Raw genomic sequence first — 71,878 nt, 5'->3', positions numbered from 1 at the left:
CAACACTAGAGCTATTGCCCTTGTCAAGGAGCGCAGGTTTCATAGGAAGACCAGGCATATCAAGCGTTGCTTCAACTCCATTCGTGAAAGTGTTCAAAATGGAGACATAGATATTTGTAAAGTACATATGGACCTGAATGTAGCAGATCCGTTGACTAAACCTCTCCCTAGAGCAAAACATGATCAACACCAGGACGCTATGGGTGTTCGATTCATCACAATGTAACTAGATTATTGACTCTAGTGCAAGTGGGAGACTGTTGGAAATATGCCCTAGAGGCAATAATAAATGGTTATTATTATATTTCTTTGTTCATGATGATTGTCTGTTGTTCATGCTATAACTGTGTTATTCGGAAATCGTAATACATGTGTGAATACATAGACCACAACGTGTCCCTAGTAAGCCTCTAGTTGACTAGCTCGTTGATCAACAGATAGTCATGGTTTCCTGACTATGGACATTGGATGTCATTGATAACGGGATCACATCATTAGGAGAATGATGTGATGGACAAGACCCAATCCTAAGCATAGCACAAAGATCGTGTAGTTCGTTTGCTAGAGCTTTTCCAATGTCAAGTATCATTTCCTTAGACCATGAGATCGTGTAACTCCCGGATGCCCTAGGAGTGCTTTGGGTGTAACAAACGTCACAACGTAACTGGGTGACTATAAAGGTACACTACGGGTATCTCTGAAAGTGTCTGTTGGGTTGACACGGATCGAGACTGGGATTTGTCACCCCGTATGACGGAGAGGTATCTCTGGGCCCACTCGGTAATGCATCATCACAATGAGCTCAATGTGACTAAGGAGTTAGCCACGGGATCATGCATTACGGTACGAGTAAATTGACTTGTCGGTAACGAGATTGAACAAGGTATTGGGATACCGACGATCGAATCTCGGGCAAGTAACGTACCGATTGACAAAGGGAATTGTATACGGGATTGATCGAATCCTCGACATCGTGGTTCATCCGATGAGATCATCGTGGAACATGTAGGAGCCAACATGGGTATCCAGATCCCGCTGTTGGTTATTGACCGGAGAGGCGTATCGGTCATGTCTGCATGTCTCCCGAACCCGTAGGGTCTACACACTTAAGGTTCGGTGACGCTAGGGTTGTAGAGATATTAGTATGCGGAAACCCGAAATTTGTTCAGAGTCCCGGATGAGATCCCAGACGTCACGAGGAGTTCCGGAATGGTTCGGAGGTGAAGAATTATATATAGGAAGTCCAGTTTCGGCCACCGGGAAAGTTTTGGGGGTTATCGGTATTGTACCGGGACCACCAGAAGGGTCCCGGGGGTCCACCGGGTGGGGCCACCTATCCCGGAGGGCCCCATGGGCTGAAGTGGGAAGGGAACCAGCCCTTAGTGGGCTGGGGCGCCCCCCATGGGCCTCCCCCTGCGCCTAGGGTTGGAAACCCTGGGGGTGGGGGGCGCTCCACTTGACTTGGGGGGGAAGTTTCCCCCCTGGCCGCCGCCCCCCCTTGTAGATGGGTTCCAGGGCCGGCGCCCCCCCCAAGGGGCCTATATATAGTGGGGGGAGGGAGGGCAGCAGCACCACAGCCCCTGGCGCCTCCCTCTCCCCCTGCAACACCTCTCCCTCCCGCTTGCGCTTGGCGAAGCCCTGCCGGGATCCCGCTACTTCCACCACCACGCCGTGGTGCTGCTGGATCTCCATCAACCTCTCCTTCCCCCTTGCTGGATCAAGAAGGAGGAGACGTCGCTGCTCCGTACATGTGTTGAACGCGGAGGTGCCGTCCGTTCGGCACTCGGTCATCGGTGATTTGGATCACGGCGAGTACGACTCCATCAACCCCGTTCACTTGAACGCTTCCGCTCACGATCTACAAGGGTATGTAGATGCACTCCTTTCCCCTCGTTGCTAGTATACTCCATAGATGGATCTTGGTGATGCGTAGAAAATTTTAAAATTATGCTACGATCCCCAACATGAGGGAGATCAGGTAGGCTGCCCTCACTCTCATCCCAGGAACCCAAGACTCTATTACCTGGAAGCTCAGCGCCTCAGGCTGCTACACAACAAGTTTAGCGTACAATGCCCAATTCAGCAATAGACAGATTACCTCCTTCAAATCCATCATCTGGAAAGTCTGGGCGCCGGGCAAGATCAAGATGTTCCTTTGGTTGCTGCACCTTGACAGATTATGGTGCAATGATCGTCTGCAAAGGAGAGGCTGGGAAAATGGATACTTCTGCCCGATGTGTATGCGCAGCTTCGAGACTTCAGTTCATCTCTGCTGGGAGTGCCCGGTTGCACTGCAAGTCTGGCACGCGGGGGCAACCTGGAACGGCTGTGCCTCTCTGGACTAGGCCTTCTGGCGTAGTGGAACAACAACAACGGACCGAGTGCAAAGGATTATAGCGGCAGCCGCCCCAGGCCACAGGAAGGGGGTAAAACCGTTGTGGCACTCATCTCCTGGCACATATGGTTAGAGCGCAACGCTTGCACATTCAGAGGGAAGCAGGCAAACGCAAGGCACGTCATTGAAGCCTGCAAGCGCGACATGCAGCAATGGAGAATGGCCGGGGCAAAGTGCATTGAGCTACCCTTTGGGGAAGTGACGTGAAAGTATCGCCCTGCGATCTTGGACCCGCAGTTCCCTTCCACTTGCGGGGCAGTTGTAATTTTCCCCTTTCTTCATCACTTGATCACCCCTTGTCACTCTCCCTTCTGCTTAAATCAATGAAATGCCGGCAATGCTGGCCGCTTCAAAAAAAATCTGCCGCAAAATACTAGAAAGGCCTCTGACAATAAATAGCCTATTGAGTCAGATGCACGATAACATGAGATCAACAAAGTACTAAATGTGTTGAGTTTCGATTCGTTACTCACCGTACGTACTTGGGGACAGGTTCATCATGGGGTCGCCATGTGGACCCTCACGTCCCTCTCGCGTCGCCTCCCCCGCGGGCGACTCGGGAGGGCTCCGCCGCCGCCTAGTCCCTCCAGCGCCCTTCTCCCCCTCCGTTGCTGCCAATGGTCGGCGTCGGGCAAAGCCCGTGCGTGCGGCGGCGGAGGGTCTCTCCTCCCGTTCCCGGATCCGCGGCGGCGTGGACGTCCTGATCCGCGGGGTGCGGCCCGCCTGACGGTGTGGCGGATCCCGGTGGCGGCGGACTCGCGGCGGTGCACGGGCGCCCAGATCCATGGGTGTGGGACTCCCGGCAGCGTACGGGCTCCCGGCGGCGGCGGGATCGGTCGACGACGGGATTGGGCGCTGGCGTCGGCCGCGCGGTGCCGGATCTCGTCGCTCACGGCGGATCTCGCCACCCCGGCCTTCGTGGAGGAACCTGGACCAGGGGCGGCGGCCCCGTTAGGCATGGCGACGGCACCCTCGGCTTGCGATGTTCGCAGGGGGTGGATGGACGGGGTCTTGGCCGCGTGGGCGATGAGTCGCTGGTGGATCTCCTCTGCGTTGCAGGCTCTCTCCCGCTGCACTTGGTGGCTTACGATCGCGGTCGTCGGCCTCGGTGCATTCGCGGGGGCTGGTAGAGGTGACATCGGACCGAAGGAAACTCTGGATGACTCGTTCATCCCGACAGTGGGTCGTCGCGCCATTCTCCTACTTGCAGGCGCCGTCGAGATCCCTGCCCTCCAGCCCGACCAGATGCCTGGGTGAAAACCCTAAATCTCCTTAGATTGGGCAGCGGCGGCACTGCGTGTGTCCTGCCCTTCTTGGAGGCACCGCCTGGGGCATTTGGGTGCTCGGTTTGAGGAACTGCAGGCGGAGGGGATGGGACCAGTGGCAGCAGGTGGTGTTTCGCGTTGGAGGAGCGGCGTGGCATCTGGCACGTCGACAACGGCGGGTCTCAGCGGCATGGAGCAGCGGGGTCTCGCCGGTGGGCGTGTGATGATGGACGAGCGCAGGATGGTGGCGTTGTCTGGCGTCGTGGTGGCGTCGACGGCAGGTAGACCGGGCAAGGTAGATGCAACAGTACAACACTGAATATGGATTGGTGGCAGGTGGCTGTGGCGGCCTCATACCCGGTAGACGTCCTGGTTGAGGAATGCGCCGGACTGGTGGGTGCCCCATACCCGGCAGGCGTCCTGGTTGGGACCTCAGGTCTTAGATGTTAGGTTTGGCTGCGAGGTCTGTTTAGTATTAGGCCCAGACTATCAGCATCCCTACATCAACTGGATAGGAGTAGTGACAGATGTTGCCCAGACGGTGGCTTTAATCTTACTGTTGTATGACTTTGTAAGATCTTGTGTGAATAATTAATAAAATGGCTGCATGCATCGTCCAGATGCAGAGACCGGGGGTCCTCCTCCATTTCTAAACAAAATGTGGACCCTGTACTTACAGGGAAGCACGGTTTTGCAAGAAGTATATATGGAGCGCTTACAGGCTGAAACAAAACAAGATCCCTTGCTAAACCAGCTCATGAAAGAGATCTCTATTGAAATCAAATCCATAATAGAACAACAAAAAATTCCCAGATGACCACATACTTTTTTTGAGAGGAGGATAAACCCAGGGCTCTGTATTTGGACGATGCTCAAAGACCATACAAAGTAATATATCAGTCAGCCTGAAGCCATCATCTAGACAACATCTGTTGCTACCTATCTCTTTGATGAAGGTGTGCTGAATATCCAGGCCTAATACCAAACGGACATCGCACCAAATCCTAACTTCACCACATACATAGCTACTAATTGCTCTAAATCTTCAGTTTCTTCATCACCTCACCTGCCAAACCTCTCTCTACATATCACGCCAAAAACAAGCTTTCCTTCCCTGGCCTCCATCTCCTAAACATAACAATGGTACAAGCAGAGCACATGTTAGTGATCAGTAAGCTCTTTTTATTACTCAGTTATCTACTTTTGCAACTTCCTCCCCAACAAGGAGTCTGAAAATATCAGATAATTCTGAACGCCATCGCTTAGCAAATATCACAACCAAACAGCAACCTGGAGTACAAGTGAGACCAGCAGCTCCCATCTCAGCTGTCAATATTACTCCAGGAAGTCAATTTTACGGTTTAACAAGCATCTACACGGGACAATGTCTCAACTAAGTAACAAAACTAAAATTAGACATAAATGCTCACAAACTTGAGTATCCTAGCTTCTCCTAAACCTTGGAAATGTTGAAGTTGATAATAAATTCACATTACAAGTTTCTAAAAAAGATAGAGGTCAAAGTTCAACCAAGCTGATTGATTACAATCTGAAGATGAAAACCTAGTACATTATTCGAACCAATCAAAATTTGTTTTATACCATCGAATCTAAAACTGAAATTCCTCCACAGGCAGACATACAATTTTCAGCACCAGGAGCAGTGCGAATGTCTGTCATCACCCGTTTCTCATAGGACCATCAGATTTTCAACATGCGCACCTCCTCCAACATGAAAGCCTCATCTGCTGTTGCTGCTCCTGCTCCTGCTTAACCCTCTTAAGCCGTGCAAACCGAATGACCAACTGAAACAGACGACATGCCTTGTATCAACATCCACCCCTCTGCTAGAGATTGTGTACTTTTGCTGGACAGCCAGGCTTCCAAATGTGTCGACATTGCTATATGAGTGTCTGGGGCCGGCTGAGACTTTTAATTAGTGGTAGGGATGCACTGCTTTGGGTTTAAATTTTGAATACAACTTTGGATTGAGGTGATTCGAATATCAAAATCATTCGCCTTGACAAGATGAAGATTTTTCATGGAGAACACTTCTCCTTCTGACGAAAAAGGGTTTCCCCCCACTTTATATATAAAGCACCATCACCGAACAAGTTGAAACTGGCCGATACAAACACACCCACACACACACAGACACCCAAGGCTGGATACAAGGGCGCTGAAAACGGCAACACCACCCCAACAAACACCTAGTAAACAGCAGATGGAACACTAAGCACTACTATGGAGTCGTCAGGGTCCTCAACCGTGGGAGAGCCGCCGCGAAGAGGAGAAGCCGTGTGTGACGCTCAATGGGCTCCGAGGCGGCGCCTTCAGCAAGGGAACGACACCGTAGCGTCGCCACCAACCAATCTAAGGATTAGGGTTTCCCCTGGAGCACCGATAACAGATGAGATGCCGCGACGGCGCCTTCAAGAAGGGGACGACGCCAGAACGCTGCCGCCGCCAGCCTAATAAGACAGACCGGGTTTTCACCCCGGCCAACACTCATCGTCATCGAATTGGGTTACGGGCCACCGCAACGCCACCACTGAACAACACACCTCGGTCGACATGCCGCCCACACGGCCATGGTAACCGGACAACGCCTGAGCCGCGTGCTCCGCCCATGAGCACCCCGGCTACCACCAACCGGGCCGCCGCCACGGCATCCGAGCCCCAACCCCATCCAGGATACACCTAAAGGACGCGGCCGACCGGAACGGAGCAGAAGACCACCCTTCCACCCCAAAGCCGCCAGGGTTGGTGTCCTCGGCGGCCAGATCTAGGCCAGGGGAACTCCGGCAGCCACCCGAAGCAGCCGCCAGATGCCACGGAGGTGGCACCCTGCCCCCTTCCCGAAGTCCCCTGCCACCTTCGGCAGGACTTGCGCGCACCCACACCGCACCACGGAGCCACCCCAGCCTAACGAGCCCGAAGATGAAACCGAAGAGGAGGGAGGGAGCTCACCCAAGTCAATCGCAGACCAACCGCCACCGGAGCAAGTCCCACCGTCGCCGCGGAAAACCAGGCCGCCACGAGGTTGCAGCCACGCCGCTGCAAGCCCCCCCACCCCCCACGCCGAGCCCCGGATGGGTCTCCGCCGCCACCCCGCGACGCCCGCCGCCACCCGAGACCAAATCCGGCGGGGGGTCGGGTCGGAGGCGCGCCGGCTCGCCACCACTTGATCCGGCCTTGCCGCGGCCGCCGCGCCGCAGACGTGTGCCCAGTCACCGTCGCGCCGCAACCAGTCCACCACGCCGCCACCCTGGAGCTGCGCCGCCGTGCTGCTACCCCCGCCATTGGTCAGCGCCCCCCGACGAGCGGCCGCCCCGCGCCGGCTGTGGACCCCGTGGGAAGGGGAGAAGGAGGCCTCGCCGCCGCCCTAGCCGGCCAGGCTTCGCCCCGCGGCCCTGCTGGGCTGCGGCGAGGGGGAGGCCGCGGGAGGAGGAGTGTGGAGGATGGAGGCTAGGGTTCCCCCGGGCGCTCGCGGGAGCGCCACGGGAGGGAGAAGGGAGGGGGATTCCAAAAACCTAGTACTGGGAATATACAACACCTCTCCTTCTCTGGTGGTCCTGGGTGTGTAACCGGCCGATCAGTACCCCGAGCAGCAACTTTCAACACGCCGAGCACTATTTTGAGACACATTTAGGTTTATGCCACTTTTGAGCGTCAACACCGAGTAAATGCAAAAATGGAAGAATCTGAGTATTTTTTTTGTGGCACCTGAAACTTATCTCTTCTACAACCGCGAAAATGAGACCAGTCAAGTTTATCATGAAAAAAAAAGAAAACAAATACTTATTTACACATAATTACAATTGTAAACTGGAGTGGATGAAAACTCAAAATTCATCCGGGCACAAATACAAGGTGATGACAAAGAAACTAGTTGCGCCTTGTGGGCGAACCAGTTCCCGCCCACACGGTCACCACCCAGTACACACACGTGCGGTTAATTGCTCTTCGCCCACACGGCGCTCGTACGGTGATAGATGGCAACTGCAGTTGCGCGTATGTAGCAACTAGGTAAACACACATGGCAACTATGATTCATTTCTAGATGGAAACTGTAGTGTTGCGTACGTGGCAACTAGGTAAACACACATGGCAACTATGATTAGCCATACATGGCAACTATGGTTGGACCACACGTGGCAATTAGGTAAACACACATGGCAACTATTGTTTGACCATATACATGTGGCAAGTAGTTAATCACACACGGCAACTATGGTTTGATTACACAACAACAACTACCATAAATTAGACATGACAACTATAATTAACCAAAACAGAGAGAGTTGCCATACTTTTACAACTACATTTGCCATCCCGGATAACTAAAGTTGCCATCCCCCGGGGTAACTAAAGCGTCATCCCGCGGGTAACTAACGTAGCTGGGCCAGGATGTGTGGGCACATTTGCTTCATGCCACACACGCAGGGTGGGATGCATAGTATTTGTTGGGCGTCTGGCACGAAGTAGCTGCGCCCAAAGGTGTGAGCCGTTCTAATGTTTGCCCACACGCCTCTTGATTCTGCTACACAGGGCGTGTGGGCGGATCTCTAATATGCCAGACGTATGGCAGATACCGGGATGACCATGGTAGCAAGCTGGGCAGTGACCTCCACAGCAGGAGACGTCATGTGATCAGAATGACCCTGCAATGTGTGTTGGGTGGCCAGATCAATGGCGGGGGCGAGGCGAGAACTAGATCATATGAATGATCCCCTATTTAGGAAAATAGTTACTCCCTCCATTTACTTATACAAGACCGTTATGAAATATACATTTTGCACTTATACAAGGCCATCAATAATAGTCGAGGCAGAAATTAATGATGTTTGCTCGTACTAGCAACTTGTTTAATAGTTGCATGCATGTAGTCATGATGACACTCAGTTTCTTCCTCCATTCAGTTTTCTTGCATGTATGCAGTGTATTAATGATCCCGGTAAACAAGAAAAAAATTGGGTTGCAAAACATGTATTAAATTTTACCTTGATAACTGTAATTTGAGTTTGTGTCCTTGTATATAAAAATGGAGTGAGCACTCATTTGTGATTGTTATTTTGTGTTGTGCAGCTGCCATAATCGCGTGTTGGACCATGAACAACACGTTTATGACCCGTAGATCTCTCAGCTAGAAAGAATGTGTCCTTCAACCAGAAAGAATGTGTCCTTCTTGCAGTGGTCCTCATTCTCTCCATCACACACGTAGGCTGCGTCGATGACGACGACGACGAGGATCCCGATCCACAGCCTGGAGCAGAAATCCCGATTGGACCAAGATCACCAGCGCCAATAAAAGATTTACGGACTCTCCCCATGGACTTCCAGATGAATGAAGACTGGGGCGGCATGCTCTTTCTCCATGAGCATGAATTGACGATGACAGATAACACAGTAGCACTGGATACAGGGCATTATATTACTCCCTTAGAAGTTGCACGTCTGCTTACATGGCTGACTGTCAGTTTGCCAGTGCGAGGTATGCCGAGATATGCTAGCTTATTGGTCAGAGCGCATAAGGGGTACAACATGGGCTACTTTGATGGATACGTCGAGAAGCTAAAGATTTATTACAGTTTTTTTTGTTTTCCTCAAATATTTCAAGCAGATTGATAGAAACGGAATAGAGCAAAAAATAAATTTGAAACCTCTCATATAACACTCACTTTTTGCACCCTTAAGGCAATTCAGGTGATTGAGTACATATATATAGGCCTGACTTACATACACTGCAGTCTTCGTTAGGATCTTTTTACATTCAGGTAAGCATGAGTAAAAGATGTCAACGGTTAAGCATGCATTCAGGAGCCGTTATCATTTGTTTATCATGTGAGTGCACAGCAAAATTGTGTGACATAGTAGAGCTACTTGGATACAAGTGAGCACATGGTTTAACGGAAAAAATATCAGGAATAACTTTGTAGTTGGGCGACGACAACTACATGACGAAGAGTATACCCAGTCAAACGTAATAATGACCTATTCAGGTCTTACAATAGACATGCAAATGATAAATAGGTGTAGCAAGACTGATTGCTCTGCATCTTCAGTTCCTTCCTCGCCTTCACCGGCCAAACCTTTCTCTTCCAGTGATATCAGTAGCAGTGGGGCACCAACAGAGAAAGCACACATGGGCGTAGGATTGAGATTAGCCTACTGTAAGACAGTAAGAGGACCAAGGACTGAAGCCGAAATTGTGAATGTCTTGTTCTGGTGATTGCCGGAACCAAATGGCCTGAATTCCCCTTGCCAGAAGTAATCAAAAGACACAATCTTACATAATACTACTGAGCATCCATCCACTTCAGTTGTCTTTCCTTTTACAAAAGGGGGAAACTGTTGTAATGTCTCAGCCTGGTGATTGGCTAAGCAATCCACTTTTATTTAAATCCCCTTTTACGCTTTGTTGTACTCCGTTTGTACATAATTCTGTAATGATTATTACTTGTTGACTGTACTCAGTCAATCTACATACTCCGAACATCGATCCATTTGGTCATTTCTTCTTGATCATCAGTGCAAGTGGAAACTACAGTAGAAGCTCTTGGAGTGTGAAACTTGGTGTCTTCTAAGTTCTGACCAACTGACGACTGCTGCATTATTAAGAATGAAACAAAGTCAGGTCTAGCTGCATCTCTCAAACAACAACATTCCAGTGAAGCAAAACTAATTGGTCTACATCTTCAGTTTCTTCCTTACCTTCGCCAACCAAACCTTCCAGTGACACCAGAAAAACACTTCCCTTCTGTCGGCGTAGTGGACTCCATCTCCTGAACACACAGACGGGAGGGATAACCGCTTCCCGAAGGACCTGCACGACAGTCCCACTCAAATTTTCCAAAGTGAACATCACTAGGAGTGCATCTTCTGTATATATTGTCACAAGACAGAAGCACAGCAACAGGGAAAATGCTAACCGGTAATTCTCAGGAGCACAGCTTAGCAATATCACATCCAAACAAAAAACATGGAGTACTAATTTCTCCCTCCACAATCAGTAAGTTCTCCCTAGTAACGTGCGAGACAGAGATGAGAGTCTCAGAGTTTCCATTCACAGCTTCGATGACTGAAAGTGCCCACCCAACTCTCCCTCTTACAACTCACGCAGGGTGAAACCCTTACTCACGCCACTACTTTCTTGATCGGCGCACCGCGTCGGCCATCTCTTCTATGTTCACTGACGAGGATGCGTCATGCGTGACAACCTGTTTTGTTCGATTAAGTGGGCAAAGCTAAGCTATTCTCCTGTATGAATTGCAGGAGCTTCCTGCCCTTTTGAGGTTCTCGCCCGCAAAGAAGGCTGAATAACCTTCAGTTGCAGCAGGCATGTCTCTGCTTATGGACTAGTTTACTTCCTTCCATGTATTTGGTTTAAATGGCTTAAATTCCGTTACTGCATACACCACAAAGGAGTTTCATCCCATTATATTCATCTTTATTGATGTTCATCTCCTTTATTTTTCTCCACCTTTCTGCCATCCCGCTATACCTAATCTAGCTAATTCCTTATTAACGAAAGGCGATTGAACACTTCATTTAGCTGCCCTACATTGAGAGCACCATGTTCCATGCTTTGTCACCCAAATGATGTCGCAGAGTTGTCAGTCCTGCAAAATATTTTGCAAGCTTTAGATATGATGGGAAAACACGAAACTATAAGTAGGCAGTGGGAAAGGATAGTTGTTAACCTCTAGAACAATCTGTTTTGGAGGTTGCAGAGATAACAAACACTAACATAATTCCTTGAGAAGAAGCTGTTTACCCCTGCTTAGTTTTTGTATGCAGACCATCAACTGAAGCCTGAATTCGCCTGGCCACTAAGTAATCAATCTATAAATCCCAATCACCGTCAGTAAGTTCTACTGCTGCATTACAGCCTCCTGTAGTCAGTCGGTGAGTCCTCTGCTAAATTCAGGCCATCAACTTAAGCTGCACCAAGAGTTATCAGAGGACACAAAGTCAAAGAAATCAGCAACCACAAAAAACCACATTCAGATCAGATCGTCTCTGCCAGCCTGGGTGTGATCCAGCGATACAGCTCAACTAGGGCCATGCAGTCGCCCTACACCGCAGGCCCCAAAGCTTCTTGATCTAGAGCAACTGCAGCACAATTGACATGTAGAAGCAATCGCAAGCCAGTATTCCCCTAGCACTATGGCAGAGCAGAGAAGCCATCACGGATCAGGCCTATCTATCATCGGTGTGGCTGGCATCTTTCATGAGGTTTGGCGGGGTTGTTGTGGTGACTTTGAGCGAAAGCTTAAGTCTCCGACAGGGGTCGATGCTGGTAACGACGACACCCATGGCCGTCGTTATCCTTACCGAAAAAGGGTTTCCCGCCGCTTTATATTATGAAGCAACAGATCACAGGGTAACTGCCGGGGTGAACGGCACAACAAGCCCAAAAGGGAAAAAGAAGAAGAAATAAAAGCCAACAACGGCAGCTCGGCAAGCACAGATGATCCGCCACTGCTGCGCCCTCCATCTTCATCCCACCACACGCCATGGCACCGGACCGCCGCATACCAAGCAGCAACTCCAAAAAAGAATGACGCCAACGACGCTGCTGCCCGGACATGTCCTAGGGTTTCCCCCGGCATACAAAGGGGAGCGGGGGATGGGTAGCGCCGACGCCCTTCAGGAAGGAATGATGGCACCCTCAGGTGTCACCGCGTCGGAGCCGGATGAACCGGCAGAGATTTCTCCCGCATCCCCAAGCACCGCTACCCACTCGAACCAGGGCCATCCAACCATCATGCCACCCGCAAGCACGCGCTACCACGGTCTTGGACATATCCACGCCGCCCTGCTGCGAACACCACCACGAGGCCAAGGAGACCGCAAAGAAGCGCCAAGCGACGGGAGGAACCACACCGAAGCCAAGCGGGAGGGAACCACCTCCCCCTCCGACGTGCGGGAGGCCCGAGCCCCCGGCGACGTCGCGGTCGCCGTCCGGACGTGGCAGTAGGGCACACCAGGCCGCCCCTGGTCCGGCCAGGCCCGCAATGGGCCCGCAAAGCCCCGCCGGACATGCTGCAGCCAGCCGGCACCTGCGCCGCCCGCTCCCAGCCGCCAGTGCCGCTCTCCCGCCTCCTGGAGGCCACGCCGCCGGCCCACCCAAACCCAGATGGGGCCCGAAGGGCCCAGATCTGGGCCGAGCGGGCTGGTTCAAGCCGCGCCGCCGCGCCACCCCGCCGCCAACGGTGACGCCGTCGCCCAGTTGTCCACCCACGCCGCGCCGGGATCTCCGCCGCCATGTCGGACCGCCGCCGCCGAAGAGCACCTCCCGGCGCACACCGTCCCGCGCCGGGGAGCACCGAGAGGGGAAGGGCTCGAGGCCGCCGCCGCCAGCGACCTAGGGGCCAGGCCCGGCCGCGGGTGCCGGCGACGGCGGCGGGGAGGGAGGGGAGGGGGGGCTCTAGAGGAGGGGGCGCCGGGGCGCGGCCGGTCGCCCGCGGGGACGACGCGGTCGCGGAGAGGGAGGTCGTTATCCTTATTGAAGGCGTCTTCGAAGATCTTACCCATTCATCTCCGGTTTGTGGCCATGATGGTGGTGGAGCTTTGAGTTGGCTAGTGTCGGCATTGTTGTTTCCTTTTTTTCTTGTAGTTGTCACGTTTTTACATGGTTGTCCCTTAATCAATTGTAACATATTGTGGTTTTTGGCATAGTTTCCCTTATGAACTGGACCATTGTGTTAATTTTCCACTCTTAATGAAATCGGCAGAGCTATGCCTTGCAAGTCAAGAAAATGTAAGATTAGAGAGAGTGGTCCAGTCCATGGCATCACCACTAATGCGTGAAATCGGAATCAACTAAGCTAGCTGAGCTTAGTCTTCAGCTCCCTTTTTCAGATCAGCATGTCATAGCAAAGAAGGCCAGACAAGAACAATTGATAAATGGAGACATGTATAGGGAAATTACAAATAGTGGATGACTTTTTTCTGTAGAAAAATCGAACAAGTTAATGGAATATGATGTGTTGCGTGAGAATGACTGTGTTGAAACCGAGCTACAATATCGCGCTTGCACAGCTAGAAGTAAACAGGGGTGTGATGACATCTTATGAAGAACTTTGATTTGCTTTGATGCTTTTCCCTTCTACCCCTAGTGTTGCCCTCTGCTTTCTCAGTCCCTGTCCCTCTAGACTTTCTATAATTCTTGCTTCCTGCAACATTGATGCCAACCGCAAAAGAATGTCCGACAGCGACAAGGGGAAAGCAGTGATTGTGTCTACAAAGAGTCGTTGGTCATATAATTTCGCATTGATTTCTTTATCAACAATAAGATTTTGCATCAGGAGAAGACAACGAGTGGCCTTTTGTGCAAATAAGTTTGTTAAAGCACAGATGTACACCGTTATTGATTTTCATCTCGTGTCTCCACCTTTTTGCCATCCCGTTATACCTAACCCAGCTAATTCCTTATCAATGAAAGACAATTCCGCACTTGATTTAGTTGCACTACACTGGGAGCATCAGATCGCGTGCATTGTCACCCAAATAATGTCGCTGAGTTGACGGTCCTGCAATACATATTGCAAGTTTTAGATATGATGGCAAAACATGAAACTGCTGTAAGAGGCCGGGCTTTCTTTCAATATGATTGTATCACCTCGATATATCTATTCAATGAAATGTCCTTTATTGAAAAAAAAAGTAGGCAGTGGGAAAGGATAGTTGTTAACCTGTCGAACAATCCGTTGTGGAGATCAAACGGTCAGCTGGATCGGTGGTGGGGTCTGTAATTTAGAAAAGCTTTACGAAGTGAGTATCTAAGAGGACAGTGGTTGGAACCATCGAGATCACTCTATTTTCTAGCATAAGTCAATACAGATTTACAGCAAGTAAATGTTACCATGGTATTTTTGTTTTTCTCCAATATTTCAGACAATTTGAAGCTGGACAAAAAGATAAACAAATTAGTATTCATATCCCACTCACTTATTTGATATCCCAGGGCAGAAGGTATATATAGGACATCTATACATCTCTAGTCTTGGTTAGCTCTTCCTACGAAAACAAAACAGTGTGAGCATAGGATATATAGGTATGAGCAAGCCATTCAGCAGATATTTATCATGTCATTTTGAACACGTGAGTACACTACAGAATCATGTGACCATTTGAGTTGGATGAGGAACAAAATGAATGAAAACATTGTGCTTGGCTGGAGGAGAACTCACACTAAAAGAACTGCGAGAAGTACGTAAATGTGTGAGTAGTTGAATGACAATTGCATTTGCGAACCAGTTATAGTCTTGAATGATCTGGAGTCGAGTCATCAACTTTCAAGAAGTAGAGCTTAACATAAATTTCATGTCAGCTAGTTGTGGTCACGCATGAGCGTCATCACTTGATCGGCCAGGAAGAAGAGAGTAGTTCAGCTCCACTGAATCATGACAATGTGTGAAATGAAAATTGGTCAGATTTATCTATGTTTTAAGCGCCCATCAAAAGACATTTTCTTATTTTATTCTTTGCCGCATGCCCATTGTTGAAAGTGCTGAGGAGTCTTAAGCTCCCTTGTTAACAAATATAAGAAGTATGGAGCACTCACACTCGGACTCATATATGTACATCTCAGCAACAGGTGTTGTCAACTATTACCTCCATCCCAAATTACTTCTAGATACATTCGTATCTAGACAAATCCAGGGGCCAGTTCTTTTGCTGGCTTCTAGAATAAGCTAGAATAAGCTGTCCCCTACCCAGCCTATTCTATAAGCCCAACCAAATTTATTTATTTGGAAGCTTCTAGAAGCTCAACCAAATTTATTTATTTAGAAGCGTATTAATTAAGACTTGACTAATAGGCTTCTAAAAAAATATTTCTGTTTGGGCTTTTAGAATAAGCCGGGTAGGGGGCAGCTTATTCAAGAAGCCCAAAAAAGCTATCAAAAGAATTGACCCTTAAGTCAAGTAATTTCGGGATGGAGGGAGTACTATACAGAACAGCACGACCTTGTGCATGTGGTATAGTATCCAGTACTATCTACTCAATGGCCATCAGCATACCGGAATGACTAGGAATGTATTCAGATTATACAATATACGCCCTTGCTAAAGAAGGACACCAAGGTCAGGGAGGCAACAGATCTAGACAACAACTCTATCCACGCTTCAGCTGAGTACGAGAGGCACAAAAGTAAGGTTCAGCCTCAACACACGTGCTGGTAAAGACTAATACTTGATAATTCTCATCAGACAAACTTATTTGTTAACTCTCAGCGGGAATCCTAGGGTTAGGTTCTGCAGCTGCCAATGGGATACCAATCCAGTACAAGTTCCTTTTTGATATATCTCTTACACAGCGATACAGGATCCTCTATATATACCCGCCTGTGAAATAAAGAGACTCGTGGTTGTAAACAGCTAAAGGTCAATGGCTCAAACTCAGACTCGTTTGGAAGGAAATCAGACCCTATGGTTACTGATATCAACCCACTGCAATGCTGAGTGGTCAGCCCCTTTTTAAATAATCTGGTCTGTACGCCGTTGCTGCCACTTCCCCTACATGTCAAAAGGATCAAATATATATTTCAGACATTTGAGTGGCGACAAACTAATTGATAAGATGATCAATTTCGATTATTTCAAAGCAATGTTAATCTAGTATGGCCATGGTTACGTAACAGCTTCAGTAAACAACATGGGCAGAGCTTGCCAATGCACAGCTGTAATAGTACTACTTACTAGGCATGCTTGTGTAATGCTAACAACCACTGGTTACTGGTTACTCATCCAACAACCGGACCAAGATCTCTAACCAGTGGATGCTGTTGAAGGAGATATGGATATCTTGCTTCACTCGACTCTTGGCCGCACGCACACATGACTAGTATGTGAATGGGTTGTTGTCGCTGCCCTTACTAGCTCACAGCAACGGGTCGTTAGTAGATGGATGTACTGGGCCTGATATCTTACTTGACTTGTCTTCATATCCGTGGATGCGCAGAGACAGCTAGCTGCGATCGATGCCACTGAAGCATGACAGGGAGGGCAGGCTCTCTCTTGCGCGCTCGGCCGGCAAGTGAGCTACTCGCGGTAGCCTAGGTCGTGGTGGAGCAACGAACCTTGTTGGAATAAACACAAACACCTGGTGGGCAGGTGGGTGGGTGATAGCTGACCTTATGGCAGTGCGCGGGTGGTGGACTGTTTTGGCCAGCGAGCAGAGCAGCTCGACGGCGTCACATGTCTCAGACCATATGTGCCCTCCTCCATGAAACGTTTCTCACACCAAGTCTTTGTATTCCTCGATTGACGGTCAAGGTGCAAAAGGTCATGACCGTAACCTCAACGACAGCTAAGATGTGGACGATGCTGCCCTTGACCAGCAGGTGGAGTGGAGGAATGCGGCGGCATTGACTCGTTGTCCGGTGGCACATACACATGCTCCCACTTCACAAAGAGAATGGTGCGGCGAATGGACTCATACCATCAAAGATCAAGATGGAAGGTGGGTTTAGAGGAGAGAAGATGCATGCATTTGTTTTCCTCCAATATTTTAGATGACTTGAGATGGATAGAGAGGGAGCAAACCTGAATTCATATCACACTCGTATGGACATGCCATGACCATGGAGTATATATAGGACTCCTGTACATCTCTTGTTTTGATAGCTTTTTTAGGAAGAAAAATAAATAAATTGTGAGCATGGGTATGTGTTGAGCAAGTCATTCAAAAAATATTTATTTTACGATGTGACTGGACTACAGAATCATGTGATCATCCTGCTTGCATGTTTAAGTTATCGTCCAACGACCCGGTAGAAGAACTTAGTATACATGGTATGATAGTTCTCTCATATGTACCAATCACTCCAAATGCATTGCATCATGAAAGGCATGTGAAACATGAGAAGTGGTTCATTTTAGCTCTCTTTCAGCTTCCTGTGAAGAACATCATATCAGCCATGTGATGGTATTAAGCCAGGTATTTTGAAACCGACTGTCATTTCTCTATTATGTGATATACACTACTGGGAAAATCCTTATAGGTGAACTCAAATGAGTGGCAGACGCTTCCTAGCACCTGTCACAAGTATTTTGAAAAATTAGCAGTGGCGGGTCTTACAATTTGCCCGCCACAGCCAAGAGCTCCTCATTGGCGGGCACTTAATTTTACCTGCCACACGTAAAATCTTCCGAACTAATCTTGTTTGCAGAAATCATCAGTGGCAGGAGGTAATGACTACCCGCCATAGGTACTTGTGTCAGCATTGGAGGGCGTGCTCAAGCGACCGCCATTAGTTAGCCATGCCCGGTTGCCAATATTGGCAGAACATTCCTTTGCTCTGTATGAGAGATTGGTTTGCCGTGAATGAACCCATAGGGCCACACTAATATATTACGTCCTCTCTTCACTTTTGTAAGACTGTTTAGACATTTAAGACAACACCCAAAACAATTCAATTTAAGCTGTCTAAAACGTCTTATAAAAGTGAACCGAGGGAGTATAAAAAATACTCTTATATCATAGGACGGAGGGAGTATAAGATATACATGGCGTGCTATTCAAGGATATCCTCCAAACCAATACGGTTAGCACCCGCCAATGCAATGTACACGGTTGTTTAACAGTTTTCCTACTGCATACGAGGATATGAATATAATTAAGCAGCCTCTTGTGCAAAAAAAGAGATTCATGGCACCACATCTCATGCGAACGTCCAATCATTTTCGATGAACTGGACCAAGGCGAAGTGAACCATGTTCTCGGACTTCTCATACCACTCTTAAATGCTTAAATTTCTTTGGACTTGTTTCTGAATTTGATCAAATTAAACATTTTCATTCTACCTGATCTTTGATAACAAGAAGTGCGACATGTCTTCAAAACAGAGTTGATCCCGGCGGGTTATGAATCTAGTGTTTGCGTTTCGAGTCTATGTGTTTGTTGGCAGCCAAGGCACGGAAGGTCATGACCATGACCTCGTCTGGAGTCTCAACAAAGGTTCAGCGTCGGACTCCTCATCCAGTTGCACAGACACAGGCTCTAGCTCAACTAAGAGAGTGACGGGGCAGATCGACTCTGTAGAACTTAATATTGAGAATCGTGGAGGGACTCGCAAATTGGGCATATATGTATTTGTTTTCCTACAATATTTTAGATAAACTAAAGTCGGATATCTACATTCATATCACACTCACTATGACATCCTAAGACCATGGAGTATATATATATAGGACTTCAATGTATACCTCTCCTATCGTTGTTATCTTTTTATTTTGAGAGGGGGGACACAGGTCAAATTGTTGGCATGGGTTAAGTGTTCAGCTAGTTGTTGAAAAATATCTATTGTGCCTTCCTAATCATGTGATTCGGCCACAAGATCGTGTGACCATCCCGGCTTGCATGTTTAGTTTGTGATCCCTTGCCAAAAAAATAATGTAAGAGTATGTTAGGGGTGAAAAAATTGTCAGCATGAGATATGTGTTGAGAAAACCATTCAGAAATTGTTTATCCTGTCTTTTTAGTCATGTGATCAGACTACGGAATCGTGTGACCATCCTACTTGCATGTTAGGTTCACGGTCACTTTGCGTAAAAAAAGTGAAGAAAAATATTGTGCTTGGTTGAAATTGGATGTATGTCCCAATAAAGAACGGCGAGAAGCTTGTGAATGAGTGAGTAGTTGAACGATAATTGCAGTTGCAACTAGTAGATTCTTCTTGACTGTCGCGTTGCAAGTCGGACCGGCTGCTAGTGGGGTCTTGTACCGCTCCATGGGGGCATGAGTGAGCTAAGCTGCAAAGGCCGGACATCAGTGTTGTATGTCGGGCGCCGCTTGCAGCACCCACGCAGGGCGTGTGCTGCTGTAAGTCGATAGTTGACGCTGGAAAACCATTGTTGAATGACTCATCGCGTGGTGTTGCAAACGGCGACAAGCCCACTATTGAAAATACTTATAGGTGGGGTCAAATTAGTGGTGGGCAAGGCTTGTAACCCTTCATTTATAAGTTTTCACAGCATTAGCCGTGGGGGTAGAAACATTAGTGGCAGGCAAGGACCAGAACCCAGAAACATTTAGCCAATGTACAAGCATAAGCATTCTGCAATAGTACTAATAGGCATGCATGGCACAACATGTAACAGGGTCTAAAACATATATTTCTGGGCTAAAAGAAAAATATGTAATAAGTGAACTCGTACTTCAGAATTAATCAATATTGATTCCACCGAAGCATGCATGCCTCCTGGCTGCTAGTGCGGCATAACATAGAAACACGACTCTCGTGTGAAGAGCATTACTAATAACACTAGTCTATAAAAGCAGAGAGCTGATTGAGGCAGGGTGTGAAAGAAACATAGTAAGAAACATACCAAGGGTAAGTTCATCCTTGACAAGATGAGTATGCAAACTATCAACTGAAGCTGTGCCAAAAGTAATCAAAGGGCACAAAATCTTACATTATACTAGTACTACTCAACATCCTCAGCCTGCTCTTTTGCTTCCTGCATCTTGGGTCCTCCCTCGTAAGCAGCCAGCAAGTTATTCAGATATCAGACCGTCTCTGGGCTACATCGAGGAACAGACACACGAAACTGAAGACTAACTGCTGTTGATCTACCCAAAGGGACAGCAGCAAACCAAATCCAGATCAGATAGATCGTCTTGGATGGCCTGGGATGTGATTCAGCAATGGTCAACTCAACGCCAAGCAGTCACAGTGCAGTGCATAAGCCATGCCATGTGCGGTGTGGCTTTCCGTGTTGGCATAAGCCATGCCATGTGCGGCGGTGACCGGCATCGGGTGCGCCAGATACATGTTCGATTATGCGTGGGAGAGGCAGGCCGAGTCGTGTGTGCTGTGACAGTTCGTGCATGCATGTAGCTGGATTAGTGGTTGCAGGTGGTGACTGAGCCACACGGGTCATACGCATAGTTTTAAATAGCGCGCTAAGCCTCTTAGCGGCGGACCTCTTCCAAATGCTATAGCGTGCTATAGCGGAGCTATTTAAAATGTTGCTCAAGTGTTTGAACAAAAGACTCTTAGAGCGGGACGAGCTATAGCGGACTCATACGTGCATCTAGTCTAGATAGTTAGTATGTGGATGCATGCATGGGCTGTTAGCGTGTTAGCCGGCCAGTGGTGGTTGGATTACTACGTGTGTGCGTGAGTTAGTGGCCGGTGTGATGGCATGGTTGTGTGTGTGCGTCGGGTATAAAAGCGCCTGTGTACTGGTTGTAGAATGTGCCGGTGAAGCTCCCAGCCGTGATGTAGCCTGTGTGCTGAATATAAAGGAGGCGTTTGGATGTCGGGAAAAAAAAGTGTGCTCCTTCTTCCACCTCCGTCCGGTGTGAGAGAGAGAGAGCGGCAACAACATTCCGTCAACGTGTTCTCGCTTCCTTCCTCTCCCCCGTGTCTTACGACCCGGAGACCTGCCCTGAGCTCGGTCCTCCCAGCGTCTTGTGGGTCGTGGCTCCTTTCCCCGCACTGTGTTTCTCGGCCAGTGGGGTGGCCAATCTCCTCTCCTATTTCTTCTGCGGTCCTGACGAACGGCTTGCCGTCACTCCGGACCGCGCCCTGGTTTTCTCAGTTGCGGTGGCGAGCCCAGCCATCGCCGAGTTCCTCGTCGCCGTTGGGCCGGGGCTCTTGCACGTCATTAACCTTGCCCTGTTTGTCTCGCGGGATGGGGCCTACGCCGCCGCAGCCAAGGCTTGCGCGCGTGCTGCTAGGGGTGCGCGCCGTCGCCAACTACCTGGAGTTACTCTGCACGAGTCTAGGGTTAGGCGTCCTAGCCTTTTGGCCATTTGGTGCCCCGTCCCTTCCAGTATCAATTCCCTCGGTTTGCTCCCCCGGCCCCCGCCAACGTTTCGATCGTTGATTCGCTGAGAACCCCTGCTGAATCTCTCGCCCATCACGCGCCCGATCCTCCGACACCTTTGGTCGCGTCCGAGTGCGACAGCGGGAGTGTCGGTAGCGGCTGTCCGTGGCGCATTGACTGCGCGGAGCGCGACGGGTCCGCGGTGGAGGTCGCTCATGCGTTTACTTCCCCGTCTTTTGCGGGCAACGGTACATACAGGGACGCGCTTCTCTCTCCGGCTCGTGGTCATAAACCTCCCCCGCACCTACCCATCCCACCTCTCTCGCTCTCTGGCTGTTATCGCTGTCTCTCCACTCGCCATTACGTCCGCTCCTGCCGCGACCCCGTTCGCTGTCGCCGTTGCCGCGTCTCGGGGCACCGCGCCGGCTCACCCCGCTGCGCCATGGCCACCCGCCGCTCGCTTCCCTCCCCCCTGCCGCTGTCGCCTCACCCCCGAGGCCGGCGTCCGCCCCCACTCACCCTCCCCCGCCACCACCGCCCCCCGCCTGCCGCCCAGCTACCCCGTATCCCTCCGCTTGCCGCCGCGTGACCAGCCCTCCGGTGGCCACGGCCTTGTTCGGCGAGTTCGAGCTCGGTGAGCCAATCTCCCCGGCTCCCGCATCGCCTCTGGCTAACAAAGAGCCCCGCTTTCGCGACATCTCCACTTATGCTGTGGTGTCGTCACCGCCTTCGTCTCCCATCCCTTCCTCGCTGCCGCGCCTGTGCTTGGGCTTGTCGCTCCAAGCGCGGTACTCGGTGGGGGCTCAGGGGCGGGCAGCGTTCCAACCTTTGTCACGGGCTCGACTGCCGTCTCGGAGTCGTCTAGGTCTTCTGGGCGCTCCATTGCGGCGGAGTCCCTCCGCCCTGATGCGGTGGAGGTGTTTATGCCGGAGGGTGATTACACCGCGGCCCTGAGGCTCGCGGTCGTCACCATCGAGCCGCCGAACACGTTCCACAACGACACGGCGGCGGTCCAAGCGGCTCTCCTCCGTGACATCGGTCACATCCTCCCGGAGACGATCCCGTCGTCGATCGGGGCCATGTATTTCCGCTTCGCCTCTCCAGCGGACCACGAGGAAGCCATGCGGCACCAGCCGTTCATGCACGAGGGTGCGCGCATCGACCTACACCGCGAGGAGTGGTATGGGCGTACGCATGTGCTTGCTAGGACGTGCGCCCTCCTAGCTGCCACCTGCTTCCCCGCTGAGCACCTCAACCGCGCTGGCATTTCGGCTGCGTTCGCCTCCTTTGGCAAGGTGCTGGAGATTGATCCTTTGGTGCTTGCGGGGAGGGACCTCGCCACTGTTCACGTGGTGGTCTGTCTCCGCAACCCTCGCAATGTGTATACACATCTAACACCCCCCTCAAACTCATGGTGGATCAACAACACTGAGTTTGGAGAGAAGAAAACTATGTTGCGCTTGAGTCTGTGCCTTCGTGAAGAAGTCCGCCAACTGTAACTCAGAGGGCACATAGTGAAGAGCGAGAGTCTGATCCTGCACAGCAGCACGCACAAAGTGGGCATCCACACCGATGTGCTTGGTGAGCTCATGCTTCACCGGGTCACGCGCAATACTGATAGCACCAGTACTATTTGACAATAAGGAAGTCGAGGTAGTAGCAGACACACCAAAGTCCTCAAGTAACCACCGTAACCAGATCACCTCAGCCGTCAGCGTAGCCATGGCTCGCAACTCAGCCTCTGTACTCGAGCGAGAAACGGCAGTCTGTTTCTTTGTCTTCCAGGCAATAAGAGAGCCACCAAGAAAGACACAATAAGCAGACAGCGAGCGTCAATCAGAGGGATCACTAGCCCAGGTAGCATCCGAGTAGGCCTGGAGCTCAAGAGAGCTAGAGAAGGAAAGAAAAGGCGCTGAGAGAGCGTGCCACGAAGATATTGTAGAACACGGAGATGACTATAGTGGACAGAGGTGGGGGCTGAAACGAACTGACTCAGAATATGAACAGGACATGAGATATCAGGACGCGTAACAGCAAGATAGACAAGACTGCCAACAAGGTGACGATAGCGAGTGGGGTTAGGGAGAGGGTCACCATCAGAAGCACGAAGCTGAATGTTGAGTTCCATAGGAGTCACAACTGTGCGCTCATCACCGAGAGTAGCGCGAGCAAGAAGATCCTGAATATATTTTTCTTGGGAGATGTAGAAGCCATCAGAGGTCGAGGAGATCTCAATCCCAAGAAAATAGCGAAGTGGACTAAGATCAGTCACGAGGAACTGGTCGTGAAGGCGAGCCTTAACAAAGGCTATGTAGTCAGAGTCGTCACCGGTGATGATCATGTCATCAACATAGAGAAGGAGTAGAGTCCGACCACGAGGAGACGTGTGAACAAACAACGCGGGATCATGATCACTGGGCAAGAAGCCAGCGGCAGTCACCACAGAGGCGAAGCGCTCAAACCAGGCGCGAGGAGCCTGTTTAAGATCATAGAGGGAGCGGCGAAGTCGACAGACCAAACGGTTTCAAGACTATCTTCCTTGTGTTCTGGGATAAATCCATTGGCGTTCCATAGTCGGATCAACTTCGCCACATCAATCTTGTAATCCTTGGGAAATACAGCACAGAAAGCAAAACACAGCTTCATGTGTGATGGCAATTCGTTGTAGCTAAGCTTTAGTATTGGCAAAATTCCAGTTTCCTCGGTGCTAATACTGCTTCTAGATGATACAACCTTCCACTCTTCCACGCTGGTCCTGGTACAAAGTATAAAGCCCAGTGCAGTTGCAGCTAAAGGAGAGCCACGACATCTCTTCACAATCTCACCAACTATCTCAAGTAGCTCCGGAGGCTTTTCATTTTTTGAACTGAATGCTCTAGCCTCAATAATTTCTTTTATGAAGCTATCCCCCAAAGCATTGAGACGGTAGACCCAATCAGCACCCATTATTTGAGCAACTTTTTTTATCACGGGTTGTTGTGAGCAGGACACTACCCTTGGCACATTGCTTAAGATGGTCCTTAAGCCTTTCCCACTTATGGACCTCTCTGTTCCAGACATCATCCAATATAAGGAGATACCTCTGCCCAATGAGCAATTTCTGAAGTCTATCCAATGGTGATTTATCTGTATTCTTATTTTTTTTTGGGAGATGCTTCAACTATACTCTTAGCCAAGGAGTTCACATCAAAATAATCAGAGACACAGACCCCAAAGCGTCAACTGAATATCCTTCTGAATTTTAGGTTCATTGTATATGAGCTGCGCTCACCAAGTAGTATATCAACAATATTTTTCTTATCTTCTTCTCTGGATCTGCTGGCAATTTCTTGTGCGTCGATGATGACATAATCTGTCTGCCGCCACTCTTTGAACATTGGCAGCTGTGGCCGGTACTTGAACCGAAAGGCTTGCATCTCTGCGATGAGGACCTCAACGGCCCGCACAATCTGGCAAAGCTTGCGAGCCATTTTGTAACGGAACATGATACGGTTGTTAGTAGGGAGGAGTTTTATCACATCGAAGCCAAGCTTAGTGTAGTGCCCCTTTTTCTTGGCTTCACGGTGGAGTGCTTCTTACTTGAATTCGTCGAGGACTTATGTGCCTCATATGTCACCGTCTTGAGCTCCTCGAGCCAGGCTTTCGCCCCTTCTCTGTGGGCCGTCGCCTGCTCCTCGGCATCAGTGATGACATCAAGAATGGCCGGAAGCTTGCGTTTGATAATTTTGTGTTGCTTTTGCAATCCCTCCATCACATTATATTGGTCCAGGAGGTAACTAGATGCCTTGTTCATCAGCATGGACACCAGTGGCGGAATCGCAATGGTCGCCAGCAGCTCTGCCATTGGAAGGTTCAAAAGTAATTCCCGTAGCTCATGTGGCACACTACAAGTACACTGCAGAATAGTCAGTGGAGAAGAGATGGTGTGAGCAAGACGTATGTAGAGCTCGAGACCTGTATTTTAACTAATCACAAATTGACAATCCGCTCTCGCAACCTTAGTTACCTGAAGCCACCATGACTTGCATGTGGACACTGAGCAGGAGCAGCAGCAGCTCAGTCGTTGCAGAGGCAGCAGCACTAGCAGAAGCAGGTGGTTACTCCTGTGAAGTTGTGGCAGGACTGCAGGCAGGAGGTTACTAGATAGATGACTCTTGCGTGGCCTTCCTCTCTCTGTGTCTCAGCCACTCATAGAGATGCTTCTGAAGCACCTGCTCAAACCGCTATAGCTGGGGCATAGCCGGCTATTTAAAAACTTTGTCCCTGGCAGCCATCTGTTAAGGACAGTAACAGTGGTAGACAATGAAAGTCTACATGTAGGGAATGTCTAAATAGAAATGTAGAATCAAGGGGGGCCCACCTCTCTTGCTGTTTGCAAACCGTCTGGACCTGTCCCACGGAACTACCACTTTGAAAAGAATGACAGAAAACTACCAAATTTTTCTAATTTTGTGACTAAAAACTACCGCTTTTAGGTAATGACTATTTTAGACGATTTAAACGTGTTTATGACAAGCGGGGCCCATCTGTCAGGGCTGATATGGCGTGAAGGTCAACTTCGTTTATTTCGACCGTTATTACAGGAGGGGCCCACACGTCAGCGTCAACCTCCTCCTTCTTCCTCCTCTCTCTGTGGCATTTTCCCGAACAACTCGTGTGCACCTGCGCGCCACCCCTGCCGCCGTCCATCGGGCTCAGCAGGGAGGGCCCGATGTCGCGCCCCCGCGCAGCAGCTGAACTCGCCGCCTTCCACATGGCTTAGCAGGGAGGGCCAGGTGTCGCCCCCCCCCCCCCCCCCCGCAACAGCTGAACCCGCCGCACGTGCCCGGCTCCGGCGCATCGTGCGGGGTTGCTCCGTCGTCGAGGTCAGCAGAGAGGGCCCGAAATCGCGCCCCGCGCAGCAGCAGCTGGACCCGCCGCTCGTGCCCGGTGCCGCGCCCCGTGGAACAGCAGTTGGCCCTGCCGCTTCCTCGCACCGGCCCTGACGCAGCCGCCCCTGCCGGACGCCGGCGTGGGGGAACTCGCGCCCGACCTCGAGCCCTTCCTGACGTAGCCGCGCCTGCCAGGTTCCCGCCGACGAGCTTCCACGCGCCGACACTCGTCGTCCGCCTCTCCTGTGAAGTTTACTTTGACGCCACGTCAGCGCTGACAGATGGGCCCCTCCTGTCATAAACACGTTTAAATCGTTTAAAATGGTCATTATCTGGAAGTGGTATTTTTTTGTCACAAAATTAGAAAATTTTGATAGTTTTTGATCACTTTTTTTAGAGTGGTAATTCTGTGGGATGCAAACCCCTAAAGTGGTAGTTTTTTGTCAATCACTCGTCCAGATAGCAAGGAAGACGAACAAGGTAGAGAAAGATGCGGATCGACAAAGTTTGTGTTGGGCTTGTAATTTGGGCGTCTCAGAAAATGGAGTCCAGACTGACAAATCCTCCTTACGGGCTTATACATTCTTTTTTACACATAACATAGTTCCTAATACGATTTTGAAAATCCAAAAGAACAATTTCGGGACCCAAATAAAGAATTCACGCTCTACGATTGGAAAGCCATTATTATTATTATTATTATTATTATTATTATTATTATTATTATTATTATTATTATTATTATTATTATTATTATTATTATTATTATTATTATTATTATTATTATTATTACATCTAGATTCATACACCACCTACCGACAACTACAAGAACTGAAGCGAGCCGAAGGCACGCCGCCGTCATCACCCCTCCCTCGTGAAGTCAGGCAAAACTTGTTGTAGTAGACAGTCGGAAAGTCGTCGTACTAAGACCCCATAGGACCAGCGCACCAGAAGAGTAACCGTCGTCAATGAAGACTAGTGTAGATTGGAAGGATCCAACCAGAAGACACATGAATGTAGACAAACGACGAATAGATCCGAGTAGATCCACCAAAGATAGATCCGCCAGAGACACATCTTGACACGCCGACCGACGATGCTAGACCATGGAGGCATGGTCGTGGGACATCGGCAGACACCGGATGACAACAACTTTTATTGTTGTGATGTTGCATCCTCTTGGTGCAGAGGTTGGAGGATCAAACAAGAAGTGTTTATTTTTATTTTTCAACAAAAACACAAGGTTATGTTTCCACTTTATTACACTTAATATACATTTCAGAAAAGATGATGGTGCTATTATGGTGCAATATCCAATCCATGTAGGTGGCTAGATAACTTGGGAATTAAGAGAAGCTTCTCCCTTCTGCGCACCGTTAGCCCAAACACCTCCGTCATATCAACATCATTTGGTTCCAACCCTTGGGGTAGCTCCCAATCAAAATAGTACATAAGTGTCGCCAACATGATCTCTATGCTGTCAATCGCAAAGTTGATTCCAGGGCACATCCTTCGTCCTGCCCCAAATGGCAAGAATTGGAAATCATTTCCCTTGAAATTGACACGTGCTGCATTGCCGTCGCCTAGAAACCTTTCAGGCCTGAATTCATCTGCGTCCTCCCAGGAGCTCGCGTCTCTGCCAATAGCCCAAGCATTAACAAATATTTGTGTGCCACTCGGAACTGTGTAACCATCGATGCAACAATCAGCCATTGCAAGATGCGGAGAAAGGAGAGGCGCCACAGGATGTAGCCGGAGCGATTCTTTTATGATTGCTTTCAGGTAAATCATGCTGTTATGGTTGACTTTGGTGAATGCTCCTTCTCCTCGATGTATGATGTTACTCCTGACCTCGTCTTGTAACTTCCACATCATGTGTGGCCTCTTTACAAGTTCAACAAGGGTGAACTCAAGGGTTTGAGATGATGTGCTTGTTGCTCCAAAAAATATGTCCTGAGAATATTAACAAGAAATCTGTTAGATCAACCTAGCCAAATCCACATGTACTGTCTCCGCTATGAAATGATGGTGTGCATGACATGTGTAATTATTTTATTTAGAGACTACAGCCGGAAGCATGGATGCTTACTGTCAGCATAGCAATGATGTGCTCTCTGGTTAGATCATACTCTTGTTGAACAGATAGCAGAACATCGATAAAATCAGCACCCTCTTTCTGATCAGACATCGCGCTGTCCTTGCTATTATGGTCATCAATCACCTTTTCAAGTAGATCAGCCCATCTCTTCTTCAGTTTCTCGGCTTTTGCACAGACAACCCACTTCAGCACGCTAACCTTAGCCAGGACAGGGAAGTACTCCTCAAGGATGAATCCTCCTAGCAGTCGTGTGCTATCATTGATCAGGTCCTGGAACAGTTTGTTACGCCCTTCTTTTCGGAAGAACTTGCCTGATATAGCGCGACATGCAATGTCATTTGTGAACGAGCTTAGCAGCTCACTCATGTCCACTGTTGAACCTGTTGCGACTGCCTCATTGATCTTGGCCATGGCAATGCTCACCTATCATTCATATGTTAAGACGTCAGGGCTAGCTAATTTTTCACAGCTATTAGCCTCTACAAAATGAAATTTATTCCTTCTTGAGGTCTTTTTTAATCGTCATGGAAAGTAAGATATGCATACAAACTATGGCTAGAATACATAACCAAGATCTGAGACTTAAAAAAAAAATTACAATGACCTATTTCCCCCCAACCTATCTAGAACCCAGCCCGCAGGCTCGGCAACCTCCATGCCTACTTCTCTATTTCTATCTATACTACTTAAAATGACGTATAGTTCCCTTTCCTGTCAGGCCAAATGCGTCATCCAACCATATGTAGCATTCTTCGTCCTTCTCTCTGTTTTGATTTTTTCCTCTTATCTTTAGTTTTTTCCCCACCTATTTTCCTTGAAAATATTTTTACTTAATTATGCCATCTTTTATTGGTTTTTTTCTCCAATAAGTTTTTAGCAAATAAAATCCTAAAATTTATTTAGTTAGGTAAATCACGGGAATGGCTTAATAAACATTTATTTACATGACCAATATGAGCAGGTAAATCATGGGTTAACGTATTTATAGAATATTTACCCCGTTGCAACGCACGGGCAATTATGTAGTCAGCAGGAAAACTAGGGACTAGTAATTCAAAGTTGCAACCTGGAGCATGACAGATGAAAAACAAATATATTAACAGTTTTGAGCTACATTATTAAAATGGCAAGTACCATGTCCATATAAAGATATAACCTTCCGTCCAAGAAATGTTTAGTTTTGTGGCATGTGTATACAGAAAGGGATGTGAAAAGATCCGCCGGGTTGCGAGCTTTCGGATCCGGCGTAATCTTGTGGCTTAGCACTGTCCTCACTTTTGCAACAAAAGTCATGTTGCGTGTTCCCTTTTGCGACGCATGCCCGGTTGCAAAAACATTTGAAATAAAGATTGTGCTGCAGATTTTCTTTCTGCAACAGAGGTCTAATTGCAAAAAAAAAATTACGTCTTTACTTTTCTGCAACATAGGTGTTGCTTCAGGAGGAACTTTTGCAACACAGGTGATGTTGAAGAAAAAATTACAACAGAAGTATAGTTGCAATAATGCTGGAGAATACTGTGGCGCGGTGCGCAGGCCACACACAGGACACGCGTCACGCGCTGCAGGCGGCTGATGGCCTGTGCTGGATCTCCTAATGTTGCTTTTACAGATCTTGTTATTTATTTATTTATTTTTCAGAGCACACAATATACCTTTTCTTGATGAAAACACGAACATGTATGTTGTATTTTAAAAAAAAAATATTGAGTTTTCGGAGATCTTTATTAATATAATTGTTAGGGTCCATCTTGCGACCCGCATTCTTCCTTTGGCCAGCGCCGTCCCCTATTGCAAGTTGCACCCATTCGGTCAATTGTTCTGAAGCACTACGTCCCCTGCATGCCTGTCAGCTCTTCCCTAACATTTTTGACCGAGATACAACGGTACCACTGCCTGGCCTACTGGACAATTACGCGCTCTCTAATCCTGTTGAGCAATTGAGTACATTTTTTTAATGGAGCAGTCAAGTCGTCCGTTGAATACCATGTCCGGCATAAACGACCAAATAGGCTCATAAATTACCTCCTCCTCACAGGCGCTGCGGAACGACTGCACCTTTTTGACACTCAGAAGGTGGGTGGTGACGAGCTTCCTTGTCTGCCGCCAGTACTCACCGTAGGGTGCGAAGCCAACGTCCAACATGCCGTACATCATGATATCGGCGAGAACGGAGTGTGGCCGCGATGCGAAGATGTGGTCGTGCGTGCGCAGCACCGCCTCAGCGGCACGCGGTGACGACACGATGAGAGTAGGCACGGCGCCGAGCCGGAGGAGCATGAGGTCGGGGCCATGCTTCCTCGCGAGATCACGGAGGCAGACGTGCGGTATGGAGCCGACAAGGTGGAGATGGCCGATGATGGGCAGCGCCATGGGTGAAGGTGGGAGACGGCGATTTACCTGCTGCCTGTCTGCTCTCTTTGCAGCGAACCTAGTCAACGAGTAGTGTACAAGCACGAGCACAAAGAGGAAGAAGAGCAAGAGAAACCATTCTCGTGGAGACGTTCCTTGCAGGAGGTGGTGCACTAGGTCTTTCATGATGTTCGTACGCCAGCTCCGTAGGAGTTGAGCTGTGAAACAGACTAGTTTATCATCTACTAGCTAACTCTTGCTTGTGAAATCGCAGGGGTAGTATCTTATTTTATACTACAAATATAGGGCTGCGCCACTAGTCTTCAACTTGTTGGGCTCATACACGTAGGCAACAAACCATCATATTCCAAAGTAAAGAAACATTATCGTAAAAATTTCTATTCCATGCACCAAATCACACCTCTTTTTCTATAGGAATTCAGATACATGACATCTCACTTCGTATGATTTTCTTAGGTCTTAATCTTAGAATAAAAATATCTTAGGAAGAGGAAAGTCATAGAAAATTAGGTGACATGTATCTCAATTCCTATAAGAAAAGAGATGAAATTTGATTCATGGACTGGACCGACTACCGAGTTTTTTTTTAGACAAGGAGGAGGACCCCCAGCCTCTACATCTGGGCGATGCATACGGCCACTTTATTAATTTTTCTCACAAGACCTTACAAAGTCATACAATAGTAAGACTAAAGCCACCATCTAAGCAACAACTGTCGCTACTCCTTTCCAATTGATGAAGGAGCGCTGATAGTCTGGGCCTAATATCAAACAGACATCGCAGCCAAACCTAAACATCTAAAACCTGAGGTCCCAACCAGGACGCCTCCCGGGTATGGGGCACCTACCAGTCCGGCGCACTCCTCAACCAGGACGCCTGCCGGGTATGAGGCCGCCGCAACCACCTGCCACCAATCCATCTTCAGTCCTGTACTACTGCACCACCTTGCCCAGCCTCTCTGCCAACGACGCCACCACAAGGCCTAATAACGTCACCCTCCTGCGCGAGTCCCACGCCACACATCGGGCGCCGAGTCTCCACTGCGCCACGCCGCCAAGAATCGCCATCATTAATGTGCAGGATGAATCACCGCTCCACCAATTATTCCGTCCACTGGTCCCTCGAGCCCGTGAACACCTCCAAGAATGACGCCACAAGAGGGAAACGACACAATAATGCCGCCGTCATCCGATCTACTGATCTAGAGTTTTCCCCGGAGGTAGCAGATAGTGGCCTGGAACTTCTCAATAGCGATGCCTTCAATAAGGGAACGACACCAAATAGTGCCGCCATCGCCGGCCTCAGCAGCAGCCGCGAGCAGGTCTTCACCCAGATCTGTTCCAATGGCCTCCATCAATCGTCTTGTGCACGGATCGTCCACCACCGCGGCGGCCGCGTCGTCCATCGCGAGTCCACAGCCGCTGTCACAGTCCTCCGACGTCCGGGGCCGCCGCCCCGGGATCCAGCCCTCGCTGGCCTACCGCCGCACGCTCGATGCGCATCGGACCGGGACGGCGCCGGCCGCGACCAGGCCCCGACCAGATCTGGAAAGAGGAATCACCCTCCACCACAGCATCTAGCAACGCGCCGGAGCATCCAAGCGCCACCAGCCCCCGGCCTGCGCCCGCCACGGAGCCCCGCACCCCTAGGTCGCCGCGCCCGCAAGTCCAAATCGAAGCTCCCGCGGCCCTCCTCCAGCCGCTAGATGCTCCCAAGACGAGAGGGAAGAAGAGACCTAGGGGAAACGCCCCGCCGCCGCCGTCACTGGAGCCCGCCTGGGCTTCGCCGGCGGCGCATCAGGCGGCGGCGCGACGAGGGAGGAGAAGGGGAGGGCGGTGGGTGTCGCTGGGAGTCGCCCCCATGTCACTAGAGGAGGGCGACGCGGGGGCATCTCCTTTCCTACGATCCTGTTGCAATGTAGGAGTGATTGGTGGTTAGTAGCAAACCCGAACGACTGCATACTTGCGAGGGGAGCGATGCATGCACGCGTGAAGCTCCAGCGGCCGGGACTGCATTTTTAAACATAGATGCATATAACAAGAAAACTGATGATGTAGACAAATATTCCTTCAAAATGTTTTGTAGCTCAAATCTCCGGTTTGATTGAAAAACCGTTTTCGCATAAAGAAAACGCTGCGATGAGATCGTCAAAATTAAATCTCATGCTGGTATGTTTTGACGACTTCTTTAGGTCAAAAGTTCTGATCTACATAAACTATCACGGTGTTTACAATGAGGTTACTGGGTATGTTTCAACTATTTTTTAAGTGCGTCAATTTTACCTTGATACTTGTAAGTAAATTATGAGGTCTACAATACCACTGCCTATCATTGATGCCATGCCTGGCCGTAAGGTGAGGTCCATGTGCTGAGACGACATGACCCACTTATAAAAACAAACTTTATTGGATTTGTATTTGAAAGAGATTTCTTATGATATAATTTTTATGACATATAGTTTATATTTTATTAGATGAATTCATGGTCAAACTTTGACCAAAAATAAAAGAAGGCCTCATATATATCCGGATGGAGTAGTACTAATGCTGCCCACTGTAGAAGTTTTATCCCAACTGAATAAACGTGGCAGGAGAGAGGTTGCCCGGAGATACTAATGCCGTTCGGTTCTGCTGTTACGCGAGGACGCAAATGTCCTTTTTCTCAGTCTGCAAAAGAGGACACGCGTGTCCTAAAGCGGCTGGACGAACGCGTCACAGCACGACAAGTCCATTAATTAACGTGGCGTAGCACGTGATAGCATTAGGGTGCACCATATTCCAAGCGATGCCGTACTTGGTGACTAGGTGAATGCAGCACTTACACGGCACGTAAGTTTTGATGGATGGATCAATGATCTTAACTGTAGATTGGATGTGTACTGCTTGAGTTGAATTTAGTTTTTTTTTGACAAAGCTTCTGATCTATTCATCTTCGGTCATGACAGTACAACGAACACCAGAAATAACAAAAATTACATGTGGGTCCACCTAGCAACGATTACAAGCACTGTGGCGCGTCGAAGGTGCGCCGCCGTCATCGCCTCTTCCTCGTCGGAGCCGGGTAAAGTTGTTGTAGTAGATAGTCGAGAAGTCGTCATCCTAAGGTCCCATAGGACTAACGCAGTAAAACAACAACCACCGCCAATAAAAAGTAACGTATATCGGAAGAATTCAACTTGAAAAACATAAACATAGAGCAGATCGGAGCAAATTCATCAAGGATAGATCCGCAAGAGATACACCTTCACACGCCCACCGGCGATACTAGACACACCACCGGGACGGGGCTAGGCAAGGAGAATCTTATTCCATCTTGAGGGAGCTGTCGCCATCTTGTCTTCCTGAGCAGGACACAAAACCTAACAAAAGTCGAAGGAACATCTAAAAACAGAGCTCTTCCACCAGCAAGAGCCAGTATCCACCACGCCGTCATGAACCTAAGGCCACTAGAGACGAGACGGACCTGCGGCGGCGCCAGCGAGAGACGGAGGAACCTTATGCTTTTCTTAGGCGAGGTTAGCAGGAAAGTTGTTATGATTCCATGGAACAGGAAACCGATGACTGCTCGGTTTATTGCAGGCAATCGGAATAAAGCCTTCACAGAGTGCACATCACACCAAACTAAGCTATGATTAAAGCGCCACAAGACATACAAGAATGCATATTCGAGTCAAACGTACGGTTGGTGGTAATGATGTGTGGTAATATCGCTGCTAATGAATGGTGTGTGTGGGACGAAGAGATTCGTTGCCCAAGCTCAGCTCCACCCCCGATTAATAGAAAATTCAAAACAAATACTAAAACAAATAATAGAATAATTCAAAAAAGTCAATTATTTTAGAATGAAAGAATTTGGTACGCTCCATATTTTAGATCATTTGGGCATCCGAGTAGCTCTCAGCAAAAAAGGAAATTTTGGGGTATGCGATTTTTTACTATTCATGTATTGTTCCGGTCCAATTTGTCTTTTTTTGCTGAGAGCTACTCATATGTCAAAATGATTTGCAATTTAGAGCGCAACTCATGCATCAAATTATCATTCATGCAAAAAACGTTCGGATTTTTTATACTTTTTTAGTATTTTCTTTTCACCGAATGCAGATGAGTCTGGCCTCAGAAATGGATATTCGGGGTGTTTGGAGAATGCTATGGATTCGAGCTCTGTTTTCCTCACGGTACTTAAATGTGTGGTTTCTGAACCCATTGAAATGACCAAAGAATCACACTATTTCGACTTTGCAAGTCCTTGGGAACTGTGTAGCAGCGGATAATTCAGAAGAGAGGAGGAAGCGGAATTGAAAACACCCTCAATGCCGCTTCCTCCTCTCTTCTGCCTCAATGCCGCTTCCTCCTCTCTTCTGAATTATCCCCTGCTACACAGTTTTCAAGTATGATCGTGAAGAACTCGAAACCTTCCAAGTCGTACTCCAGTGTGGCAGAGCGTAGCCTGCGGTGGCGGCATCCCCCATCTCTGATAAGCAGCAGAAGTGACCAATTACTGCCCTTACAACATTGTCATATAACATTACAGCAGAAGAAGTTTTGAGCAGAAGATAATCAACTACAATTAATTAGTTTGGTAGGTTAGTTGGCAATAGTTGGAACAGAGCCAAGTTTTTAGACATGAAAGAAAACTGAGGAAAAAAAAGCAATGCACTTGTGCTCAACAACATCAACAACACTTAATTAATTTCGTAGGTTAGTTGGCAATGGCAATTGACACCCTTTAAAACCAGAGATTTTTTAGACATGAAAGAAAACTGAAAATGTTGAAAAACAGAGCATGGTAATCTAAAAAACAGAGCATATTTTAGGTGGCTCTAGGTTGACATACTAGAGCTGAGCACAAGATTTATTAGTAGCATGTTATTCAATATATTCTTGATCATCAAATGAAAGAGAATATATATCGTCACCATGCCTATATGGCTCAATTTGTAAATCAGCCATAAACCCCCGCGGAACTACTCTCATTGCACTAAACGGAAATTTACTAGGTGACATGGCAAAAATTTCAGGAACAAAGCAGATTTGATGTTGTGGTCCATGGCAGTTTTCTGCACGAACTGTTCTAAATCAAGTGTGTTATCCTCATTTTTATTCTAAGTGTGGCAGTGTTTACCTACAACATGGCAATTTCACACAATCTCCTGTCGGCTACATGAAACTTAAAAACAAACAAACAGAAAGTAAAGCTAAACTAAATGTCAATTTTTCATCTTCTTCTTCCTCCTGTCGGCTAAACCTAAACAAACACAAAGTAAACCTCAACCTAAACCTAAACAGAGAGAGAGAGAGAGAGAGAGAGAGAGAGAGAGGAGGGATGGAAGAGGGATGGGTGGCGCACCTCGGTGTTGGGGATGGCCGGGGTCGGGGTCGCAGGCATAGGGGGTTGGGCGTCCTTCTCGGGGGAGGGGCCAGGCCAGGGGGTCGATGGTGACGGCGTCGGGGTCGGGTGCGGCGTCGACGACGGCGTGGGGGGGTGCGGGGTCGACGGGGGTGGCGCGGGGCGGAGGAGGGGGTCGCCGGGGCGGCAGTGGCGGGCTGGCGACGGGGGTGGCGCGGGGCGGAGGAGGGGGTCGCCGGGGCAGCGGTGGCGGCCCGGCGTCGGGGGTGGCATGGGGCGGAGGAGGGGGTTGCTGGGGCAGTGGTGGCGGCCAGGCGACGGGGATGGCGCGGGGCGGAGGAGGGGGTCGCCGGGGCTGCGGGGTCGTTGGCATTTATTTTAGGGCATTGTTCTTTGCCGTCTGCTATGATCCGAGGCTGATGGCGAACATGATCTTTGCCGTCAGCTCTTCATTGCCGTCTGTTTTGTGTAAGCTGATGGCAAAGAACTTCTTTGCCGTCAGGCAGCTGACGGCAAAGATCCTGATTCCAGTAGTGGAGTACAACGGAGCTGTTGCAAGTGCCCTTTTTCCTTTAAAACAACCTGACCAATTTGTTTTCCCAAATTTTCTTCAACGTATTTAAATTTTCAAACAAGAAAACATGAATATTTTCCTGGTTTTTCTTCGATTTCCACAGTTTGTCAAACTTGTATGCTTCCATAGTGCCATGAGTACAAACCGCCTCGAATATGACAAGGATCAAAAGACGGTTTAAACACTTGGTCAACAAGAATATCTGATATTATTGTGGATGCATTCTGTGAAATTAAGACTCCAACAATTATATAACCTAGATTCTCTTGGTGAGAAACTGGGGTTAGAGTGCCAGCGCATTGGCCAATATTGATCATTTATGGCATATGTAGACACACATGGCCGACTTCGTGGTGCTATGCGTCGGACGGTACATCGGCATCCCAGCATTCCAACATTCCCACTGGAGAAAGGCCCAGAGGCCTTTAATGGCACAATGATCCACTCAATGGATTACTCCAACATGGACGATGCACATGCCACTGAAGTGATCAAAGGCAAGCTCGTTACTGTCATTGGCTACCAAAAGTCTGCTCTTGACATCGCCACGGACTGCGCAAACATGAACGGTCCGAGGCATCCTTGTACAATGATTATTCGGACAAAGAGATGGACCATTCCTGACTTCTACGCTTGGGGTGTCCCAGTTGCTTTCTTCTACTTCAATCGCTTGTCCGAGCTCCTAGTTCACAAGCCAGGCGAGGGGCTGCTCCTTAGCCTGCTGGCTACCTTCTTGTCACCCTTGGTATGAATTTTTTTTGTGGTGTTGTACGAGTAGAATTTGAAGTAATAAGGTGTAGAAACTAACAATAGATCAGTCTTTATATATGCATGTTCTCATGGACGCATTTCATGCATTAATTCAACTTGATCAGCGATGAATGTTATCAAAGTTTGTTGAGAGCTACTACATGTGGGCAGTGCCCATGAGGAAGCATGGCATGGTGCCGCAACACTGCTTCTTTCAAGCTTTTAAGCTCATGGCTTATTGCGATAATGCCAGACAAATTCTACAACAAGGTGGAGCAGGGAAGCATTAGTCTCAAGAAAGCAAAAAAAATTAGCTTCTGTAGAGATGGCATCATTGTACAAGGTGAGTCCGCACTGATCAAGAGTGACATTGTGATCTTTGGGACGGGATATAATGGAGATCAGAAGCTCAAAGAGTTGTTCGCCTCGCCTTTGTTCAGAGAGATCGTTGTTGGCACGCCATGTACTGCAGTTCCCCTATATAGGTTCCTTTCAACCCTTTTTAATTTTTGGTCAACTTGCATGAGCTATGTTATACCCACTTATGTAGCACAATTAATTAACCATAGTTGTTATAAATGTGACAGGCTATGCGTCCACCCAAGGATTCCCCAGTTAGCAATTGCTGGCTACTCCGAGAGCATGGGAGATCTACACACCTCGGAGATACGGTCCAAAGTGGCTGGTCCATTTTCTCGATGGGGGCTTTCGATTGCCTACCATATCATCAATGGACGAAAATGTGAAAGAGTGGCATGCATATATGAAATGCTACTCGGGGGACTACTTCCGTCGATCTTGCGTCAGTTCTGTCGGCATATGGCACAATGACCAGCTATGCAAAGACATGGGTTGTGAGCCTAGGATGAAAATTGGCTTTCTGGCAGACTGGGTGGTTCCCTACGAACCTGCAGATTATGCAGGTGTGAGTCCAACGAAGTAAAATACTACAATATGGTATTTTACTAGTTAAATACTATATGATTGATACATCTTCAATGTATCTACAATTTTTGATTGTTCCATGCTATTATATATTCTGTTTTGGATGTTTAATGGGCTTTATTATACATTTTATATTATTTTTGGGCTAACCTATTAACCGGAGGCCCAGCCCAAATTGTTGTTTTTTTTTCCTATTTCAGTGTTTCGCCGAAAACGAATATCAAACGGAGTCCAAACGGAATGAAACCTTCGGGAGAGTTATTTTTTGAACAAACGTGATCCAGAGGACTTGGAGTGGACGTCAAGAAATCACCGAGGAGGCCACAAGGCAGGGGCGCGCCCTCCACCCTCGTGGGCCCCTCGTGGTTCCACCGACCTACTTCTTCCTCCTATATATACCTACGTACCCCCAAACCATCGAAGAGCACCACGAAAACCTAATTCCACCGCTGCAACCTTCTGTACCTGTGAGATCCCATCTTCGGGCCTTTTCCGGCGCTCCGCCGGAGGGGGCATTGATCAGGGAGGGCTTCTACATCAACGCCATAGCCTCTCCGATGATGTGTGAGTAGTTTACCTCAGACCTTCGGGTCCATAGTTATTAGCTAGATGGCTTCTTCTCTCTCTTTGGATCTCAATACAAAGTTCTCCTCGATTTTCTTGGAGATCTATTTGATATAACTCTTCTTTTTGCGGTGTGTTTGTCGAGATCCGATGAATTGTGGGTTTATGATCAAGATTATCTATGAACAATATTAGAATCTCCTCTGAATTCTTTTATGTATGATTGGTTATCTTTGCAAGTCTCTTCGAATTATCAGTTTGGTTTGGCCTACTAGATTGATCTTTCTTGCAATAGGAGAAGTGTTGGGGATCGTTGCAGAAATTAAAAAATTTCTACGCATCACCAAGATCAATCTATGGAGTTTACTCCTCTCTTCAGATCTACGAGAGGGGAGGAGTGCATCTACATACCCTTGTAGATCGCGAGCGGAAGCGTTCAACAGGACGGGGTTGATGGAGTCGTACTCATCGTGATCTGAATCACCGATGATCCTAGCGCCGAACGGACGGCACCTCCGCGTTCAACACACGTACGGAGCGGAGACGTCTCCTCCTTCTTAATCCAGCAAGGGGGAAGGAGAAGTTGATGGAGATCCAGCAGCACGACGGCGTGGTGGTGGATGCAGCGGGATTCCAGCAGGGCTTCGCCAAGCGCTACTGGAGGAGGAAGAGGTGTCACGGGAGGGAGAGGGAGGCGCCAGGGCTTAGGGTGCGGCTGCCCTCCCTCCCCTCCACTATATATAGGGGCTAGGGGGGCGCATGCCCCCCTTGGAGATCCCATCTACAGGGGGCGGCGGCCCCTCGGGGGGCAACGGCCCCCTTAGGGTTTCCAACCAGGGGGGCGCATGCCCCCTCGGGATGCCAACGGCCCCCTAGGGTTTCCAACCCTAGGTGCCTTGGGCCCTTGGGTGGGGCGCACCAGCCCACCAGGGACTGGTTCCCACGCCACTTCAGCCCATGGGGCCCTCCGGGATAGGTGGCCCGAACCGGTGGACCCCCCGGGACCCTTCCGGTGGTCCCGGTACAATACCGGTGACCCCCGATTAATAGAAAATTCAAAACAAATACTAAAACAAATAATATAATAATTCAAAAAAGTCAATTATTTTAGAATGAAAGAATTTGGTACGCTCCATATTTTAGATCATTTGGGCATCCGAGTAGCTCTCAGCAAAAAAAGAAATTTTGGGGTATGCGATTTTTACTATTCATGTGTTGTTTCGGTCCAATTTGTCTTTTTTTGCTGAGAGCTACTCATGTGTCAAAATGATTTGCAATTTAGAGCGCACCTCACGCATCAAATTATCATTCATGCAAAAAATGTTCGGATTTTTTATATTCTTTTAGTATTTTCTTTTCACCGAATGCAGATGAGTCTGGCCTCAGAAATGGATATTCGAGGTGTTTGGAGAATGCTATGGACTCGAGCTCTGTTTTCCTCACGGTACTTAAACGTGTGGTTTCTGAACCCACTGAAATGACCAAAGAATCACACTATTTCGACTTTGCAAGTCCTTGGGAACTGTGTAGCAGCGGATAATTCAGAAGAGAGGAGGAAGCGGCATTGAAAACACCCTCAATGCCACTTCCTCCTCTCTTCTGCCTCAAAGCCGCTTCCTCCTCTCTTCTGAATTATCCACTGCTACACAGTTTTCAAGTATGATCGTGAAGAACTCGAAACCTTCCAAGTCATACTCCAGTGTGGCAGAGCGTAGCCTGCGGTGGCGGCATCCCCCCATCTCTGATAAGCAGCAGAAGTGACCAATTACTGCCCTTACAACATTGTCATATAACATTACAACAACAGAAGTTTTGAGCAGAAGATAATCAACTACAATTAATTAATTTGGTAGGTTAGTTGGCAATAGTTGGAACAGAGCCAAGTTTTTAGACATGAAAGAAAACTGAGAAAAAAAAGGAATGCACTTGTGCTCAACAACATCAACAACACTTAATTAATTTCGTAGGTTAGTTGGCAATGGCAATTGACACCCATTACGACAAGCTCTTCGTCACCTCCATAAACGAGAAACATATCCTTCGTCCTTTTCAGGTACTTCAGGATGTTCTTGACGGTTGTCCAGTGTTCCATGCCGGGATTACTTTGGTACCTTCCTACCAAAACTTACGGCAAGGTTTACATCAGGTCTGGTACACAGCATGGCATACATAATAGACCCTATGGCCGAGGCATAGGGGATGACACTCATCTTTTCTCTATCTTCTGCCGTGGTCGGGCATTGAGCCGTGCTCAATCTCACACCTTGCAATACAGGAAAGAACCCCTTCTTGGACTGATCCATATTGAACTTCTTCAATATCTTGTCAAGGTATGTGCTTTGTGAAAGACCTATGAGGCGTCTCGATCTATCTCTATAGATCTTGATGCCTAATATGTAAGCAGCTTCTCCAAGGTCCTTCATTGAAAAACACTTATTCAAGTAGGCCTTTATGCTTTCCAAGAATTCTATATCATTTTCCATCAATAGTATGTCATCCACATATAATATGAGAAATGCTACAGAGCTCCCACTCACTTTCTTGTAAACACAGGCTTCTCCATAAGTCTGTGTAAACCCAAACGCTTTGATCATCTCATCAAAGCGAATGTTCCAACTCCGAGACGCCTGCACCAGCCCATAGATTGAGCGCTGGAGCTTGCATACCTTGTCAGCATTCTTAGGATCGACAAAACCTTCCAGCTGCATCATATACAATTCTTCCTTAAGGAAGCCGTTAAGGAATGCCGTTTTGACGTCCATTTGCCATATTTCATAATCGTAGAATGCGGCAATTGCTAACATGATTCGGACGGACTTCAGGTTCGCTACGGGTGAGAAGGTCTCATCATAGTCAACTCCTTGAACTTGTCGATAACCCTTAGCGACAAGTCGAGCTTTATAGATGGTAACATTACCATCCGCGTCCGTCTTCTTCTTAAAGATCCATTTATTTTCTATCGCTCGCCGATCATCGGGCAAGTCTGTCAAAGTCCATACTTTGTTTTCATACATGGATCCTATCTTGGATTGCATGGCTTCAAGCCATTTGTTGGAATCTGGGCCCGCCATTGCTTCTTCATAGTTCGAAGGTTCACCGTTGTCCAACAACATGATTTCCAGGACAGGGTTGCCGTACCACTCTGGTGCGGAACGTGTCCTTGTGGACGTACGAAGTTTAGTGGTAACTTGATCATGATCATCATCATTAACTTCCACTCTAGTCGGTGTAGGCACCACAGAAACATTTTCTTGTGCTGCGCTACTTTCTGGTTCGAGAGGGGTCATCTCATCAAGTTCCACTTTCCTCCCACTTACTTCTTTCGAGAGAAACTCTTTCTCCAGAAAGGACCCGTTCTTGGCAACGAAGATCTTGCCTTCGGATCTGAGGTAGAAGGTATACCCAATGGTTTCCTTAGGGTATCCTATGAAGACGCATTTTTCCGACTTGGGTTCGACCTTTTCAGGTTGAAGTTTCTTGACATAAGCATCGCATCCCCAAACTTTAAGAAACGACAGCTTAGGTTTCTTTCCAAACCATAATTCATACGGTGTCGTCTCAACGGATTTCGATGGAGCCCTATTTAAAGTGAATGCGGCAGTATCTAAAGCATAACCCCAGAATGATAGCGGTAGATCGGTAAGAGACATCATAGATCGCACCATATCCAATAGAGTGCGATTACGACGTTCGGACACACCATTACGCTGAGGTGTTCCAGGCGGCGTGAGTTGTGAAACAATTCCACGTTTCCTTAAGTGTGTGCCAAATTCGTGACTCAAATATTCACCTCCACGATCGGATCGTAAGAACTTTATTTTCCTGTCATGTTGATTTTCAACCTCACTCTGAAATTCCTTGAACTTTTCAAAGGTCTCAGACTTGTGTTTCATTAAGTAGACATACCCATATCTACTCAAGTCATCAGTGAGGGTGAGAACATAACGATAGCCACCGCGAGCCTCAACGCTCATTGGACCGCACACATCAGTATGTATGATTTCCAATAAGTTGGTTGCTCGCTCCATTGTTCCGGAGAACGCAGTCTTGCTCATTTTTCCCATGAGGCATGGTTCACACGTGTCAAATGATTCATAATCAAGAGACTGCAAAAGTCGATCTGCATGGAGTTTCTTCATGCGTTTGACACCAATGTGACCAAGGCGGCAGTGCCACAAGTATGTGGGACTATCATTATCAACCTTACATTTCTTGGCATTCACACTATGAATATGTGTAACATCACGTTTGCGATTCATTAAAAATAAACCATTGACCAGCGGGGCATGACCATAAAACATATCTCTCGTATAAATAGAACAATCATTATTCTCGGATTTAAATGAGTAGCCATCTCGCATCAAACGAGATCCAGATACAATGTTCATGCTCAAAGCTGGCACTAAATAACAATTATTGAGGTTTAAAACTAATCCCGTAGGTAAATGTAGAGGTAGCATGCCGACGGCGATCACATCGACCTTGGAACCATTCCCGACGCGCATCGTCACCTCGTCCTTCGGCAGTCTCCGCTTATTCCGCAACTCCTGCTTTGAGTTACAAATACCCAGGAGCTACTACGAGCGCTGGTTAGGTACACATCAATAACATGTATATCACATATACCTTTGGTATTGCCGGCCTTCTTATCCGCTAAATACTTGGGGCAGTTCCGCTTCCAGTGACCGTTTCCCTTGCAATAAAAGCACTCAGTCTCAGGCTTGGGTCCATTCTTTGTCTTCTTCCCGGCAGCTTGCTTACCGGGCGCGGCAACTCCCTTGCCGTCTTTCTTGAAGTTCTTCTTACCCTTGCCTTTCTTGAACTTAGTGGTTTTATTCACCATCAACACTTGATGTTCCTTTTTGATCTCCACCTCCGCTGATTTCAGCATTGGATATACCTTAGGAATGGTCTTTTCCATCCCCTGCATATTGAAGTTCATCACAAAGCTCTTGTAGCTAGGTGGGAGCGACTGAAGGATTCTGTCAACGACCACGTCATCCGGGAGATTAACTCCCAGCTGAGACAAGCGGTTGTGCAACACAGACATTTTGAGTATGTGTTCACTGTCGGAACTATTCTCCTCCATCTTACAACTGTAGAACTTGTCGGAGACTTCATATCTCTCGACCCGGGCATGAGCTTGGAAAACCATTTTCAGCTCTTGGAACATCTCATATGCTCCGTGCTGCTCGAAACGCTTTTGAAGCCCCGGTTCTAAGTTGTAAAGCATGCCGCACTGAACCAGGGAGTAATCATCAACACGTGTTTGCCAAGCGTTCATAACGTCTTGGTTTGCTGTGACGGGTGCTTCACCTAGCGGTGCTTCAAGGACATATGCTTTCTTGGCAGCTATGAGGATGATCCTCAAGTTCCTGACCCAGTCCGTATAGTTGCCACCATCGTCTTTCAGCTTGGTTTTCTCTTGGAACGTGTTGAAGTTGAGGTTGACATTAGCGTGGGCCATTTGATCTACAAGACATATTGCAAAGATTTTAGACTAAGTTCATGATAATTAAGTTCATCTAATCAAATTATTAATGAACTCCCACTCAGACAGACATACCTCTAGTCATCTAAGTGATACATGATCTGAGTCAACTAGGCCGTGTCCGATCATCACGTGAGACGGACTAGTCATCATCGGTGAACATCTTCATGTTGATCGTATCTTCTATACGACTCGTGTTCGACCTTTCGGTCTTCCGTGTTTCGAGGCCATGTCTGTACATGCTAGGCTCGTCAAGTCAACCTAAGTGTATTGCGTGTGTAAATCTGGCTTACACCCGTTGTATGCGAATGTTAGGACCTATCACACCCGATCATCACGTGCTGCTTCGGAACAACGGACTTTAGAAACGGTGCACAGTTAGGGGGAACACAATTCTTGAAATTTTAGCGAGAGGTCATCTTATTTATGCTACCGTCGTTCTAAGCAAATAAGATGTAAAACATGATAAACATCACATGCAATCAAATAGTGACATGATATGGCCAATATCATGCTTTTTGCTCCTTTTGATCTCCATCTTCGGGGCGCCATGATCATCATCTTCACCGGCATGACACCATGATCTCCATCATCATGATCTTCATCATTGTGTCTTCATGAAGTTGTCTCGCCAACTATTACTTCTACTACTATATCTAACGGTTAGCAATGAAAGTAAAGTAATTACATGACGTTCCAGTTGACACGGAGGTCATAAATAAATTAAGACAACTCCTATGGCTCCTGCTGGTTGTCATACTCATCGACATACAAGTCGTGATTCCTATTACAAGAACATGATCAATCTCATACATCACATATATCATTCATCACATCCTTCTGGCCATATCACATCACATGACACTTGCTGCAAAAACAAGTTAGACGTCCTCTAATTGTTGTTGCAAATTTTTTTACGTGGCTGCTATAGGTTTCTAGCAAGAACGTTTCTTACCTACGCCAAAACCACAACGTGATATGCCAATTTCTATTTACCCTTCATAAGGACCGTTTTCATCGAATCCGATCCGACTAAAGTGGGAGAGATGGACACCCGCTAGCCACCTTATGCAACTAGTGCATGTCAGTCGGTGGAACCTGTCTCACGTAAGCGTACGTGTAAGGTCGGTCCGGGCCGCTTCATCCCACGATGCCGCCGAATCAAGATAAGACTAGTAACGGCAAGTAAATTGACAAAATCGACGCCCACAACAACTTGTGTTCTACTCGTGCATAGAAATTACGCATAGACCTAGCTCTGATACCACTGTTGGGGATCGTTGTATAAACGCATCACCAAGATCAATCTATGGAGTTTACTAGCAACGAGAGGGGAGGAGTGCATCTACATACCCTTGTAGATCGCGAGCGGAAGCGTTCAAGAGAACGGGGTTGATGGAGTCGTACTCGTCGTGATCCAAATCACCGATGATCCTAGCGCCGAATGGACGGCACCTCCGCGTTCAACACACGTACGGAGCGGAGACGTCTCCTCCTTCTTGATCCAGCAAGGGGGAAGGAGAAGTTGATGGAGATCCAGCAGCACGATGGCGTGGTGGTGGATGCAGCGGGATTCCAGCAGGGCTTTGCCAAGCGCTACTGGAGGAGGAAGAGGTGTCACGGGTGGGAGAGGGAGGCGCCAGGGCTTAGGGTGCGGCTGCCCTCCCTCCCCTCCACTATATATAGGGGCTAGGGGGGCGCATGCCCCCCTTGGAGATCCCATCTAGAGGGGCGGTTGGCGGCCCCTCGGGGGGCAACGGCCCCCTTAGGGTTTCCAACCCTAGGCGCCATGGGCCCTTGGGTGGGGCGCACCAGCCCACCAGGGGCTGGTTCCCACGCCACTTCAGCCCATGGGGCCCTCCGGGATAGGTGGCCCGACCCGATGGACCCCCCGGGACCCTTTCGGTGGTCCCGGTACAATACCGGTGACCCCCGAAACTCTCCTGGTGGCCGAAACTATACTTCCTATATATAAATCTTTACCTCCGGACCATTCCGGAACTCCTCGTGACGTCTGGGATCTCAGCCGGGATTCCGAACAACTTTTGGTTATCCGCATACTAATATCTCTACAACTCTAGCGTCACCGAACCTTAAGTGTGTAGACCCTACGGGTTCGGGAGACACGTAGACATGACCGATACAACTCTCCGGTCAATAACCAACAGCGGGATCTGGATACCCATGTTGGCTCCCACATTGTCCACGATAATCTCATCGGATGAACCACGATGTCAAGGATTCAAGCAATCTCGTATACAATTCCCTTTGTCAATCGGTACGTTACTTGCCCGAGATTCGATCGTCGGTATCCCAATACCTCGTTCAATCTCGTTACCGGCAAGTCACTTTACTCGTTCCATAATGCATGATCCCGTGACTAACTACTTAGTCACATTGAGCTCATTATGATGATGCAATACCGAGCGGGCCCAGAGATACCTCTCCGTCATACGGAGTGACAAATCCCAGTCTCGATCCGTGCCAACCCAACAGACACTTTCGGAGATACCTGTAGTGCACCTTTATAGGCACCCAGTTACGTTGTGACGTTTCGTACACCCAAAGCATTCCTACGGTATCCGGGAGTTGCACGATCTCATGGTCTAATGAGATGATACTTGACATTAGAAAAGCTTTAGCAAACAAACTACACGATCTAGTGCCATGCTTAGGATTGGGTCTTGTCCATCACATCATTCTCCTAATGATGTGATCTCGTTATCAATGACATCCAATGTCCATGGTCAGGAAACCGTAACCATCTATTGATCAACGAGCTAGTCAACTAGAGGCTCACTAAGGACATGTTATGGTCTATGTGTTCACACATGTATTACGATTTTCGGATAACACAATTATAGCATGAACAATAGACAATTATCATGAACAAGGAAATATAATAATAACCATTTTATTATTGCCTCTAGGGCATATTTCCAACAAGAAGTGCTTAGCTTTGGGTTCAATCTTGCAGTGTCCTTTCCCAGTGACAGCAGGGGCAGCAAGGCACGTATTGTATTGTTGCCATCGAGGATAAAAAGATGGGGTTTATATCATATTGCATGAGTTTATCCCTCTACATCATGTCATCTTGCTTAAAGCGTTACTCCGTTCTTATGAACTTAAAACTCTAGATGCATGCTGGATAGCGGTCGATGTGTGGAGTAATAGTAGTAGATGAAGGCAGGAGTCGGTCTACTTGTCACGGACATGATGCCTATATACATGATCATACCTAGATATTCTCATAACTATGCTCAGTTCTATCAATTGCTCGACAGTAATTCGTTTACCCACCGTAATACTTATGCTATTTTGAGAGAAGCCACTAGTGAAACCTATGCCCCCGGGTCTATTTTCCATCATATTAATCTCCCGTCAACAAGCTATTTCTGGCGCCGTTTATTTTTCTTTGTTTACTTTTAGTCTTTATCATAAAAATACCAAAAACATTATCCTGTTATCTCTATCAGATCTCACTCTCGTAAGTGACCATGAAGGGATTGACAACCCCTTTATCGCGTTGGTTGCGAGGTTCTTATTTGTTTGTGTAGGTGCGTGGGACTTGAGTGTGGCCTCCCACTGGATTGATACATTGGTTCTCAAAAACTGAGGGAAATACTTACGCTACTTTACTGCATCACCCTTTCCTCTTCAAGGGAAAACCAACGCAGTGCTCAAGAGGTAGCAAGAAGGATTTCTGGCGCCGTTGCCGGGGAGTCTACGCACAAGTCAAGACATACCAAGTACCCATCACAAACTCTCATCCCTCGCATTACATTATTTGCCATTTGCCTCTCGTTTTCCTGTCCCCCACTTCAGCCTTGCCGTTTTTCGCCCTCTCTTTCCGTTCGCCTTTTTTTCGCTTGCTTCTTGTTTGCTCGTGTGTTGGATTGCTTGCTTGTCACGATGGCTCAATAATACTAAATTGTGTGACTTTTCCAATACCAACAACAATGATTTTCTTAGCACTCCGATTGCTCCTCTTACCGATGCTGAATCTTGTGAAATTAATGACGTTTTGCTGAATCTTGTCATGAAAGATCAATTCGCCGAGCTTCCTAGTGAAGATGCCGCCACCCATCTAAATAGCTTTGTTGATTTGTGTGATATGCAAAACAAGAAAGATGTGGACAATGATATTGTTAAATTGAAGGTATTTCCTTTTTCGCTTAGAGATCGTGCTAAAACTTGGTTTTCGTTTTTGTCTAAAAATAGTATTGATTCTTGGAATAAGTCCAAAGATGCTTTTATCTCTAAGTATTTTCCTCCGGCTAAGATCATCTCTCTTAGAAACGATATTATGAATTTTAAGAAACTTGATCATGAACATGTTGCACAAGCTTGGGAGAGGATGAAATTAATGATACGTAATTGCCCTGCTCATGGTTTGAATTTGTGGATGATTATACAAAAAATTTATGCCGGATTGAATTTTGCTTCTAGAAATCTTTTAGATTCGGCCGCGGGAGGCACTTTTATGGAAATCACTTTACGATAAGGTACTAAACTCCTAGATAATATTATGGTTAATTATTCTCAATGACACACCGAAAGATCTACTAGTAAAAAAGTGCATGCGATAGAAGAAATTAATGTTTTGAGTGGAAAGATGGATGAACTTATGAAATTGTTTGCTATTAACAATGTTTCTTCTGATCCTAATGATATGCCTTTGTCTACCTTGATTGAGAATAATAATGAATCTATGGATGTGAATTTTGTTGGTAGGAATAATTTTGGTAACAACGCGTATAGAGGAAACTTTAATCCTAGGCCGTTCCCTAGTGATTCCTCTAATAATTATGGTAATTTCTACAACAATTCTTATGGAAATTTTAATAAGATGCCCTCTGAATATGATACTAGTGTTAAAGAGTTTATGAATTCACAAAAGAATTTCAATGCTTTGCTCGAAGAAAAATTGCCTAAGATTGATGAGTTGGCTAGGAACGTGGATAGAATTTCTCTTGATGTTGATTCTTTGAAGCTTAGATTTATTCCACCTAAGCATGATATCAATGAGTCTCTCAAAGCTATGAGAATTTCCATTGATGAGTGCAAAGAAAGAACCGCTAGGATGCGTGCTAAGAAAGATTGCTTTGTAAAAGCGTGTTCTTCTAATTTTTATGAGAATAAAGATAAAGTTCTAAAAGTTATTGATGTGTCCCCTATTAAATCTTTGTTTTGCAATATGAATCTTGATAATGATGGGACTGGAGATGAGTCAACTTTAGTTAGAAGGCGTTCCAAAAATTCGGAGTTTTTAGATCTTGATGCAAAAATTTGTAAAAGTGGAATTGAAGAGGTCAAAACTTTAGATAGCAATGAACCCACTATCTTGAATTTAAAAGAATTTAATTATGACAATTGCTCTTTTATAGATTGTATTTCCTCGTTGCAATCCGTGCTAAATTCTCCTCATGCTTACAGTCAAAATAAAGCTTTTACCAAACATATCGTTGATGCTTTAATGCAATCTTATGAAGAAAAGCTTGAATTAGAAGTTTCTATCCCTAGAAAACTTTATGATGAGTGGGAACCTACTATTAGAATTAAAATTAAAGATCATGAATGCTATGCTTTGTGTGATTTGGGTGCTAGTGTTTCCACGATTCCAAAAACTTTGTGTGATTTGCTAGGTTTCCATGAATTTGATGATTGTTCTCTAAACTTGCACCTTGTGGATTCCACTATTAAGAAACCTATGGGAAGAATTAATGATGTTCTTATTGTTGCAAATAGGAACTATGTGCCCGTAGATTTCATTGTTCTTGATATAGATTGCAATCCTTCATGTCCTATTATTCTTGGCAGATCTTTCCTTAGAACGATTGGTGCAATTATTGATATGAAGGAAGGGAATATTAGATTCCAATTTCCGTTAAGGAAAGGCATGAAACACTTCCCTGGAAAGAAAATTAAATTACCTTATGAATCTATTTTGAGAGCCACTTATGGATTGCCTAACAAAGATGGTAATACCTAGATCTATCCTTGCTTTTATGCCTAGCTAAGGGCGTTCAACGATAGCGCTTGTTGGGAGGCAACCCAATTTTATTTTTAGTTTTTTTGCTTTTTGGTTCTGTTTAGGAATAAATATTCCATCTAGCCTATGGTTAGATTTGTTTTTATGTTTTAATTAGTGTTTGTGCCAAGTTAAACCTATAGGATCTTCTTGGATGATAGTTATTTGATCTTGCTGAAAATCCTAGAAACTTTCTGTTCACGAAACAATTGTTAAAAATCACCAGAACATGATAAGATACTGATTCCAATTGAAGGAGATCAATAAAGAAATTATCTAGGTCTTCCTATTTTGGTAGATTTTTCTGAGTTTCATAAGTTTGCGTAAGTTACAGATTACTACAGACTGTTCTGTTTTTTACAGATTCTGTTTTTCGCGTGTTGTTTGCTTATTTTGATGAATCTATGGCTAGTAAAAGAGTTTATAAACCATAGAGAAGTTGGAATACAGTAGGTTTAACACCAACATAAATAAAGAATGAGTTCATTACAGTACCTTGAAGTGGTGTTTTGTTTTGTTTCACTGACGGAGCTCACGAGATTTTCTGTTAAGTTTTGTGTTGTGAAGTTTTCAAGTTTTGGGTAAAGATTTGATGGATTATGGAATAAGGATTGGCAAGAGATTAAGCTTGGGGATGCCCAAGGCACCCCAAGGTAAAATCCAAGGACAATCAAAAGCCTAAGCTTGGGGATGCCCCGGAAGGCATCCCCTCTTTCGTCTTCGTCTATCGGTGACTTTACTTGGAGCTATATGTTTATTCACCACATGGTATGTGTTTTGCTTGGAGCGTCTTGTATGATTTCAGTCTTTGCTTTTTAGTTTACCACAATCATCCTTGCTGTACACACCTTTTGAGAGAGACACACATGATTCGGAATTTGTTAGAATACTCTATGTGCTTCACTTATATCTTTTGAGCTATATAGTTTTTGCTCTAGTGCTTCACTTATATCTTTTAGAGCACGGCGGTGGTTTTATTTTATAGAAATTATTGATCTCTCATGCTTCACTTATATTATTTTGAGAGTCCTACAAAACAGCATGGTAATTTGCTTAAATTGTGAAATTAGTCCTAATATGATAGGCATCCAAGATTAGTAAAAACTTTCTTATAAGTGTGTTGAATACTATGAGAAGTTTGATACTTGATAATTGTTTTGAGATATGAAGATGGTGATATTAGAGTCATGCTATTTGAGTAGTTGTGAATTTGAGAAATACTTGTGTTAAAGTTTGTGATTCCCGTAGCATGCACGTATGGTGAACCGTTATGTGATGAAGTCGAAGCATGATTTATTTATTGATTGTCTTCCTTATGAGTGGCGGTCGGGGACGAGCGATGGTCTTTTCCTACCAATCTATCCCCCTAGGAGCATGCGCGTAGTACTTTGTTTCGATAACTAATAGATTTTTGCAATAAGTCCGTGAGTTCTTTATGACTAACGTTGAGTCCATGGATTATACGCACTCTCACCCTTCAACATTGCTAGCCGCTCTAATACCGCGCACTTTTCGCCGGTATCATGCACCCACCATATACCTTCCTCAAAACAGCCACCATACCTACCTATCATGGCATTTTCATAGCCATTCCGAGATATATTTCCATGCAACTTACCACCGTTCCGTTTACTATGACACGCTCCATCATTGTCATATTGCTTTGCATGATCATGTAGTTGACATCGTATTTGTTGCAAAGCCACCTTCACAATTCTTTCATACATGTCACTCTTGATTCATTGCATATCCCGGTACACCGCCGGAGGCATTCACATAGAGTCATATTTTGTTCTAAGTATTGAGTTGTAATACTTGAGTTGTAAGTAAATAAAAGTGTGATGATCATCATTATTAGAGCATTGTCCCAAGTGAGGAAAGGATGACGGAGACTATGATTCCCCCACAAGTCGGGATGAGACTCCGGACGAAAAATAGAAAAAAAAGAAAAAAAGAAAGAAAAAAAAGAGGCCATAAAAAAAGAAGAGAAAAGGCCCAAATAAAAAAGAATATGAGAGAAAAAGAGAGAAGGGACAATGTTACTATCCTTTTACCACACTTGTGCTTCAAAGTAGCACCATGATCTTCATGATAGAGAGTCTTCTATGTTATCACTTTCATATGCTAGTGGGAATTTTACATTATAGAACTTGGCTTGTATATTCCAATGATGGGCTTTGTCAAATTACCCTAGGTCTTCGTGAGCAAGCAAGTTGGATGCACACCCACTTAGTTTCTTTTGTTGAGCTTTCATACACTTATAGCTCTAGTGCATCCGTTGCATGGCAATCCCTACTCACTCACATTGATATATATTAATGGGCATCTCCATAGCCCATTGATACGCCTAGTTGATGTAAGACTATCTTCTCCTTTTTGGTCTTCTCCACAACCACCATTCTATTCCACCTATAGTGCTATGTCCACGGCTCACGCTCATGTATTGCGTGAAGATTGAAAAAGTTTGAGAACATTAAAAGTATGAAACAATTGCTTGGCTTGTCATCGGGGTTGTGCATGATTTAAATACTTTGTGTGGTGAAGATAGAGCATAGCCAGACTATATGATTTTGTAGGGATAACTTTCTTTGGCCATGTTATTTAAAGAAGATATGATTGCTTTATTAATATGCTTGAAGTATTATTATTTTTATGTCAATAATAAACTTTTATCTTGAATCTTTCGGATCTGAATATTCATACCACAAATAAGAAAAATTATATTAAGGAATATGCTAGGTAGCATTCCACATCAAAAATTCTGTTTTTATCATTTACCTACTCGAGGACGAGCAGGAATTAAGCTTGGGGATGCTTGATACGTCTCCAACGTATCTATAATTTTTTATTGTTCCATCCTATTATATATTCTGTTTTGGATGATTAATGGGCTTTATTATACACTTTTATATTATTTTTGGGACTAACCTATTAACCGGAGGCCCAGCCCAAATTGCTATTTTTTCCTATTTCAGTGTTCCGCAGAAAAGGAATATCAAACGGAGTCCAAACGGAATGAAACCTTCGGGAGAGTTATTTTGGGAACAAACGTGATCCAGAGGACTTGGAGTGGACGTCAAGAAATCACCGAGGAGGCCACGAGGCAGGGGGCGCGCCCCTCGTGGGCCCCTCGTGGCTCCACCGACCTACTTCTTCCTCCTATATATACCTACGTACCCCCAAACCCTCGAAGAGCACCATGAAAACCTAATTCCACCGCCGCAACCTTCTGTACCCGTGAGATCCCATCTTCGGGCCTTTTTGGCGCTCCGCCGGAGGGGGCATTGATCACGGAGGGCTTCTACATCAACACCATAGCCTCTCCGATGATGTGTGAGTAGTTTACCTCAGACCTTCAGGTCCATAGTTATTAGCTAGATGGCTTCTTCTCTCTCTTTGGATCTCCATACAAAGTTCTCCTCGATTCTCTTGGAGATCTATTTGATGTAACTCTTCTTTTTGCGGTGTGTTTGTCGAGATCCGATGAATTGTGGGTTTATGATCAAGATTATCTATGAACAATATTTGAATCTTCTCTGAATTCTTTTATGTATGATTGGTTATCTATGCAAGTCTCTTCGAATTATCAGTTTAGTTTGGCCTACTAGATTGATCCTTCTTGCAATAGGAGAAGTGCTTAGCTTTGGGTTCAATCTTGCGGTCTCCTTTCCCAGTGACAGCAGGGGCAGCAAGGCACGTATTGTATTGTTGCCATCGAGGATAAAAAGAAGGGGTTTATATCATATTGCATGAGTTTATCCCTCTACATCATGTCATCTTGCTTAAAGCGTTACTCCGTTCTTATGAACTTAATACTCTAGATGCATGCTGGATAGCGGTCGATGTGTGGAGTAATAGTAGTAGATGCAGGCAGGAGTCGGTCTACTTGTCACGAACGTGATGCCTATATACATGATCATACCTAGATATTCTCATAACTATGCTCAGTTCTATCAATTGCTCGGCAGTAATTCGTTTACCCACCGTAATACTTATGCTATTTTGAGAGAAGCCACTAGTGAAACCTATGGCCCCCGGGTCTATTTTCCATCATATTAATCTCCCGTCAATAAGCTATTTTCGGAGCCGTTTATTTTGCTTTCTTTACTTTTAGTCTTTATCATAAAAATACCAAAAATATTATCCTATTATCTCTGTCAGATCTCACTCTCGTAAGTGACCGTGAAGGGATTGACAACCCCTTTATCGCATTGGTTACGAGGTTCTTATTTGTTTGTGTAGGTGCGTGGGACTTGAGTGTGGCCTCCTACTGGATTGATACCTTGGTTCTCAAAAACTGAGGGAAATGCTTACGCTACTTTACTGCATCACCCTTTCCTCTTTAAGGGAAAACCAACGCAGTGCTCAAGAGGTAGCAATGATTAAAATTTGATCGAAAATACAAGCAGACTATAAAATTCAGACGGGAACTATATTATTGTCATGGAAGCAATGTAGTCAATAATAAGAATTATTTGTATCCTTAGGCTTTCTGATCTGAATTGTTTCCTCTGGTTAAACACTGGCATTGTTGTATTATTAAGCTGCAACATTGAAGATTATCCATAGAGCAAACTATTTTATTGAGTGCAAGTGGCATAGCCAATAAATAAAATAATTCTTATCAACATACTAGTCTGCTGACCTGTTTTTATTGATTTACTTCGTCGGCCTAAAACCAATGGTATTTTAATATTTTAATGTGCAATATTGGAAGATTATGCGTACTACGTTCTTGTCGTGGAAGCAATCCAGCCAATAAAATAAAATCAATTTTATCCATAGATTAGTCTGCTCAGATATTTCTGATTTAGTTGCTTGATAAACAAGAAAATGATTGTATTGTTATTATTTTTGATAAAGGTTGAATTTTATTGACACAAAATAAAGCATGAAGAAACTACAAACACAAAGGGCACACACCCGATTGGCATGATTAGGATGGATACAATCAACACTGATGCACACACACAAATCATCGCGTCGCCAAAAAGCAAAATCATATATACCGGAAATATTCCTAGCAGGATGAAAAAGAAAAAGAAATGCGGAGACCAAAATATCGATCGATGAACTAAAACAGTGACCATTGGGCCCAATACTCCCTTGACAATACAATGACAACGAGAAGGTTTGTCGAACAGCAACTCCTCTGAGAAGTAAACATCGTTCAAACACCGCCATCGCCGGATCCATCCATCGAAGGCTACATCCTGGGTTTTCGCCCTAAAGATCACGTTGAATCAACTCTAAGCAATGCCTTCAACAAGATAATTTCACAAAGACACAACCATGACCTTGTAGTACCAACATGAGGAATTGCAGGAGTTAGCGTTTAGAAACGATAGGTTGCCCTTCGACCAATAGTGCCAAGCTGTGCAACATAGACTGGCAATGGGCCGCGAGGACACCAAAGTTACCAACGGGATCCGTAGCTCCCCTGCAAGCAGCGCTGGGGAGAGCTCAAAATGGAGCCATTGCACATGCTCCAGGTCCTACGCCGAAAATCCAAATCAGACATGATACCACCCAAACCGAGCCTAGAAGTGTCAATGTTTCCTCTCTACCACTACGGTGAGAAGGGTAGAAAGAGGGATCTGCGACAATAAACTTATTGGGGGAGCTTCGGTTGGATCCCGCAACCATTTTCATCTGCCATGGAAGATGACCCCTGCTCGCCCCTAGTCGACGTCGGAGTGAAGCTCCTACATGACATAATGCCTGGCACCCTAGAGGCAAACACAAGCCTACACTTATCCTACAAGAATGAGCCAATCTCCTAAACTGTACCCGCACCGACTGCTGGAGGCGAGAGAGATAGGAGCCATAAGCTCCAAGGTGAGTCTAAAAACAAAGGGTGGACGGAGCAACTCAAAAGAGAGAGAGAGAAAAGATGGAGAGATACATAAGAGGGAGAAAATAGTTATTCTGTCCCGTTGGATCACGGCAAGTCCAGACAGAGCCAAATGGACTAGCTAGCTATAAAGTCAGTCATATAGGCTCATAGCATACTACTACTAACTAGCCAAGTGTTTCACATTTCTGAAGGGAAAAGAAGAGGACAAAGCTGCATGACTTCCATGGAGAAGAAGCGGGTGGCCATCATCGGAGCCGGGGTGAGCGGCCTTACTGCGTGCAAGCACGCATTGGAGCATGGCTTCCGTCCTGTCATGTTTGAGGCCGACGTAGACGCCATCGGTGGCGTGTGGGCGCACACGCTAGCCTCAACGCGGCTTCAGACCCCACGGCCATATTACCAGTTCACCGACTTTCCGTGGCCACCGGGAGTGTCAGATTTGTACCCTGACCATAACCAGGTCATGGATTACCTGCGCTCGTATGCGCGACACTTTGGCGTGCTAGAGTGCATCAGGTTTGGCAGCCGGGTTGCTGCTCTGGAGTACTCCAGTGATGTGAACGAGGGGGAGATGATGACGTGGGATCAGTGGGCCGGCAATGGTGAGGCATTCGGCAGCGGTCGGGGCGAGTGGAGCCTTACCGTGCATCGCGGGGACCATGTTGAGGTGAACAATTATAAAATTTTGGTTACTGTAAAATCTAAGTGAAAGTTTGGTAAATTCTGATGACTTCTGCCATGCACAAGCACAAACAGATCCATGTGGCCGACTTTGTGGTTCTTTGTCTCGGAAGATTCAGTGGCAGGCCCAATATTCCCGCTTTCCCGCTGGGGAAAGGGCCAGAGGCCTTTGATGGCACGGTGATCCACTCCATGGATTTCTCCAGCATGGACAATGCAAAGGCCACCCAACTCATCAAAGGCAAGCTCGTCACTGTCATCGGTTACCAAAAGTCTGCTCTGGACGTTGCCACACGGTGCGCAAATGTGAATGGTAATATCCTGTCCAGCCTCTATATTTACATGCAAAAGCTGGAACAATATGATTATTTGGTTACAAGCAACATCGAATTGTACGTTAATTTGAGCAGGTCCGACGTATCCATGCACAATGATTTGTCGTACGAAGCGATGGATCATCCCGGGTTACCACGCATGGGGTGTCCCGATTTCTTTCTTCTACCTCAACCGGTTTTCTAAACTCCTAATTCACAAGCCAGGAGAGGGGCTGCTCCTTGGCCTTCTGGCAACGTTGTTATCACCGTTGGTAATGACCATAACTATACTTCATACCAGTAGGAAATAGTTTATCGACTTCTGGGTTTACCTCCTCTTTTCGGGGTTTCAGCAATTATTCAAGTTACACCACAACAACTCTGATGTTCTTGACTGCATTGTTTCAGAGATGGTTGTTCTCCAAGTTTGTTGAGAGCTACTATAGATGGGCTGTACCCATGAAGAAGCACGGCATGGTGCCAGACCACAGCTTCTTCGATGCCATGAGCTCATGCTTGGTTGTGCTGCTACCCGGCAAGTTCTACACTAATGTCGACCAAGGCAGCATCGTTCTCAAGAAAGCAAAGGAAATGAGCTTCTGCAGACAAGGACTTGTTGTAGAAGGCGAACCCTCGCCAATAAAGAGCGACGTGGTGATCTTTGCTACCGGGTACAGAGGTGATGAAAAGATGAGGGATATTTTCGTATCACCCATGTTCAAAGATATTGTAGCAGGCTCGCCGTCTAGCATCGTTCCACATTTCAGGTTGAAATTAATGTGAATACAAAACAATACAAACTTTTTGCACATGCAAGCAAATCTCTAAATTCATGGGAGTGGACTACGATTAATGGCTATTTTGATCAATACATGCAGGCAATGTGTCCATCCTAGGATCCCCCAGTTAGCCATCATCGGCTACTGCGAGAATGTGTCAAACCTGCATGCGTTCGAGCTACGGTCAAAGTGGTTGGCACACTTCCTTCACGGGAGCTTCCGTCTGCCTAGTATCCAATCTATGGAGGAGAATATAATCGAGTGGGATAAGTATATGAAACGGTACGCTTCAACCCACTTCCGTCGGTCGTGTATTGCACAGGTCCACATCCTGTGCAATGATCAGCTGTGTCAAGACATGGGGATTAATCACAAGAGGAAAAATGGATTCCTGGCAGATTGGGTGCTTCCTTATGGACCAGCAGATTACGGTGGCATCAACCGGCGGAATAACTGAAATATTTCAATATTTCACATGTGGTCTTATTATTAATTGAAGAAAGAGGACATTCCAGTATTATGGCATGATAATGTATCAAATGATGTACTGCTAAGAAATAATAAATGAGGTCAACTAAAATATCAACCTCTCATGTCATACAAAAGTATCATATACATACTACCTCCATAATGCATAGTATCATAAACTAGTATCTTAGATAGTTTCATTTGTTGTCATACATGACACATAGTAGTATAGAATTTATTATGATATGGTATCATACGGGCATCTCCAATAGATTGTATGTTAATCTTGTTGGTAAAATGTCCATTTCATCAACCAACAAGCTATCATACAACTACTCCAATAGGTTGTATCTAAGTTATCCAATAGATGATGAGAAAATAAATGTGTTTGCTCTCTATTTCACCTTAGAGCTTGTGCAAAGTTTGTTGGCTATTCTACATACAACTTTACTCTCTCTCCACATTTATTACATGCCACATCATCACTATGTCCTAGGTGGCAAATTTACCAACACCTATCTTACAGCTGTGGGAGATGCCCTAATATGATACTCTCTTTCTTCATTTAATTCTATGTCACCTCATCAAAATTGCCTAGTTGACATACATGATACTAGTTATGATACTCTTATTATGACCAGCCGAATAAGATTGGAAAGAAGAATTGGTTGATAATAAAGAAGGAATTAAAAAGACGTGAAGATGTAACCTCCGTATAGAAAAACGAACGTAAAAGAACGGCTGGGCAAATTAATCGTACAACCTAAACATGTATATTGTCACCCGCAAAAAAAAAATATTGTTTTGTATTGAGAGCGTTCCGAATTTGCATACATTTTCACGCAATTTCTGCTGAAACACCTTTTCAAACCACAACACAGATCAACGGGTTGTAGATGGATGCGCAGGTGTTTGCGCCAGCAAATTTTAGAAAGAAAGAATTAGACATATTTTTCAATCCGGAAGCGTGGTTGTTCCCCGGAGATCTATCTCTCTGGCGATGTTTCTTGTTGAATTTCATACAACCCCTCCGTGCTGTCACATAATTTGACATATCAAATCTGCAATTTGAGGACGAAGGAGATCGCAATCCACAAGGTAACCGTATCATTTTCTATCTTTGAAGAGAAGAAAAAAAGGCGATGTCACCTACCCTCGCGAAGCTCTTCTTCTGCCACCGCCCTCTGGCTGCTCTCCTCCGCCGACGACCTCAGTCATTGGTGGTGAAGGGGGTCACCGGATCCACGCGTGTGGATTGTTTTAGGACAAAGTAGTTTAGTTTTTAGGATGTTTGTCGTTTTGGCTTCGGCGATGGTGATGGCGACACTTAATAAAGTTTCTTCATATCCTACTCCGACAAATGCGATCGGTCCTATGGTTGGGGATGGATTTGGAATCTAGCATGTTCAAGTAAGGATGGTGCAGTGGTGGTGGCATACTCGTGGTGGACCTATGTCCTCGGGATCCGTTCTTGCGACGTCGTTTGCTCTAGCGCCGGCGCGGAGCTTGGGAGATAGTCTAGGATCGGATGCAGATTGTAGTCTGCATTGGCGGCATCTGCAAGTGGTGGATCATGTGATGGGTTCATGGTACGTGGATAGCAGGTATCGTTTCCTCCTCCGACATCTTAGTCGTGTGGGGTTGCCAGATCGGGAGTTTGATGGTGTGTCCAGGGTGTTGTCCCGGTTTGATTCGTTTAACGGTAATGATTTCACCTTTGGCAAGCCACCTTCAAGATCCGCAAAGCCGCATATCAGCGATGGAGCCGCGTCGAGCTCGGGTGAGGAGGTGATCCGTCATTTTTTCCAATGGTGGATGTTGTGGTGGTGCCAGAGGCAGGTGACGGGCGTTGGTGTCAAGCTCAAAGGTATCTTCGATCTTTTTTTGTAGATTTACTTATTGGCTGGTGTTCTTTTGTGCAAAGGCTAACGTTGTGCAATTTTTTCAGTTCTGCTAGGTTGATATGTACGTGACTTGTACAATGTTCCTTGTAATATAAATGAGACAGATATTATCATGAAAAAAATCTGCAATTTTAGCCACAACAAAATCAGTAGGTACGCAAAGTTGAACTCTTGCTTCACACAGAGTACGAAGCTGCTGTCCTTCTGAGGCCGATATGCACGAGGGCTCAGAATAGAAGAGGCGTGATATGTTTTCTATTTGCCGAGTGTGAGTTGTTTGTCGCGTATGTGCTTGACATGCAAGAAGTGTGATTTGTGATAGGTACTCCACGTTTAGTTGCATCTTGCCAGGTGTGAAACATGCACAAAACATAAGCTCGCAAGCAGCCCTATTTTCGAGTGCACTGGAATTAGCACTACGCTATCTCCAGAAGGTGATTATCTTCTTCGTGACACCATCAAGTGATCATGACAGGTACCAAACCAAGCACCAAATGGAAATAAAGGCATATCAAACAAAAATGTGGAGCACTGAAATCTGCAATCTCCAACACGACCTCTATTAAATTATTTGGCGCTAAAGTTTGCACCTTTAATATTTTTATTTTTATTTTGCAGAAGGGCTTTAATATTTTTGTCAGCTTATCTATAGCTACTTTTATTTTGGTAAAAAATTATAAGAAAACCAAGATTAAGATCCTAATAAACACTTGAACATTTCATAAATTTCAGTATCCTAGTTTTTTTTCCCAAAAAAATTCAACCAGGTTCATCATTTTCATGAAACACAAAAACTTATTTGTTCTAAGTAGAAACTTATATTTTGGATTTGATCATCCGAAATATTAAAATGAATTTGGACATTCGAATATTTTAACTCCTAATACTCTAACGAGGTCAAAATACAATATATTTAACCATGTTAATGTTTGTCTGAAACTCTTTTGTTTCATCAAACCAATTTTTTTTTTGTCTCCAACGTGTGTTTAGCAGCTACAATTAATAATGTGGCCAACAGGAATCGATCATCGACCATGTGTGGATGCAGAACACATGCCTGTCCACCCGGCGAAGCATTAGTATGTTCTTTGTAAAGCATAGCCTACATTATTTTACTCCACTTTCAACGCTTAAATTGACCTTGTTAGCCTGTGGCGGTTTGCTTTATATATAAAGCGGGGAGAAAGTTTTTTTCGATAGATAGACCGAAATCTAGTGACCAAAGTAACTATAAGTCTAAAGATTAATAACCACTGATGTACTCTACATATGACAAAAACTTAATCGGGTGAACTAGAAAGATCTTCATACCATCGGCCGCCAAAACAATTAGCCATGGCACAAACAGGTGGCTGTGATTGCTCCATGCCGGCAAAAGTCATTCCCCCACGGCACGCTAAATGGCCAGCGAGTGTGTGGAATAGCTGTGGCACGTGTTTGCTCGGGTGTTGTAGTAACACAGTGCTTTCTGCCAGGCAAACCTAAGCTCGCCATCAACATTATCTCCTGCTCCGGAAGCTACTTTCCTTCATCTTCTTCTCACTGCGTGCTTTCATTTTTGTGCTCACGTGTGCACCGGTAGCCCACATCAACGTCCAGTATAAAAGTGCAATGCTACACCTAGGAAAAGTTAAGTACAGAATTTACGTAACAGGCAACGTGTAGGATTGGGATTGGATGGAAGGGTGTGGCAGGGGCCCACACGGATGAAAATCAGGGGGGCGATAGATTTGTTAGGCAGGTTACGTAACTCTTCGTACGTTGCTTTCGTAGGTGTAGTAATATTGAGTATAAAATGAGTGGAGAACCGGACCAAAAGCTAGCTACCCGCGGCAACTCAAGCTAATAAGCGCGAAGGGTACGCAGGAAGTTAGAGAGTGAAAGAAGTGAATTGAAGCCAGAATCCGTCTCAGGGGTGGATATGCTTCCTTACTCGACGGCTGCTGAGGCGGAGGCCGCGCTGGGGCGGGCCATGTCCTACGCGGAGGGCGCGTGGTTTCGGTACTCGGCAGGGATGCCGGACTACTACCTGTACTGCCACATCGTCCCCATGCTCCTCCTCGTCTACACGCTGTCGTCGGTCCCCCTCGCACTTTTCGAGCTCGGCGCGCCGTCCATCGCTCTGCGATACAAGCTGCAGCCCCGGGTGAAACTCTCGCCGTCCGCCTTCCTCCGGTGCTACATGGACACCATGGGCCTCTTGCTCGTCACCATTGCTCCGCTCCATCTCGTCTCCTATCCTGCCGTCAGTGTCCAAATATCAAGACACATAAAAAGACTACATATGCTTGCTATATATACCGAACATTAGTACGAGTAGTATTGATCCATTTGCTGTGTGCTCGATGGGCAGATGGCGGGCATCAGGACGGGGCTTCCGTTGCCGTCCGTGGGGGAGACAGTGGCGCAGCTGGTGGTGTACTTGCTTGTGGATGACTATCTCGGCTACTGGATCCACCGTCTACTGCACGCCAAGTGGGGATACGACAACATCCACCGCGTCCACCATGAGTACACGGCGCCAATCGCCTTCGCCGCGCCCTACGGGCACTGGTCCGATGTGCTCATCCTTGGAGCACCCTCCCTTGTCGGCCCGTCCATTGTGCCATGTCACATGACAACCCTCTGGCTCTGGTTGGTAATACGCCAGATAGAGGCCATCGACACCCACAGTGGGTAAAGTCATCAATCTCAGCTCTTAGTCTTACCTTCAGGGAAGTGGCTTCGACGATGCAACAATCTTCTTACGGATTAAGAATTACCTCGTAAACATCGACTGTGTCGGAACTGCGTGCAGGTTTAAGTTCCCGTTCAATCCGACAAACTATATCCCGTTCTATGGAGGAGCAGAATACCACGACTACCATCACTTTGTTGGGGAGCACAGTCAGAGCAACTTCTCATCCCTTTTCACCTTCTGTGATTATTTGCATGGAACGGATAAAGTAGGTGTCAAGAATTTCTTAATTAGTATAATTAATTAAGCCAGAATGTTTCGATCTCACATTCCTTACTAGTTCCTGATCAGTTTGCTGACATTAATTTCTTTTTTTACTGTTTCAGGGATACAGGTACCATATGGCAAACTTAGTGAAGGTATAGCTGCTTTGCTCAACATCATGTTTCGACCTCACATTCCTTACCAGTTCCCACTTTTCCATTATTTCATCATATTCCGTACTGCACCATAGTGGGCATGTCAAAACGTGGACTTTAGAACAGACGTTCTCATGATTTTTATCTGCCTAGTCAATCCTGATATGCCAGAATTGTGTATAATTAACCTCTGAAAATACGAAATTACTCGAATATCCGTCTTCACGTGTTGAACGGCACATGAATCTTTCTTGACACGAGCTAAATGGTAATGCATTGCGGCATTGTTTTCAATACTATTAGTTGTTTAAATGTTTGTACCACCATAGTTTGTGAATTTGTGAAAATGCAAACTATTATCTCAAAATATGCAAAATCGAAACAATATATATAGCGAAACGAAAACTATTATCTCATACTCCCCCTCCAAATGAAAACTATTATCTCATACTCCCCCTCCAAATTATCTGGCAAATTGTTTTCCTAGAACTCAAACATGTTTGTGTTTGCTCAAGTTTTGTAAACAAAATAAGAAAATGCATGACTTGGTCTTTGCTTTATCTATTAAGCAAACGGAAGCCTGTTTCAAGAGAACATAAACGACCAAGGATACCCTTAGAAGAGGAGGTTGTATTATGTTGGAGATAGAGCCATGTAGTCTATTCTTTTTTTCTCAAAACCAGTATCATACTGCAAATAAAATGCTTTTATGATTATAACCTTCCTTTTAAGCTACATGTAGATAATATATAGTTCTATCATGAGGGTGTGCGTTGAGAACCTAATATACTCATAGCAATGTTTTTTGTTGTTTACCTTAGAGTACTATGAAGATGAAGGGGGCGGCTACGACTACTATGGCGACCCCAAGGAGTGAGGCCAAATGAACCACATCGACTATCTATGCTTGAGATGGAGTTGTTGTGCATTGTTACTTTATGCTGCTTTTATGAATGTAATAAAAGTCATTAGACATTTTAAAATGTATGCCTTGTGACAACAATAATCAAACTTTGTAATATCTTTCTTGCATTTTGCAATGATACCATGTCGTTTTATCGTCAATAAAAGATCCTGGATTGACCAAAGCAAGGTGCTAGTTTGCACGTTCCCACAAGGTTCTTATGAGCGAACACATAAGGGAACTCTCGGTATCATGTCTCACATGCAAGCCTTGTATTCTTAATCAGCAAATATGTGATGTTCAATACACGGTCTGGACATATATCAACGCAAAAACACAGCCAAAAGTCCCAGAATAGAACCCTAACTAATGCTGAGAAGAAATAGCTTTTTTATGAAGTAAGAACAAATAACTAACAAATTGTGTGAATTGGATTATCTTTGATGTCCGGTTGAAACTGTTGTTGCTCAACAACCAACTTTCAATAGGGGTACCATTAGCAATGTGGTTAGTGTGCAGTAGACAGGGGTGTGTACAATGACCTAGCGAATGTCGACGTACATTCACAAAGTGACAAAATGACGTTTTAAAATAAATAAAGAGTCATTGAGGTTGGTGTGTTCAGCACTGGGAACACTTGGAATGTTGTCTCTTCCGAAGTCCCACGACACTCACAGTCTCAGAGCCTTAATAGGTCCCTCGGACGAGTGCTCCTGACCTCCGGTCTAGCCTTGGCTCTAGGAAGGGAGTGAGTGACCGGATGGTGACTTTTGAGCACGGGCACATTGAGCCCCTTTTTTATGTTAAAGAAAAAATGGATTCTTACGACCAAAGAGCATGCATGCATGCATATTTCACAAGTACTAAGACCACATGCATGCATATTTCATGTCAAAAAAATTCAAAATCTTTTAAGCACCAATTTTGAGGTGTTAAAAAAAATGCTCCGATGCACGCGTGCACTGAGAGTCAGCTTTAAGCTTTGCATCCCCATTTTCCTTTTCCGGAAGTTCCTGCTCCAGTTGCCATGCCGAACCGAGCAAAGTGTTGGAGCCAGCTAGCTCTCCTAATCCGATCAACGTGCCGTCGTGCCGGCCGGGATCCGCGGTCGGTTAATTAGACCGGCTGGCAAACGGAAGCCACATGGAGCAACCCAACGAACGATCCAATCATAGGAATCCAAATGGTTGTTCATGTGCTAGCGCAGAATGAACCTGTTGATTCAACAAACTTGTGGTTGGAGTCGCCTCCGGGTTTTATTCTTGAGCTCTTAGCGGATGGTCTATGCATTGTCTAAATTTAATAAAGCTTTCTGTTGATTAAGAATAGGTTTTACAGAAAACATGTTTGGGTTCGAGGAGTCTAAAACACCGCCGTGTGGATGAAGCCTGCCGGGAACCTGAATCCGGCCGCCAAATCCATGCAATCCAGAGTCATTGATCGGTCCACAACTCTCATAGGAATCCAACTGTGCTACAAGGATCGATCAGGCTAGACATTTCAGAGGTGTTGACCTAGAGGGAGACGGCCAGACGGCCAGCACCATGCCGTCGGGAGGACCACGAGGTCGCCGCCGTCCGTCGCCGTGGCCGTCCGCCGATCTCCGAGCTTATGACGTTACATGTCGAGCTGACGCTGGAGCCTCACGGCATGCATGCGCTAGTAGTTGCACCATCTGTCGTGTACGCTGGAGCTGGACTCATCTTTTCTAAATTGTAATGCCTTGTACTCCTGTTAAGCAGATATGTGGAAGAGGAAAGAAGGAGCCGTAGGCCGTACTACGGGACTAACTATAGGTCGGTCGCCCGAAATAGATTCCAAAACCGACAATAGTCCTAGTTGGAGCCGACTACTATCCTATCAGCGCGTACGTACGTGCGCCTATATAAATACGAGAGCATGCACGTCCGTCCATAGTAGGAAAACCAATCGATCGAGTCCTCCCGGCCACATCGACATCGACAGAACGTTTCACGCCCTGGCTTGACCCACGTCTCATCGCCATGGAGAGCGCAGCAGCACCGTCGGCCATCCCCATGGAGACGTCGTTGGAGAAGTCCGTGGCCGGCATCGTGGCAAAGATGGAAAAAGTAACGGCCGGCCTCGAGTGTCCTAACAGGTACTTCTGCGTGCTGGACAAGTTCGACACCTGGGCTTATGCGTGCTTGGGGCCGAAGCCGGACGCCGCGGCATGCACCAGCGCGCAGGCGCGTCTGCTCAAGTGCATAACCGATCCATCCACCTGCGACTCGTAGGAACCGCAGACGCACGAGAACTCCAGCTGATTGATTCATCCACGCCGCCCGGCCAGATCATGAGCTAACTAGTTTGTTTGCGCGCTATGCTTGGCTAGTTTTATTATGGATATCATAGGTAGTATTATTATCAGATTCGTCTTATTTGTTTCCTGTGGAGTTGGCTTGTACTGGTCTACTCATGTCAAATACTTTCTCGCCGTGCAGTCGAGCATCGGCGAGGTAGTCGGCGTAGAGCAAGCAATAGCCTTCCAGTCGATGGCTCTGCTTTGCCTTCAGCCTGCCCGGCGCCGAGCCACCTCGTCGCGGCTTTGCATTGCTCGCGAACAAGCCAGCCAGAGCGGTGAGGACCATGAGATGCTCTTCGTCCTGGGCGTCGGCATCGGCTACCTCCTCCAGCAACACCGTGAACGCCTCGGCGAACAACCCTCTCTTTTCCGGCGGGGGAGTGGCCTTTCTACCGGGGACGCGTAGGTAGGCACGCCGGGATCGGCACGACAGCGGAAGACGTGCACGCGGGGGGGAGGGGGGGATCTAGACGTGCAAGATGCTTTTTCTCCTGACAGTGGTGGCCCAGACGCGGTTTTTCCTTCTGCTGGAGCCCCCAAGTGCCCCCCAGTGCGTTGGGTTTGGCCTGGGATCGCCGGGCCAAAATATGGCCCGAGCCGGCGGATTTGGGCGTCCTGGGGCGCGACTGGGGTTTTTTTTCAGCGCCGGCGCGAAAAAACTTGCCCTGGGGGGCCTGTTGGGGGCGCGAGTGGAGATGCCCTAAGATAATTGAGTGTTTGCATTTCTTCTTCCCTGTCTTCTTCTCCTAGTCATCTGCATCTTCTTATCCCTCAAGGGTTTAGCTGTTGTACACAAGGAGCTTGTTGAAAGTGCAGCTCCATTAAACGTTAATTACTTGTATTGAGGATTAATGAAAGAACTATCTGAGAAGACTGATGACTTCGTTATGTTTTCTTCGGGTGTTTGGACTAATTCTCATATTCATGCACATGGCTTTATATGGGAGATGTATGGTGAGCCCACAAACAACTTTTCTAGTTGTTGTCCTACCAAGGTATTAGTTTGTACTATCCAGGCATTTTGGTGAATCCAAGATTCAAATTGAGTTTAGGACAACAGTACTAAGAATAGGGGGCAAAAGCGAAGTCTTTGGTTTGAACTGCAAGAACAAATCCCAAGAAAAATTAATCCCAAAATCCAGACCCTAGCCATCTTTGAACGAATTTCACTAAGCCTCAGTACTTTTGAAGATTTTCTTCTGGTACTATCAAACCACCGGTCCATTTGTTCCAGAACTTCTGACCCCAACATTCCACTTTGCAAACCTTTTATATTGCATGACACTTCTAATCACTACATTTTCATCCGCACTTCCAAATCGTCTCTGTTTGCTTTTCAATGCTCACATCATAAGTCCTGTACCTCCACTCTCTTTTATCTGGTACTTCTGAATATCTGTATAAACAGGAATCCCCACCTATATATTAATCACAATTCAAAAGAATGAGCCGATTTATGCCGAAAACTGGGTCAAAACAATGATCCAGTTTATGTGGGAAACCGGATCAAAAACTATGCAGCCCGAGGGTCAATACATCTTGCTGAAGCAAGAACAAAAAAACACAAAAGCACCAAATACAAGGTTACAACACAACACAAAGATGAATGCAGAATAGGTGATGTTATAACCACATACATGGCAACAATAGAAGAGGAGCGAGGTTGTTAATGGATGTATAGGATGCCTGAAAACAATACATATAAAACTCCGAGCAAGGACACATAGAGAGGTCTTCAATGCAACATGAAAACCACATGCCCTTCATTCCTGTGGCCTGCTGAAGAAAAATACCATCTGACTTTGGCATACGATTTTTCAAAGTAGACATTGAAATTGCCCCATTCATGTTTTTTGGTGCATCCTGGGCTCAGTCTCATGAAAGATAAGTGCTCCACCATGGATGTTTCTTCCTCCCCTGGAGGTCATTTGAGAGGGTCGGACCACATGATCGGCTACCGGATTGAGCCGGTTAGTCTCTATTTTAGTACAAAAAATTGTAAGCATTAAGGAGGCCAATTGGACTTTACAACTTGATCAGTTCAACCTTCTTAATTTAGGCTGAACAGGTCCAGTTGGTTGGCATGTATAAAAATGAACATCTATATGAGATCTGATTTGATTACCATCCGTAAGTCCTGATGGAACCCTAGGGGACGCCATATGACATTTGGTAGTAGGCAGAGAATCACTCTCACGTCAATTGATGATGAGCTGGTTAGGCAAAAGGAGCCCCTCATGAACGGTATGCGGTCTAGCTAGGCATTCAACTCGTCCGGAAATGTCATGCAAAAAAAAGAACGTATCCGGACTACAAAAAAAATTAAACTACAGGGGAATTTTATGTTATTCATTTATTTTCCAGAATATGCCATTTTTTTAGAACAGAATATGCTATGTTTTGATGGAGTGATCTTGCCCTACAAAACTGGAGAAAAGTTCTTGAACAAGTAGTTGAGTGGCTAATACAGTTGCAAACATGTTAATCTTGAATGATCCATTTGACCAACTTTCGGATAGTAACAGCAGTGGCGGCGGTGATAGTGGTAGTCGTAGTTATATATGATAGTGGTAGTGGTAGCAGTGGGAGGGGGTGGTAGTGGTAGTGGTGATAGCAGCAGCAGGATCACTTGATTGTGGTAGTCGTTGTTATGTATGATAGTGGTAGTGGTATCAGTGGGAGGGAGTGATAGTGGTTACCACCATCTATTTTCGGGTCTTTAATCTAGCATATCCTATGGCGCGCCAAACTAAATATGGTAAAATATACAAAGATCACTAGACAGGCGTTGTTGTAATTCCAAATGAAATTGGCTTCAAGTAATACTTTGCGAAGTATTTTATGGTAAGGAGTAAAGAAGAGAGATACAACTTTTTTATTTGACAGCAAGAAAGGCAGTACAACTTTATGACAATTACAACATCCATACCATAGGACATAGGTAGATGGTATGGATACATACCAAGAGGCCCAGCCAACACCTATTTGCCATCCTTGATTTTGTTGGTACAGGTGGTGGCGCACTTGCCGTTGCAGTCACTCGTGCACTGCTCACTAGTTAGCCTCATGCAGTCCGCACACGAAGAACTGCCGGAGCAAGAGCCGTAGCACGACCGGGTTGCCTCACCATCACAGTTGCAGCTTCCAGTGGTGCAGCCGGCCCTGCACTTGGCGATGGCGGCGGACCGGCAGTCCTCACAGCTGGGAACGTTGCAGTACTTGCGGCACTTTGGGGGAACGGAGACTCTGCACATCTCTGTGCAGTGTGGGCCACACTCGCTGCACCGCATCGCCTGCGCTGGACCCGATGCTGGTGCTAGGGTTGTTACTCGTTCTTCTTGGCCCAGCGACGGGGAGCGCCCCACGGATGGAAGGATCACCATGGCAAGCATGGTGGCAATGGTGGCCGCTTTGAGAGCCAGGGTAGGTGAACCTGGAGCCATACCGGAGAAGAGTGTGAAGATCGACACTAAGCATGATGTTATTTATAAGCACCCAGGGACCCTAGCTAGGTAGTAACTGCGTTCATCTGTCAGCTTAATATGCATACTTTGATTTTGAGAGGACATGCACGTTGCTTCATAAGTGGCCATGTGTACATGTCTTGTGATTATTATTTCCCCTTTAGAATTCGTACTACTAGTGCCGGTGGTGTGTTGTGTTTCACGAGGGCAAAGGTCTTGCATCTCTTCTCACGTCTTTTGGCATAAGTGGCATGCCCACCACATGTGGCCATGCTGCATTGTCTGTATACAGCCAGACATGTACACACTCACTCGTCCGTGTCACAACCACGGGCGCGCTCCAGAGAACACATGTGCCACCAGCAGACTCAAATAATAGTTACAGCAATTATTACTCAGATGTTGATTTAAATTATTTTTCTCATATCTGGCAGAAAGATAAGGCTTTACAAGGGGACGTCTGAGCCACGAGAGAAAGATGACATATTTCTCACCTCTTTAGGGCACTTAGCCAAGCTCTCAAACACCAAAAACATCAGTGACGACTATATCCCCGAAGGCCTTTAGTCGCGGTTGGCCAGGCCAACCGGGACTAAAGGCCCATCCTAGTCGCGGTTGGCCAGGCCAACCGGGACTAAAGGCCCATCCCTATATATAGGACTCAGCTCACTTCACTTCACTCAGCTCACTTCACAATTTTCAGAAGGGGGTGGTGGGTTTGCTTTTGGTTCCTCCTATGCATACAAGGTGTTCGATGAAATGCCCGAGAGCCTGAAACAAACATGATATGAAGTGTCCGAGCCACACTTGAGCTTTCTCATTTATTTTTCCTCCGCGATCGCGGTTAGCAACTTGAACCTTTCATGTGTCATTGATAAAATATGCATGTGTGTAGTTCATTGTTTAATTTGTATTATTTCTAGCTAGTTAGTTTAACAAATGCATGATGGTTAATTATATACTTTATATAATAATAATGCAGATGAATCGGCAATGGATGTACGGTCCCCGACTCTCCGGCGAGTTCACTACGGGTTTGAAAGATTTCCTCGTAGTGGCAAATGCGAACAAGCAGCAAGGTTTTATTATCTGTCCATGTGCTGTCTGTAAGAATCAGAAGGGTTACTCCTCCTCAAGAGACGTTCACATGCACCTGCTTCGGCACGGTTTCATGCGAAGCTATAATTGTTGGACCAAGCATGGAGAAAGAGGGGTTAGAATGGAAGAAGATGAAGAAGGGGATGATATCGATGACAACTATCATGATCATTTCGGTGATACTTTCATGGAGGATGATGCTGAAGGTGGGGAAGGGTTAGGTGAAGGTGAAGAAGAGGCACATGATGAGCCCGCTGATGATCTTGGTCGGACCATTGCTGATGCACGGAGACGCTGCGAAACTGACAAGGATAGGGAGAATTTGGATTCCATGTTAGAGGATCACAAAAAGTCGTTGTATCCAGGATGCGATAATAGTCTGAAAAAGCTGGGCTGCACACTGGATTTGCTAAAATGGAAGGCACAGGAAGGTGTAGGTGACTCATCATTTGAAAATTTGCTGAAAATGTTGAAGAATATGTTTCCGAAGAATAACGAGTTGCCCG

At 46.4% G+C, this 71,878-nt stretch overlaps 3 protein-coding genes, 1 long non-coding RNA gene and 2 pseudogenes across 4 annotated transcripts; 4 read left to right on the top strand and 2 right to left on the bottom strand.

Moving 5' to 3' along the window:
* Positions 1-23,436: 23,436 nt before the first annotated feature.
* Positions 23,437-25,288, bottom strand: LOC109742908 (putative disease resistance protein RGA3; annotated as a pseudogene).
* Positions 25,289-27,536: 2,248 nt separating this feature from the next.
* On the bottom strand, positions 27,537-30,798 carry LOC109742910 (indole-2-monooxygenase-like). The gene is made up of 3 exons (XM_073506588.1): positions 30,436-30,798; positions 28,405-28,836; positions 27,537-28,268 (listed from the first exon to the last, which is right to left on the bottom strand). Exons 1-3 carry the CDS (start codon positions 30,781-30,783, stop codon positions 27,615-27,617), a joined length of 1,434 nt encoding a protein of 477 aa, XP_073362689.1. The 5' UTR covers positions 30,784-30,798; the 3' UTR covers positions 27,537-27,614.
* Positions 30,799-37,041: 6,243 nt separating this feature from the next.
* LOC109742911 (probable flavin-containing monooxygenase 1) lies at positions 37,042-40,723 on the top strand (annotated as a pseudogene).
* A 15,229-nt stretch (positions 40,724-55,952) lies between these two features.
* Positions 55,953-58,572, top strand: LOC109742912 (probable flavin-containing monooxygenase 1). The gene is made up of 6 exons (XM_073506587.1): positions 55,953-56,058; positions 56,533-57,008; positions 57,089-57,335; positions 57,433-57,608; positions 57,745-58,007; positions 58,215-58,572. The coding sequence occupies exons 1-6, from the start codon at positions 55,953-55,955 to the stop codon at positions 58,570-58,572; spliced, it is 1,626 nt and encodes a 541-aa protein (XP_073362688.1).
* A 3,836-nt stretch (positions 58,573-62,408) lies between these two features.
* LOC141020586 (very-long-chain aldehyde decarbonylase GL1-10-like) lies at positions 62,409-63,167 on the top strand. Its single transcript, XM_073503352.1, has 2 exons — positions 62,409-62,732; positions 62,841-63,167. Exons 1-2 carry the CDS (start codon positions 62,409-62,411, stop codon positions 63,165-63,167), a joined length of 651 nt encoding a protein of 216 aa, XP_073359453.1.
* Positions 63,168-63,289: 122 nt separating this feature from the next.
* On the top strand, positions 63,290-65,024 carry LOC109742913 (uncharacterized). Its single transcript, XR_012200162.1, has 3 exons — positions 63,290-63,432; positions 63,551-63,583; positions 64,405-65,024. It is a non-coding gene; the product is annotated as an uncharacterized lncRNA (long non-coding RNA).
* Positions 65,025-71,878: the final 6,854 nt, after the last annotated feature.

Source organism: Aegilops tauschii, chromosome 1 (assembly GCF_002575655.3).
Source record: "Aegilops tauschii subsp. strangulata cultivar AL8/78 chromosome 1, Aet v6.0, whole genome shotgun sequence".
In the NCBI taxonomy this organism is placed as follows: Eukaryota; Viridiplantae; Streptophyta; class Magnoliopsida; order Poales; family Poaceae; genus Aegilops; species Aegilops tauschii.
Note: the sequence above shows the minus strand (reverse complement) of the source record. Positions and strands in the feature narration are given on the sequence as shown.

Excerpts from the sequence above, each read along its gene's own strand:
- LOC141020586 (XM_073503352.1), top strand. The coding sequence starts at position 62,409 with ATGCTTCCTTACTCGACGGCTGCTGAGGCGGAGGCCGCGCTGGGGCGG. Across the intron at positions 62,733-62,840 it reads ATCTCGTCTCCTATCCTGCC|ATGGCGGGCATCAGGACGGG; the intron begins GTCAGTGTCCAA and ends CTCGATGGGCAG.
- LOC109742912 (XM_073506587.1), top strand. The coding sequence starts at position 55,953 with ATGGAGCCATTGCACATGCTCCAGGTCCTACGCCGAAAATCCAAATCA. Across the intron at positions 56,059-56,532 it reads GTTTCCTCTCTACCACTACG|GGAAAAGAAGAGGACAAAGC; the intron begins GTGAGAAGGGTA and ends ACATTTCTGAAG. Across the intron at positions 57,009-57,088 it reads ATCGCGGGGACCATGTTGAG|CACAAACAGATCCATGTGGC; the intron begins GTGAACAATTAT and ends GCCATGCACAAG.
- LOC109742910 (XM_073506588.1), bottom strand. The coding sequence starts at position 30,783 with ATGGCGCTGCCCATCATCGGCCATCTCCACCTTGTCGGCTCCATACCG. Across the intron at positions 28,837-30,435 it reads GCAGCGCCTGTGAGGAGGAG|GTGAGCATTGCCATGGCCAA; the intron begins GTAATTTATGAG and ends TATGAATGATAG. Across the intron at positions 28,269-28,404 it reads ACATCATTGCTATGCTGACA|GACATATTTTTTGGAGCAAC; the intron begins GTAAGCATCCAT and ends TAATATTCTCAG.